The following is a 72,089-nucleotide window of genomic DNA, read 5'->3' on the forward strand; positions in this document are numbered from 1 at the left end:
CATATATGAAAGAAGTCTAAATGGGGTCAGCAAATAACAGGGAAGACAAAGCCCCAACTAGACATCTTTCACCACCAACTGAAACATCAAGTTCCAGGAAGGGGTTGAGCTATTGGCCAAGGGAGCCTCAGGGATGCTTGTAAATATCTCTGACTATTGCCAAAGCTATTGGTTGCTTTCTGCAAATGGTAAATTTCTATTGCAGAAGACAAAACTGTCTTAGTTGGGGTTTCTGTTGTATGACGACACCATGACAAAAGAAACTCTTATAAGGGAAAACATTTAATTGGGGTTTGCTTACAGTTCAGAGGTTCAGTCCATCATCATCATGGCAGTAAACATGGCAGCATGTAAGCAAACATGGTGTTGGAGAGGTAGCTGAGTTCTACATCCAGATTGGTAGGCAGCGGGAAGAGAGAGTGACACTGGCCCTGGCTTGGGCTTCTGTTTTGTTTTGTTTTTCGAGACAGGGTTTCTCTGTGTAGCCCTGGCTGTCCTGGAACTCACTTTGTAGACCAGGCTGGCTTCAAACTTAGAAATCGTCCTGCCTCTGCCTCTCAAGTGCTGAGATTAAAGGCATGTGCCACCACTGCCTGGCTCTGGCTTGGGCTTCTGAAACCCTAAAGTCTACCTCTGGAGACACACTTCCTCCAACAAGGCCACACCTACTCCAAGAAGGCCACACATCTTAGAAATGTTACTTCCTGGACTGGAGAGATGGCTCAGTAGTTAAAAGCACTGACTAGTCTTCCAGAGGTCCTGTGTTCAATTCCCAGCAACCACATGGTGGCTCACAATCATCTGTAATGGGATCTGATGCACCCTTCTGGTGTGTCTGAAGACAGCTACAATGTACTCATATACAGAAAATAAACATGTCTTTAAAAAATGTTACTTTCTACGAGCCTATAGGGCCATTTTCATTCAAACAACCACACTTACATAACTAATCGAACACAGAGAAGCTGAGCTGGTGTCTAACTAGAGGCTTCACCCATACTGACTAGTGTTCACAGTACTAGAAGGTACCCGAGGAAAAAGGTGACCACCAACCTAGATATGAACCCTGTGATCTACAACAGTGACTTGTTTGCAAGAAATGCTGGTGCACTAGTGGCACAATGTTATAGGAGTAAACACCCACTTTCTGATTGGATTTAAGGTCCAGTCCATGAGATGGAACCCATGTCTGACACTGCTTGGGTGGCCAAGAGTCTGAAACTGGATAGGCCATTGGCCTATGGAAAACCAGAATGCTGTTGTTCTGCTAAGGGAACATAGCAGTAATATGGCTCCTATGATGTTCTGCTGTACCCACAGATCAGTGCCTTGCTCAACCCTCATCAGAGAAGATTCCTCTTGTAGCAGATGGAAACTAACAAAGAGACCCACAACTGGACAATATGCAGGGAAGAAGAGATTTTGGAACACTTAGTCCTAAATAGGATGTCTTCATCAAACCCCTGACCTTAGGGCACAGGGATCTATGTTGAAGAAGAGTTAGAAACACTATTAAGAACCAGAGGGAATGAAGAACTCCAAAGAAATAGTACTTTCCAGACACAACAGGATTGATGCATATACAGAGATGTTGCCAGACGGCAAAGGGTCTGTACAGGTTCAAGCCAGATGAGGTCCTGGTTCTGAGGTGGGAAAGTAGACATGGCTCTCACTCCTAAACAAAGAAGGTCTCTACAACTGATATCAACTTGCAAAGTTAAAATTAGTTTTCTCCAACAGAATCTTACTGGGTATGTTTACCACACTTAAGGGCAGGCCCCATGCCCAGCAGGAGATGGTCAACACAGAAGTAACTCAGTGGCAATTTTGTAGACATTTTGTCTTCTATTGCTTTGTTTGGGTATTTTTTTTTTCTTATTGGTCTTTTGCTTGAATATTATGATTTTTGATTTAGTGTATTTTTTTCTGTAATTTCCCCCCGTTTGTTTTCTAAAGAAAGAAAGAAAGGGCATGAAGTTGGGTAGGTGTGGAGGATCTTGGAGAGTTGAGAGAGAAAAAAGCATGAAAAATAATAAAGGAAAAATAAATCATGGGCTATTTATGAAGGAAAAAAATTTTGATACTGTAAAGTAGCTCCAGGGAAAAACCAAACTTACTGTGGCAGTTGAATATGCTTGGCCCTGGGAATGGTACTGTTAGGAAGTGTGGCCTTGTTAGAGGAAGTGTGTCACTGTGGGGTGGGCTTTGAGACCCTCTCCTAGCTGCCTGGAGGACAGTCTCTCCTGGCTGCAGTCGAACCAAGATGCAGAACTCTCAGCTCCTTCTTCAGCACCATGTACGCCTGGATGTTGTCATGCTTCCTGCCATGTTAATGGACTGAACCTCTGAAACTGTAAGCTAGCCACAATGAAATGTTTTCCTTTATAAAAGTTGCTTTGGTCATGGTGTCTCTTCACAACAACAAAGCCCAAACTAAGATACTTGACATTTCTATATGATAAGCAAAGCACCCAGGGTAAAAGTGAAGATGCTCCTTACTGGGGAAAAGGCTCTATTACAATGGAGGGCTCTATTACAATTGGCTGGCAGGGTTTCTGTCTACATGGAACTTCAGAATGTGACCTTATTTGGAAATACAGTCTTTGTAGATTCAACTAAAGGAACTATCAAGATGAAACTACGTTGGCATTGGGTGCTAAATTCAGAGAGTTATTGTAAGAGACAGAAAATGACACACATGGGATGCAGTTATTGAGCACACCACAGGAAAATGCAGAGACAGCAGATGTGGGAGGAGGCAGGAAGTTTTTTTCTCAGGAAGTTTTTTTCTCTAGTGCCTTTGGAGGAGACACATCCTTGTGGATACCCCAAGTTTATGTCTCTTGGATTCTAGAATGGCGAGAGGATACATTTGTCATTTTAAGTTACAAAGTTTGTGGAAACTTATTACATGAGCCCCAGGAAACAAATGCAGGTGGCCACTCCTACTCTCATCTTCCAGAGGCATTAATGGACATTGGAACTACTCAAGGTTACAGTATGTGGACAGATTAACTTGCTAAGATGAGCTTCGTTCGACTGCAAGGTCATTTCTGTTCCTGAGTAAGCGACAATACTATATCTTTTGCCTTGGCTCTTGTCCATTTGTCCCCCACTAAAACAGGGACAGAAAGACATGTCATAACGTCTCACTTTAAGTTTACAAATGAGTTAAAAAATCCAGTTTTCATTTACTCAACTGCAACCCCCCAGGATGGATATGAATTCATCCTTTTAATGTCACATTATGTGTTTAGTGTTTGCTCTATAGGAGGGTCTCAGAAAGTACCACACTTAGACACTTGAAATTTCCTGGTCAACTGCCAGACTCAAGCCACCAGACTTATCTCTGTAATGAAAGGGAGTGACTTGCCATACTGTGCTACACTTGGATATGACTTTTATCTTTAATTACCTACTACAGAGATACATGTAGATATTAGCACTCTGTAGTGACTCAGCAATTAAAATTATTGAAGTTTTGGGGTGGTATTAAAGTTTGCCACACAAAACAGCAGCTTATAAAAACCCATGTGACAGAAACCCTTCATGTGGAATACACTCTGTGTTCAGTGAGTGGACTGAACTATCTTTACTGCTCTTCCCGTGGTTTCCGCAAGTATAGCTGAGAGTATACACCCACAGGGCAGCTGACCATCTACATTGTCTGGAAGGTCAATGAACATGATTATTATGGTGGGGGCTGTATGGAGACCACAGAACTTTTCCTTCTAATAAAGCAGTGGTCAAGAGCAACAATGTCACAGAGTTACTGGCATAATCTGTTGTTTTAACACTAGGTTGGGATGAAAGAATTAAGAGTTTGAGGCAAATTTAGGTTAGACTGACCTCGTGTTAGGTTAGACAGATCCCCCAAATAATCTGCCACCTCTAAGGAAGGTGCCCTGTTTGGTATAGGATATTTTGGGTTAAAAGCACTTGGAAAATAGCCAATGCAAGAGGCGGTGTTTGACTCTTCTTCTAGAAGCAGGGCCTACCTATGTAAAAGATGCTCCCCTTACCAAGAAGAAACACTGTTATGATGAGAGGTGGGGAACTGGGGTTGAGAATTTTATACAGATCTTGTTAAAACCATGTGTCTCCCTTTAGTTCTCTCACCCTAGAGATGTTCTATAATCATTTGTTTTTTCTGCTTGGTAGACAAGCACTCAGGGTTTACATTTTTTGGGGCCTTTATCTGGAAGACCCTCCCATATACACACAAGGCTCTGTGCTCTCCTCCTGCTGTCTGCTTTATGTTAATCTATGCCTCAGGCCCAGCAGGAGACCCCAAGAGAATCAAATCATTTCCTACAACTGTAGTGTGAGGGAAACAGCTAGGATTTCTTCCAGTTAGGCTGGCTTGCAAGTCTTATAAAAAACAAACAAATAGTATGAATGTCCAACATTAATTTTACCCTGGAAGTAAAGCAAACCATTATTTGGGATAATGATACTGGCAGTTCAGAGGACTGCTGTACAGGTATTGCCGTGGATACACACGTCTCCTTCTGCTGGCTATGCAGGGCAGCTCTGAACTGGCGTGAAACTCAAGTTCTTTTTACTAGTTACAAGTATTGGACTTGAACTTTTTACATGTTCAGTTTTCTAAATAAAGACATCCTTCAAATTATAGCAAACCAAAGGTAGCCATTTATTGTAGACATTTCACACACAAGCTTCCAAGAAGACACCTAGGTGAACATTAGTACAAAATGAAGACAGACGTCCATTTACACTCGGAGTGCACTCAGGTGGAGGTGGAGGCTTTGGATCACACAAACTACTCAGCTGCTCCTTCCACTGGGGGTTTCCTAATCCACGAATCTTGTGTGTCACTGAGCACCAGAACTCACAAAATACTTTATCCACTCTACCTACCCAGCCTTGACTCTCAGAGTGATGGGGAGAAGGAAGGGCTTTTCTGGTACTGCATACAAGTGGCTTGTCTTTTCTCTCTTCTGAGCAAGCTGGGCTGACACTGCTGTCATTTTTCTAAGGTATGAGATGGACTCAGTGGGGCCCAGAGGTGGCATTCAGTCTACAGCCAGGGTGTGAGTCTGGCCTTAGTGTTCCTTCATGGCTTCATGAACATGAATACCCCTGGAATTTTGGCAAGTAAGTTAACTACTCATAAAGAAGTTATGATTTACCAGATTATATCCAGGAAGTGGTTCTTCTGGCTTCTGGTCTAATACACATTCCTCAGTGGCAAGATGCCCTGACCTGTTTAATGTGTGAGTTTTCTTCTTTACAAAAACATGTTTCTTTCCAGATGAATGAATTAGGTTGAATATGTAACATAATCATCAGTAAAAATTAGTGAGGTATTTGTGGAAATCAATGAAAGCCTAGGCAGGAAATGCAAAGTTTCTAAATGTCTTTGACAGAATGCCTGAAAATAATCTGTTTATACATATACCATTGTTCAAAAACAGGATTGAGACAATCTCCAAAAAAATATGAGGGAGTAAAATAAATACATGTGGCTAGTTGGCTGAAGTGGACTGTCCTGTTGAGCTTTCCAGCAGCCAGAACAACGGAGAAGCAGCAAGTTATAAAAATCACAGTGTAAGATTTTTTTTTTAAACAACCCTCTTTCCCTCCTTGAAGTCCTTGGTATTGAGATCTATTGATTATTTCAGAGATGTGGTAGAGATGTATTACTGAATGTATTATTCTAACTTTCACACATCCGCTGACAAGAGAAACATGTAAACAAGCACCTTGGTTTAAGATGGTAGGAAGATCTGTTCCTTAAGAACTGAGATAAGGCCCACTGATTAATACACATCCCAACGGATTGTTTATGATTAGGGCTATAGGTACAGGAACTCAAACCTCACTCCCACTGTTTCTTAGATACAGCGACAATTACTTTGTTGTGGTGGAGACAGAACAGACCCTGGATCTTTTCTGTTGCTGGGAAAGTGTGTCAAAAAGTGGTATCCAAACTGGTTTTCTATGCAGTTTACAGAAGGTCTTCAGGATGTGATTGCAACTCCTCTAGATGGGGTGACTGACCTTCTACATCACCATGGAGTTCTTCTGTAACACTTACTTGGTAGAGTATAGCCATGACATTCCATTATCTTTGTATTCCTCTCTGTGGTTAAAACATGGTCTTATTGCCTCAATTTCACTTGGGAGGGAGAAGAAAGCAATCACAGGAGGGGGGAGGGAGGGACCTGCGTGGGAAAAGGAATAGAGAGAGGAAGAGGGGAACATGGTCAGGTATTGGGTGGGAGAACAGGACTGAAGCCCTGAAGACCAGCAGAAAGAATGGAAACAGACAACCTCAGGAGGTAGGAGGTGGGGGACTCTCCATAATGTACCAGAGACCTGGGAGGTGACAAACTCTCAGGACTCAAAGGGAGGAACCTTAGATAAAATGCCCTACATTGGGAAGAGGGAACTTGTAGAGCCCACCTCCAGCAGAAAGACAGGGCATCAAGTGAGGGATGGGGTTGCCATCCCAGTTAAAAACCCTGACCCATAATTGTTCTTGTCTAAAAGAACTGCAGGGACAAAAATGGGCCTATTATGACCGCACTCTGAAAGACCCAACAAGGAGCTGGAAGAGTCAGATGCAGATATTTACACCTAACCAATGGACAGAAGCTGCTGACCCCTGTGGATGAATTAGGGAAAAGCTGGAAGAAGCTGAGAAGGACAACCTTGTGGAGGACCAGGTCTCAAGTAACCTGGACCCCCTAGATCTCTCAGACAATGAGCCACCAACCAGGCAGCATACACCAACTGATATGAGGCCCCCAACACATATACAGCAGAGGACTGCCAGGTCTGGGTTCAGTCAGAGAAGATGCACCTAACCCTCAAGAGACCGGAGGCCCCAGGGAGTGGGGAGGTCTGGTGGAGTTTGAGGTGGAGGGGTGGGGACATCCTTGTGGAGACTGGGGTGGGGGGTGGGGGAGTTATGAGATGTGGAATAGTCAGAGGGTGGACTGGGAGCGGGATAAAATCTGGAGTGTAAAAAAATTAAATTAAAAAAACCCCATGGTCTTATACATAACAGTACATAAGTGTTGGTGAACAAGCCATCTACTTTCTGAATCATGCTTCCATGTATCAATCCTGTGTACAAGTTACTAAGTGGTAATTTAGACTAATGTGCATCTTTTCTAGAACTGGAATCCCAGAACGTCTACATGATTATAAGCACAAGTCCACTGGCACCATACAATCTTACTGGTCTAGGCACAATACCAACATGAAGCTGTATGTACCATTAGGGGTCTCTATTTCAGACAACACACAGGAAATTAGCTACTGTTATAGTTGTCAGCAGTTATAACATTTCCAACAAACACACACCACAAACAGTTATCAGCATTTACCTGAGTCACTTTGCCTTCCAACAGGCTATATCCTACGTTGGCACCATAAAGCACTTTTCTTTATACAATGTCTATCCTCTTTGATACTTTGCTGAATAGGTCTCAAAAGATTCAAATATACTCACATGAAAATATCATCTCTAGATATTTTCAAATGAGATCATATGACAGGAGAACCTAGAAACACCTGACTATGGTTCTCTCCCTCCCCAAAGCAAAGCTACATGGGGTTACCTATGTATTAAAGGTATGAACACCACAGGCTTCAACTTCAAGTAACTGGTTTGGAAAGATCAAATTTCATCTGTAATTCTATACGAGTTAATTATTTCCCCACCAGAAACTTTTTGACAGAATATACCTGGTTAATGCCAAGGAATTATTGAAGTTTTTTTTTTTTTTTTTTTTCCAGAACAGGACAATGGGGAAAATAAGGTGGTAGAGTGGAATTTATAATTAATTTCACTTTCACTGAGTGAACTATAGAGTGGTGTAATTATTTAGGACTTTATAGTCAGGTTTATAATCCCACAAACAGGAACTAGAAACTTGGGAACTAGAGACTAGTAGTGTAACAGCCAACCCTGGAAGTGTAGTCTGGACTGAGGTAGCTCTATGATCTAAAACAGGCCTAAAGAGTCAATGAAATACTTCAGGTCTTTTCTTCCTTACAGCCTTAAGCTTTTAGAAACACTATGATGTTACACTGAAATGTAGAGCTAGGCAATTTGAAATATGACAACATACTGGAAGGTCTTGCTTTAGGTTAAGAGTCAGAGAAGTGATGGGGTAGAAGTAGAGTTGGAATCTGACTGTCTCTTAATGAGACAGCACTAATGTGTGTCCTCTCCCATCTGAGTGGGTAAGGAAGCCCAGAAGAGTCAGACAAGAGCACCAAGAACAATTAAGAGGTAAGTATAGACTTGTGATAAACAGTACAAGGATCATTTGTCACTGGAGAAGCAGCAGCCACTGGAATTAAGTCTTCAGGAACAAAAAGGGAGATGAAGGATGAGCAAGTGCTTATCTTGGTGGAGGACAAGGTATTAGCAAAATGATTTCTGTAATAACACAGGAAATTAGACCCTAGCTATTTGGATTAACTTCTTGATACAGACTTCTGAAGGTAGCTATAAAACCTTCACTCTCCTTCTGTACCCTCAAAACCAAGATGGATCTGATACAGTTCTTATCAAACTCCTTAAAATTCTATCCAGATATGAAAATCCATTGTCAAGTTGCCAAGATCTCATATGGGTGATAGATAACACCATAAAAACTTTTCACCATTCATATATTTGAAAATATATGGATTCATCCATGTGCAAGTTTTGAAAGTTGGTGGACAATAGCATTAGCCTCAACATTCTAGAGAGAATTCTATTCTGAATTAAAAAAAACCCTATCATCTCATTAATTGAAGCTGCCATGACTCAGGAGAGAGGCAGACTGAGCATGTTAGACTATGAGGTGAGAACAGATGAGATGTTTATTTCTATTCTCAGGCCTGTCTTGGGAACTGTAATTTATAGCTAAGAAAAGATTGCTTCCAAGAGCAGGACTAGGATCAGATGGCTAACGGAGCAAGTGGATGGCTAATGGGGCAACTGGAAAGGCAAGCTCCCTGTCAAAAGGTCTTCCTGAGCTCGGCACTCTTGCCCTTCAGTAGGTTCTCTGGGGAGTACACAGAGTGTGAGTATGGCGGCAGCTTTTCTCTCACGTGGACTTCCTGGTGTTTGGTGAGGAAAGAGCTCTTAGTGAAATGTTTGCCACACTGGGCACATGTGTAGGGCTTCTCTCCAGTGTGGATTCGCCGGTGTTCTCGGAAGCTTGTGCAGTTATTGAAGCTCTTCTCACAGTCTCCACATTTGTAAGGATTCTCTCCACTATGGACTCTGCGGTGGGCACTGAAGTGAGAACTGTTGGTGAAGCTTTTCCCACACTCTTCACACTGATAGGGCTTCTCTCCAGTGTGGGATCTCTGATGGATGATAAGACTTGAGCTCTGACTGAAGCATTTCCCACACTCCCTGCATCTGTACGGCTTCTCTCCAGTATGGATTCTCTGGTGGGCTCCAAAATTTGAGGAGTCATTAAAGCTTTTCCCACAGTCAAGACATTTGAAAGGCTTCTCCCCAGTGTGAATTCTTTGGTGTCTTATTAGGCTCTTGCTCCTACCAAAGCACTTCCCACAGACACCACACTTGTAAGGATTCTCCTTCTGGTGGGTCATCCTGTACATAAGACGGGCACTCCTTCCAAAGTTTTCTCCATATTTGAGAAGTCTGTATGGTCTCCTTCCCACAAAAGGCCTCTGATGCACCACAGCCTTCCCTGCATCTTTAGGTTGAGACATCAGTTTTCCCTGTCTAACTCCTTGAAGGTTTTCCCAGTGTCTTCCTGAGAAGTACTCCCTTTTACAGTATTTACTGGGGTTGGTATTCTGGGAAACAAATCTTTTAGGTTTTTCTATTAATACCCTATGGGGCTCTGTGTCCTTAAATATTAACTGTGTTGGATCTTCCTTAATAATACTTCCAATTTCAAAATCTGGAAAAAGAAAAGACAATAGAATTTCACAAAATTCCAGTATTAACAAAAACAATTAACCATCCCTACAATGCTTACGATCCTCTAATGTTCACAGCCACACACTGTGACTTGACTGATCCACCATGCTTTACCCTCTTTCAGTTCTATAAGAAGGCCAATGACACTTGCCACAGTGTGAGTCCTCAAAATGGTTTTGAACTGAATTGTATATCAAGATACTAGTCTCCATTTGTATCCTAATTAACTTAGCAATAACTAGGTTTATTTCCTGGAAGTAGCTCATTTTGTTTTTCTTCTTTCACATCTATACTAAATATTGTACTATACCTCATTTGAATAAACTCTAATAGACAACTCTAAATTGATCATGGTACTTCTCAACAGTTCAATAGCTAGTCAGGTTCTAGTTTACAGTACTGTTTTTCTCATATCATCTTGTAGCTTGTTTTTTGGTCACCTCACAGAGCACAATAATACAAATACTCTGTTTTATCATTTTCAAAGCTGGGATTTTTTTACTCTTTCATTACACTCCATTCACTGTAAGGTGCATTTTGGATTCAGTTTCTCTGTGGAGGTTTATGGATGACATAGGCCCTATGGAGACAGAAACTTTGGAATGACATAGTTTTGTTCTGGCAACATCCTGGTCACTTGTTAATTTTGTTTTTTTTAAATCAATTTTTAATTATGGGAAATTCACACACAGAGAATAAGCAGTGTAATATGTTTAAAGAACTCCTATGAACTGCTTACTTACCTTTAACAACGATCTGTTTATGACTAATGCAGTGTCATCTCTATTCACACACACTCCTTGCTCTCCACACAGACTACTTTGATGCAAATTCTAAAATTTGCATTATTGCCATCCACAAACATTTCAAAAGCTGAGTACTTAGACTCAATGTAGCTTTGATCCCAAATCCTTGTTCTTAAAGCAACCATCTTGTTCCTACTTGTAAGTGTCAACATGACTTCCCTTCCATATGTTCCAGTGAAACTGCTTGTGAGTGGGCTAGCTACAATATGAGTTGGGAAGAAAAGGGCTGCCCACAGTCAGTTCGTTAACTTATATAAAAATCTGCTGTGATGTTAGCTCTTCTTTTGAGGTTTTCTCATAATAATAATTATTATTAATAAATAATAATTATATTATTTCATCTTCCTTTACAATTCAGCTGCTACCACCTCCCAGTCCATTCACTGCTGATTGTGTCCCCATCCCATACCTCCTCCCCCATCTCCAAGAGGATGGATGTCCCTACCCACTTCACTCCCAGCCCACCAGACCTCATCACTCCCTGGGGCCTCAAGTCTCTCCACAGTTAGATGCATCTTTTCTGAGGCCAGATCTCTGTCTAGTCTTCTGCTGTGTATGTGTCAGGGGCCTCATATCAGCTGGTGTAAGCTGCCTGGTTGATGGCTCAGTGTCCTAGAGATCTCGAGGGTCCAGGCTAGTTGAGACTGCTTGTCTCTTATGGGGTCGCCCTCCTCCTCAGCTTCTTCTAGCTTTTCCCGAATTCAACCATAGGGGTCCTCAGCTTCTGTCCATTGGTTGGATGTAAATATCTGCGCCTGAATTTTTCAGGTGCTTGTTGGGCCTCTTGGAGGGCAGCCATGGCAAAGAAGAAGTCAAGTTATCACTATTTGTAGATGATATGATAGTGTACATAAGCAACCCCAAAAATTCTACCAGAGAACTTCTACAGCTGATAAAGAACTTCAGCAAAGTGGCTGGATATAAAATTAACTCAAGTAAATAAGTAGCCTTCCATTATACAAGTGATAAACAGGCTGAGAAAGAAATTAGGGAAACAACACCCTCTATAATAGTCACAAATATTATAAAATATCTTGGGGTAACTCTAACCAAACAAGTGAAAGGTCTGTATGACAAGAACTTTAAGTCTCTCAAGAAAGAAATCAAAGAAGACCTCAGAAAATGGAGATGTCCCATGCTCAGGATTGGTAGAATTAACATAGTAAAAATGGCCATCCTACCAAAGGCAACATACAGATTCAATGCAATCCCTATCAAAATTCCAACTCAATTCTTCAAAGATATGGAAAGAGCAATTCTCAAATTCATCTGAAAAAAAACAAATAACCCAGAATAGAGAATACAATTCTTAACAATAAAAGAACTTCTGGGGCAAATCACCATCTCTGACCTCAAGCTGTACTACAGAGCAATAGTGATAAAAACTGCATGGTATTGGTACTGAGACAGACAGGTTGATAAAGGAATAGAATTGAAGACCCAGAAATAAAACCACATACTTACGGACACTTGATCTTTGACAAAAAGCCAAAAATATACAGTGGAAAAAAAGAAAGCCTCTTCAATAAATGGTGCTGGTCTAATTGGCAGTCTGTATGTAGAAAAATGAAAATATATCCATACTTGTCACCTTGCACAAAGCTCAAGTCTAAGTGGATCAAGGACCTCAACATAAAACCAGATACACTGAATCTGATAGAAGAGAGAGTGGGAAAGAGCCTTGAACTCATTGGTATGGGGGAGGAGATTTCCTAAACAGAACTCCAATGGCTCAGGCTCTAAGATTAAAAATTGATAAATGGAACCTCATGAAACTAAAAACATATTGTACAGTAAAGGACAAAGTCAATAGGACAAATCAGCAATCTACAGATTGGGAAAAAATTTTCACTAATCCCACATTCAATAGAGGGCTAATATCCAAAATATATAACTTAAGAAGCTAACCTCCAAAAAAACAAACAAACCAATCAAAAAATGAGGTAAACTAAACAGAGAATTCACAGCAGAGGAATCCTGAATGGCTGAGAAGCACTTAAAGTAATGTTCAATGTCCTCGGTGAACAGGGAAATGCAAACCAAAACAACCCTGAGATTCCACCTTACACTAGTCAGAATGGCTAAGATCAAAAACTCAGGTGATAGCACATGTTGGTGAGGATGTGGAGAAAGATATTTTCTTATTAGATCCAACATTGTTCTGGGATTTAGAGGAAGTCATAGCCTATTAAGTTGATTCCAACAGTAACTGACAATTTAATTACATTCTGGAAGTCACCTAAAAATATTCACAGGGACTCTTAATAGTTATTAAAAAGGAAGCTTGGACCAGAAAGATGGCTCAATAGTTAAAGAATGGGTTGCTTTTCCAGAGACTTGGGTTTATGGCTTTCAACTACCTGTAACTCCAGTTCCAGGGAACTAAAACCCTCTACTATCCTCTGTGGGCATCAGACATGTACATGTTACACAGACGTACATGAAGGTAAAATGCCCACAGATGTATAGAGACAAATTTGTTCAAGGTGTGGAGTTTGGCAGGGATCATGAGCCACGGCTTAGGTATGAGAGAGCTTAAGGGGCATGCAGAACACAGCAAGGAGTTTTGTTTCAAAGTAAACCTAGAGAAAGAAAATAGTAGCAAACAGGACTTGAAGGATAGGATGAGCACAGAGTAAGTGTGGCTTAACAAAACACAGGTGAGAAGCTGGGCAGGATGGAACGTGCCTGCAATCCCAGAGCTCAAGTGGCATAGGCAGGAGAATTGAGTTCCAGGCCAGCCTGAGCTACAGTTGGGGCCTCTTTTTCTCTTTCTTTCTCTAAAAAAAAAAAAAAAGTATGGGTGAGAAAATTTGGTTTTGAGACTTTTACAGTCTAGGCAAGGGACAGAGAAGGATAGAGGAACGAGAACAGGGGCTATGGCAGTGGAAGTTGGCAGGCAGAGGCGACAGTCTACTCAGCAAGCCATGTCTCCTACCTGGGTGTAAATGCTGAGCGCCGAGGCATTAAGATGCTCTTTACAGGACACCGTGGGTTTTAGGTATGCCTATGCTTAAGTCAGTAGTTTAGCTGCCAACAAGCACACCCAGTGGGCAGTGGCAAGCACGCTGCTGAAGCTCAGGAGCAGAATCAAGTCTCTCGTCTGGTCCCTGCCTTCCAGAAGGGACCAGAGAAGAAACCTCACACATCACACCCACAGCAGCGAGATGTTTCTGATTGGAGCTTACTGACGGCCCTCCTCCTTCAAGTATTATTATTATTTTTTTTAATGTAGAATCTCACATTCTTCTCTATAGTTTTTCCAGAAACAAAACACTGTCTGACCCACCAAGACAGAAACCAAGGCTTAAGTCACAAAGTCTGAACCAACAGAATGTGAGCAGCTGAGGCCCTCCTTGAAAGGGAAGTCGCATGAGAACAAGACCCATTTTACTTGGTTCTATTTCCCTTTTCCTAACAGCAAACAGCACTCAAATATCTTCTGAGTGGATAAACGTATGTGAGCTCTGCACCAGGTGGTACTGATTTTTAGGAAGCCACACCTTCTCCTCACTTTGACCAGAAGCCCCATGACCTTACCCGTTGGGCTTTGCGGAAGTCCTGAAGGTCCTTCAAATTCTGGCTCTTCTAGAATTTCCTCCTCACTCATTCTCTCGCTGCCAGAATCTTCTAACACTGCCTCCTGTAAGGTCTCCTCAGTTTCCCAGGTTGTAGGTTCTTGGGGTTCAGCCTCAATATGCCCCCTTTCTTGCCTTGAGAGTGATGGAATTTCTTCTGAGGTGGTGGTGGAAAGGGAAGATGTACGGTAGTTAACTAGGGCATCCATCTCCTTGTAAAATGCACAGGACTCCAGCACGTGGCCATTCTTCACTTTTCGGTAACTCTTCTGAAGGCTTTTGAACTTGGTCCTGCATTGTTCTGGTGTCCGGAGAAAGCCACACTCTCGAAGTTGTTCAGCCACGACTCCATACAATTTGCTCTTCCGATGACAGGCTTGAAGTGCTTCATAAAATCGGGTCTCTTGAAGGATATCAAGAAAAGTCTTGGTTTCTTCATAGCCCCAATGCACTCCTGCCGTTCAAGGATAAAGTTTAAAAATATAAGAAAAGCAGCCAGGAACTTCTCTATCCCACACATTCTACAGTGTAATAGAATACAAGTCTTACTCAGAGAAGAGTACTGTGGAACACTGTCTTCTGGACATGACAGGCTACTACACTCACAAACTCACAGCAGGGATGGCTATTTGTAGAAGTCTTACACAGCCAGTCAAAATTCTAGCATAGGTAGGTGTGTGTGTTCTCCATGCCCTACCAGCACTTGACAGCTTTTGGAAGAGACAGAATTGTTCTCTTCCAAAATTGTTCTCTTTCAAATTGTTTTGAGGAAGTTCCTACTGGTAGGTTACCCATGCTTCAGAGGATAGTGTGTATATATATATATATATATATATATATATATATATATATGCACAGGACTAATTATATTTAGTGGGTTAGTTAAACAAACAAACAGATAAAAAACACATGAAGTTGGGATGGGGATTTGTTGGGGGAGTTGGAGGGAATTGGCAGGCGTATATGATCATATTTCATTGTATACATCTACAAATGTCTCGAAGATAAAGAAAATTATGAGTAAAAGTTCTATTCATGATAGCAACAGGAAATAAGGAATATCCAGAAACAAGCTTTGTAAAAAGCAGGAAAGTATATGTTAAAATAATTCTTTATTTAAACACATTAAAATAACTAGAAAAAGTAAGATGCTGTGTTTCTGAATACAAAGATTCAACTTGCACAGACATCAATTTTTAAATAATTAGCCAAAATTCCAAAAGGGTTTACTTGGAAGAGTCCGTGTAGTCTCCCATACTGCCTCTGCTATGGAATCTAACTAAAGAACTTAGCTAATTACAAGTGTCTTTTCCAAGTAGTTCAGAAAAATGGATTACAACCCCAAAAGAACAGACTGAAAGTTTTTATTACTTCTTTTTACCAGTTTTCCTTGAGACTGAGAGCTGTGTCCAAATAGCTGTGGGTCTGATAATCTTTTAATTGAGAGAGAGAATGATCTGTATGGCACAGACAGCAGAATAAAACTGTTCTCAGTAGTTTGTTAAACATGTTTTTTGTGTGTTTTGGAAAAAGTAGTAGCTAGCCTCAATATTTACTGGATGTGTCCAGCCCCATTACTGGATTCCTATACTTGAGACCATCCCCAAGAGCTTGACCCTTGTGTTTTCATACTGGTGAATACCTGTATATGCAAGATAATCCTCCCATTTGTCAGCAGATCTGCTGATTTTCAGCACATAGCCTCATGAACATTTGTAGCTTTCCTAGCCTAATTATTTTTCTATTCTAATGATTTATCGTCATTATTACAATGGACTAGAAAGGACAATAGTAGTAACGGTGACACATTTTAGCCTTTTTAGAGTACCTTCACCTGTATCCCACTGAATGACAGTAATAATCCTGTGACGTTTTTGATTTTTGTTTGTATTTATTTATTTATTTATTTATTTATTTATTTATTTATTTTTGACACAGGGTTTCTCTGTGTAGCCCTGGTTGTCCTGGAGCTCATTCTGTACATCAGGCTGGCCTTGAACTCACATTGCTTCACCAGCCTCTGCCTCCTGAGTGTCAGAATTAAAGGCATGTGCCACCACTGCCCAGCTAACTCTGTGAGTTCTTCTTAATCATATATTTCACACGAGAAAATTAAGCTCAATGTGGTTACCTGATGCATCTATGGTCACAGTTATTATCTGGCTGTATAATTCTATGTGTCTTGGTTCCCAAATATTCAACAGATTTGCATAGAGTATCTTTTCAATTTTTTTTTTGATAAGACCTTACTGTGTAGCTCAAGCTTGACTCAATCTCACAGTCCTCTTGCCAGGTCCCGAGGGCTGGGTTTACAGGTTTGCAGCACCAGGCCCAGTCTCCTGGTATTTTAACGCCTGTCTTTTATCTAGGGTGCTTCTCCTATAATGAGGAATACGCAGGGTTTTTAAATGTGATAATCTTGGTTCAGTAAATTTGTAATTAGTGATATATTTGGATTTATTTCTACCATCTTACTCTTGTGTGGTGGTTTGAATGAGAATGGTCCCCACAGGCTCATACACTGAATGCCTGGTTCCCAGCTGGTGGAAGTAAGACAGAAGTTAGTACCAGGAATAGGTACTGATATAATAGGCCTGACTGTGATAGTTTTTTTTAGAGGAATGTGAAACTCTTTGGATAGGGAAGTGGTTGAATACTCTCAGTGGGGCTTAATGGGCCATTGAGTAGGAACATGGAGAACAGTAGTGTTGAGAGCTATGCATACTGTGGAGGCTTAGCTCAAGAGGTTTCCCAGAGGAACAATTACTAGCTAGAGACCACTGAGTAGAAAGCATTCTGGTGATATTTTAGTAAGGAATGTGTCGCTTTTTGACCTCGTTCTAAGAATCTGCCTGAGGCTAATTTCGAGTTTTGGACTATTTGCTGGCAGAGGAGATTTCAGGGCAGATTAATGCTGAATGTATCATGTGGTTATTAGTGACTGCTCTTATGTGGGACTATGATGAAAAAGGACAAGCAGGCACAAAGAAATATAAGTTGTAGTATCTGAGGAGAAAAAGAGCACCAGGAAATTGAATGCTGGAGACAAGTCTTGTGTTCAAAGAGATGAGGTCTGACGTGAAATGAAATATAGAGTAGTGTCCTCAGGACAACATCCCATTCAGTTAAGTTTCTGACTTATAAAAAGGAAATGCCAAGGAGTCTTCAGCCCTAAAACAAATGAAAGCAACAAATCAGAGCTTATGTAAATGTAAGTCAAGAAGAGGGCCAGACTCCACTCACTCCAAGCTTGCACTTGGCAACTTTAGCCACAGGATTCTGGCTTTAGAGTCATAAAGAATATAGGAATAAAGAGTTGTGGAATCTTCCTCACCAGGTAAGCAAAGCCACTGGGGACAGGCATGTGGCAGGGTAGTTCTTGTACGGAGGTCTAGGAAGGCCAGTGTGAAGCTGAAGTGAAGCCCAGATTGTGGTGGAGACTCTAGAATGTTGGAGATACCCAAGCCTTGGGATGTTTGCCAGGGAGAGCTGCATGTTGGGAGTGAAATCAGCTTGAGGGAAATGTGTGAGAGTTAGCAGCACTGGAACAGAAAAGCCATCAAAGGCTTCTGAAATCAGGCACACAACTATGGGATTTGTAGTTTGTCCTGTTGGGTTTCGGTCTTGCTTTGGTCCAGTATTTCCTCACCGTGTCCCACTCCTCCTTTTAAGATGTGTTATTCCATGTTGGAAGTATGTAATTTGCTTTTTTTATTTTTATAGATAGTTACAATTAAGAGACTGCCTTGTCTCTCAGAAGAGACTTTGAACTTTAAGGCTCTTGAGACTGAAAGATTATGGGGACTTTTGAAGTTGGACTAAATGAACTTTATTATTTTACAATAAGTGTGTGGGGGCCAGGGAGTAGGATGTGTTGGTTTGAATGAGAATGGCCTCCAAAGGCTCTTATATTTGAATGCTTGGTCCTTGATTGGTGGAACTGTTTGGGAAGGGTTAGGAGGTGTGGCTTTGTTGGAGAAGGCTTGTCACTGGGGAAGTCTTTGAGGTTTTGAACCCACAATTTTCCTATTTAGCTAGTGCTCACCCTCTCCCCTCCTCCCTCTAATGCTGATTAGAATGTAAGCTCTCAGCTACTGCTCCAGCGTCATGCCTGTTTGCCTGATGCCGTGTTGGCCATGGATTCTAACCCTTTGGAACTGTGAGGCCCAATAAACTCTTTCTGTAAGTTGTCTTGAGCATGGTATCTCTCTAGAGTAACAGAAAAGTAACTAAGACACCTTGTTTCTACATTTATGTAGTTAGAGAGGGGGTTCTGCTATTAGTCTAGGCTACCTTCAAACTCTTGCTATTTCTGCTTCCCAACTTTTGCTTTACAGTTGTGTGTCACCTGGCCTGGCTCTTACTATTGCTTTCAAGTGACTCATCTGTTCCATGTTCTGTTTACTCTCCTTTCTTGTATTTTAAATTGGGCAGAAAAAAGTTTGTTTCATTTTCTCTATTTCTTTATATTGTTTGTTATTGGCTATACTGTGTGGACTAATAATGCAGCCTTCATTTATTATAATACAATTGATTATAGTAATCCTCAAATAATACTAGACATTTAGAACTCTTTAGCTCCATTTACTTCCCTTCTATTGGAAGGACTATGATGAATATGATTTATTATATATGTGTATACGAAAGCCTGCAGCTATGTATGTGTAGTATATGTGTCTGATACCCAGAGGCCAGAAGGTGTTGGAGTTACTGGAACTGGAGTGACAGATGGTTATGAACTGCCTTGTAGATGCTGGGAACTGAACCTGGGTCCTCTGTAAGAGCAGCCAGGGCTTTTTAAAAAATTAATTAATTAGTTAATTAATTAATTTTTCAGCCAGGGCTTTTAACCACTGAGTCATCTCTCTACCCTGACTCCCAAATGTTTAAAAGCCATGCTTCACTCTAACCTGACAAAGAGCCGGCGGGCTTCTGAGAGCTGCAATCAGGCTACATTGGGGACTGCAGCAAACACCCAAGTGCCCTTTCAGTTGTGGGGCATCACTGTGAAAGCAGTCTGGAGTGTGAGAGCCCTCTCCAGGATGAGTCTAATGTAATGCTTTTCCCACAAGAGTACACTTCTATCTTCATACCAAGCCCAGGGGTGAGGGGAGGACAATACAATTCTTACCACTTAGGTTTTGAAACAAGACAGGGGCAGCACGGATTTCAGACTTGCGTATAAACTCAATGCCCACTTCATCACCATCGGAGTCTTCAGCACCTTCCTCCTCGTCTACCAAACTGACCTGCTCTTTAGCACTAATAGCAGTTCTCCTTAGTGGGAGAGAGATCACGGCCTTTGGTCTCTCAGTAGGTGAAGTGTGAGCTGTAGGGTTTAACAAGGCATCCATGTCCTCAAAGAAGGCACAGGGTTCTAGCATGTGGCCATTTCTCACTTTCCGGTAACTCTTCTGAAGACTTTTGAACTTGGTCCGGCACTGCTCTGGTGTTCGGAGGAAGCCACATTCTCGCAACCATTCAGCCACAGCACCATATACCTGGCTATTTCGGGGACAAGCCTGGAGTGTTTCATAAAAGCGAGATTCCTTGAGAATCGCAAGGAAAGTCTTGGTTTCTTCATAGCTCCAGTGTACACCTGCAATCTTTTCATCTTCTAAACCCCACTGCTGCTGCTCTCGCCACACTTTCCCTGCATTCTTTGCTGGGATCTGAACAGCGCGCACTGACTTCTCTTTGTAGTTGCTTTGCAGGACACTATTCCTTTTATTTGAGGAATGTAGACCTACAGTCCATGGTTCCTTTTTTTGTTCCAACTGGGCTATTTTGTTAGGTGCAGACACAGTGTCTCCTACAATAAGAGAAATATATTTCACAGTAGGTGCAGAAGTCATTACTACACACCCCCGCCTCCTGTTAAAACATGTTCTCCTGAATTATTTGTTTACACCAAAGCTTTCCTCAGGCAGGACCATGCACACTGTAGTTACTTAAACGACTTCTTTGGAACAGAAATCTAGAAATGACATCATCTTGTTTCATATATGTACTGCTTCCATCTAGCTAGTTCTTTCAGAAATGCCCTCAAAGGTAGGAAATGTTTCATTACTTTTGACTCTTTTTTTTTTTTTTTTTGGATGATACTGTATCATACTGTAGCCCAAGCTAGCTTGGAACTCACTATGATGGCTTCAAACTTCTAACAACCCATCTGCCTCAGTTTCTAAGTGCTAGGATGCAAGTCCTGAGCTACAACAGCTAACTCAGTATTTGTTTCCTTTACATATATACATATATATACATATATATGTGTGTGTATGTATATGTATATATATATATATATGCCCTAAATCCTGTCTCAATGTATATATATGTACACACACACACACACACACACACCCTCTGGGAGTATGAAAAATTTTATTTAGCTGTATTAATCACACAGAATGGTATTGCAATAAAATAGAGAAAATAAAATAGAATAGATATAATATTCTGAAACAAATCCATTCATATATGGTCAACTAATCTCTTACGAGGAAAGAGGAAAGTTATGTTCAATGAATGGCCTAGGAAAAGAGAATCACTACATGCAAAAGAGTGAAACTGGACTATTACCTTATACCATTCACAGAAATTAACTTGAAATATATTAAACACCTACATATGGGGTGGGGGAGGATGCTCAGTTGGCAAAGTGCTTGCTATATAAGCACAAAGATTTGAGTTTGATCCCCAACATCCATGAAAGACAGGCATGGTGACAAGCACTTGTAATTGCAGCAAAAGGATCTCCAGGTTCAGTGAGAGAGCACGTCTCAGAAATGTGGTGGAAGAAAACTGAGGAAGACACTAGACACTGACTGCTGGCCACCCTATGTAATATGTAATATATATGTATATATAACCTAAATGTGGGTCCTGAAAGCATAAAATCCCTAGGAAAGCACAGGGAAAGGGGAATTGACACTAGTCTTGGAAATGTTTTTTTTTTCCCTTTGACATAACAACCAAAGTAGAGGCAATAAAAGCTTAAGCACAGCAAGGGAAATAATCAACAAAGCAAAGTAACAACCTACAGTCCAGGCAGAAATACTTACAACCATATATGCTGTGAGAGGCTAAAATTGAAAATGTACAAGGGATCATACAATTATTATTTAAAAAATCTGATAAAAATGGGCAAAGTATTTGATGTGCGAATGGCCAACAGGCTCATGAACAGGTACTCAATTCCATTAATTAACAGGGAAAAGCAAATCAAGACCACGAGTTAGCTCACATCTGTTCCATGGTTAGCATCAGAGAGAGAGGTGCTGGTGAGGAGGTACAGAGTGTGAACCCATGCACTGCTGATGGGAGCTCATCTAGCCATTGTGCAAACAGGAGGGAGGTGACTTGAAAACATTGAAAACCACAACTCCAAGCCGGGCAGTGGTGGCGCACGCCTTTAATCCCAGCACTTGGGAGGCAGAGGCAGGCGGATTTCTGAGTTTGAGGCCAGCCTGGTCTACAGAGTGAGTTCCAGGACATCCAGGACTACACAGAGAAACCCTGTCTCGAAAAACCAACCAACCAAACAAACAAAAAACTCCCACAACTCCCATGAGTCCCAGCTCTCCCACTTCTAGATATATTTGTAAAGAAAACCAAATCACTGTGGAGGCACCAGCTCTCTGATGTTTACTGGAACATCATTTATAGCATCTAAGGTGAAGAAAACCCCCCAAATATTTATCATGGATGCATAAAGAATATTTGAAAGTGGCTTGGGCTGGTAAGATGGCTCAGTGGCTAAGAGCACTAAGCTGCTCTTCCAGAGGTCATGAGTTCAATTCCCAGCAACCACATGGTGGCTCGCAACCATCTATAGGAGGATCTGATGCCCTCTTCAGGCAGACAGATATATATGCAACAGAGTACTCATACATTAAATAAATAAATAAATAAATAAATAAATAAATAAATAAATAAGTAAATAAGCAAAGAAAGAAAGAAAGAAAGAAAGAAAGAAAGAAAGAAAGAAAGAAAGTAAGTAAGTGGCTCAGTGGTAAACAGTATTGTCTGCTTTTCCAGAGGACCTGGGTTTGATTCCTAGAACCTACGTGGTGGCTCACAACTGCCTATAGTTGCAGTTCTAGGGATCTGATGCCCTCTTCTGGGCTCCCTGAGCATCAGGCACACATGTCGTGCACACACACACATTTAGGCAAAATACTCATGAACATAAAATTTAAAAAATAAAAATAAAGAATATGTGAAACCATGGAAAAATTTATCTATAAAATGGAACATAAAAATTATACAAAGAAGGAAATCCTAATGTTTTAGATATTTAGAACCTGGAGGGCATTATATCAAGTGAAAAACGCCAGACGATGAAAGACAAACATCATACCATCTCAGCTTTATGTGGAATCTTTAAAAAGACCCCTCAGTGTACAGAGGAACAAAACATTGGTTTCCAGAGGGTCTGAGGTGGGCAATATGGATGGATATAAAGAATGTATTTCAGCATTAAGCAGGATACATTCTGGGAATCTAATGATGCCTGTATCTTAGAATAGGGTACTTCAGCCCTATCTTGCCTGAGAATAGATTTTAAGTATCCTTCCTGTTAATGATGTGAGTGATGGATGTATTAATTGTGGTCATTACTATGAAATATATATAAAATAATGAAACCTCACATTTTAATTACATAAAATTTTACTTATCAAATATACAATAAGTCTGGAAAAATCTGGCAGAAGAAACAAATGTTCAAACAAAAACTTTGATGAAGACAAATCAAATAAACAATGTAAAACTGTTTTGCTTGAAGAGGTTAAGAGTATGTATACAATGTATGTATAGTGCATTCAGAGGCTGGAAGAGGATGTTGGGATCTCCTGGAATTGGAGTTACGTGTGGTTGTGTGTTAAAGTTAAAATTTAAAATGGTGGACCCAATCTGGCTTGTTACAGGCCCACCTTTTTCCTGACTAGGCAAGGTCTAAGACCACAAGTGGCTGCAAGAGCACACCGCTGTTTGGCTCAGGCTACTGGCTCAGGCAGGCTAGAAGCACTGGCCCTGCCACCCACGAGATGCCAACGTGGAAAATGGCTCTGCCAATCTACCACACTGTCTCCACAAAGCTGGGCTGAACCCAGACCATCCTGCCATCCACATGGTACCCAGTAGAAATGAGACTCTAATGCTTAAAGGTTATCCAAAGGCTTTATATGTTTGGTAATGCTCAATAAACAAGATGCCCACACAACTAGAGGTGTGTCCCAATATCTAACCTTATGATATAAGTTGTTACCCAGGACTGCTCTCAAGTCATGCATGGTCCTCCATGGCTCCTACATCTCTGCCTCTTCTTTGCTCCCCCTTCTCCTTCCTTTCTTTGTTCCTCCCAACTCCTCCCACATTACTGAGTTTATTATAAAATATCCAGCTACAGTTGTGAGCTACCAATGAGCCATTCTCCAATCCCAAACTTATTTTTTAATTGTGTGTGTGTGTGTGTGTGGCCCTGGCTGTCCTGGAACTCCCTCTGCAATCAGGCTGGCCTCTCAAACTGCACTAGTCTCAGACTAGCTCAAACTGAAAAGTTAAATGTATGAATGGCTAGCATTATAGTATTTGTAATACTTGCTTTATATCCATTGGTTATAAATTGGTATCAGTGCATACATACATATAACTTGTATGTATGTGTGTGAGTCAGAGGATAACCACAGGTGTTTTTCAGCTACAGTCCAACTTTGTGTATGTGTGTAGAGTTAAACTTGTGTGCCTATGTGTGTAGGGGTTCAGTTGTATGCCTGTGTGTGTAGGGGTTCAGTTGTGTGCCTGTGTGTATAAGGGTTCCTTTATGTGCCTGTGTGTATAGGGGTTCACTTGTGTACCTGTGTGTGTAGGGGTTCACTTGTGTGCCTGTGTGTGTAGGGGTTCACTTGTGTGCCTGTGTGTATAAGGGTTCCTTTATGTTGCCAGACGCCAACTTCAGGTAGCATTCCTCAGGCACTGTTTCCTTTTTCTTTTCTTTTCTTTTTTTTTTTTTTAAGATTTATTTATTTATTTTATGTATATGAGTACACTATCGCTTTTTTAGACATGTCAGAATAGGGCACTGGATCCCATTATAGATGGTTGTGAGCCACCATGTGGTTGCTGGGAATTGAACTCAGGACCTCTGGAAGAGCAGTCAGTGCTCTTAACCTGTGAGCCACCTCTCCAGCCCTCTGTTTCCTTTTTCTTTTTTGAGATAGTTCTCACTGTGCAGTCCGGTTGGCCTGGAACTTAGCCAGAGATCTGGCTGCTTCTGCTTCCTGGGTACAGGCTTTAGAGACTAGGCCACTGCACTTGGCCTTTTAGTTTGTATTTTTACAGAAGTTCTCTCACCAACTTGTAACTCATCCGGGAGGCTAGGCTTACTTGCCAGTGAGCCGTAGGGATCCACTTGTCTCTGCTCTGCTCTCAGGACCAGGATTATAAGAACATACTACTACATTAAGTTTTCTTGCTCTGTCTTGTCTCTGAAACGGGTTCTGAGGATTGAATTCAGGTTCTCTTGTAAGCACTTTACCAACTGAGCAATCCCTCCAGTATATCCACATTTTTTGTATGTTGGGGGAACAAGTATCTCATTGTTAGGTAGGCTGGTCAGAGAGCTTCTGGGATCTGCCTGTCTCTGCCTTCCCATCCTGGGTTTACAAGCACATGCGACCACCCCTGGCTTTTAAAAACGTGGGCTTTAAATGCCAAGCTCATGTCTTTATGACATGCAAGTGCTTTATTGACTGAGCTGCTTCCCCAGCCCTGGCCTATAATATTTCACATTAGTCTGACTTCTGAATAAAAGCTCCCACACGAATAGATAACACTTATCTCTCCTGTTAAAGTTGACAGAGAGAGTTCTCTGATAGCCTGCTTATACAGTGACACAATATGCTACCAAGTTTACTGAATTTAAATTACTTTTTATTTATTAAGATTTCTACCCATCCAACAAACATTTAACAGCTATTCTTCCACCTATTAGGCAACTCTATGTTAGTAACGTGTTAAGGTCATTATTATTAAATAAAAACAAGCTGTAGAAAGACCTGGTGACTTCACAGACCTTCAGCTGATGGATGTGAGTTTTCATTTCCTGTAATAAAATATGGCACTCATATCTAACTCCTGTTCAGTGCTCCAATTACTATTATAATATTCTTACTGGAAAGAGCACACGAATAAGGAAAGGAAACAGATATGTAACTACACTGGATGATCCATGGAGATCTGTTAAGCCAATGGATCTCAACCTTCCTAATGCTGCAACCGTTTAATATTGTTTAATCTCATGTTGTGGTGACCCCAAACCAAAGTTATTTTTGTTGCTACTCCATAACTGTGCTTGTGAATTGTAATGTGAATATTTTTGGAGATTAACAGATTTGCTAAAGGGGTTTGAGCCCACAGGCTGAGAACTGCTGCATTAAGCAATAACATTTACAACTATTAATTACCACTAGGAATTAATATATATATAAAATCTGCTGGTCTATTATTTTAAAGGAAATAACACTTACCCAAGGAAACCACGCTCCCTGCACTTTCCTTCCTGATTTCATGGTAGAGATCTCTGTGCACGGGAACTTGCTGTACACTCTTTTTGTAGGAAAAGCTTCTCACTGTGTGGACATCTCTCACTGGTTCCTGTAACAACACTAACACCAGTGACTACCAAGTCAACTGCAAGGGTCTCTGAAGGATGATCAGCCATGAATGAAGCAGAGAAGAGCCCTAAAGAAGAACTGAGTTAAGGAAATGTGTGTATCATATATCAAGTCAAGAGGAAGATAACACTAAAGAATTAGGATGAGACAGCATAAGAGCTGATCCAGCAAGGGGTTCCATTACTGAGAGGGCTGAGTCCAACCTTTTCTGGAAAACAAATGAAGGGAAAAGTCTCTTGGAAGAAGTATAAACAATGTAGGCTAGTACAGGAAATACCTGACTGAATTCCCTAGAAGGAAGGCCAGGGAGGACAATTACAAGTCACTTGAGTAAATTACCTGGGTTGTCACTTCCTCATCTACAGCATTCCACTCATCACTAGGGACAGGAACCCAGACAGAAGAGCGAGCTAGAAAAAGAGAAGAAATAATTATTGTGTATAGTATTCTGAAGTGTGTGTGTGTGTGTGTGTGTGTGTGTGTGTGTGTAAGAGAGAGGGGGGGGGAGAGAGGGGGGAGAGAGAAGGAGGGGGGGGGGAGGGTGGGAAGGAATCTGTGTAGCCCTGGCTGTCCTGGACTCACTCTGTAGACCAAGCTGACCTAAAACTCAAGGAGCTACCTGTCTCTACCTCCTGAGTGCTGGGATTAAAGGTGTGTGGCACCACACCCTGAAGCTGTTTTGCTTTTTAAGTAATGAAAAGATATTAAAACTTACATATAGAAATGGTTTTCAGTGAGTTCAGAGCAAATCTACCTTATTCTAATGTTGGGCTCACAATTCAAATGGTTCAGGAACAAGCACGCAGGTAAAGTGTATAAGGAAAGGGTTGGGGCCCAGGTACTGAAGGGCACAGCCTATGATGATGCTTCAGTGTGAGATTGTAGACTTGAAGACTCATCATTTCTTATTTTTCCAAGAGAAGCAAGATGTGCTGTCTAGTTTTTATGTAACTTGACATAAGCTAGTCATCAGGGAAGAGGGAGCCTCTATTGAGAAAATGCACCCCCAGACTACAAGCCTGTAGACAAGCCTGTGGGGTATTTTCTTGATTGATGATTAATCTGAGAGGGCCCAGCCAGTTGTTGACAGTGTCACCCCTGGGTAGGTGGGCATAGATGGTATAAAAAAGTAGGCTGAGCAAGTCATGAAGGACTATTTGGTAAGCAGAATCCCTCCATTGCCCCTGTATTAGCTCCTGTCTCAAGGTTCCTGTCCTGACTTCCTTTGATGTGGACGCAGAAGTGAAATCACCTCTTTCCTTCTCGAGTTGCTTTTGGTCATGGTGTTCATCACAGCAATAGAAACCCTAAGACACTGGAAACCTGGGACTTCAGTAAAGTCTCAAATTGTAAACCTTAAGTACAAAGAGCAAACTCAAACCCAAACCCAAAATCTCCAAATACCAAACAAAAATTCTTTGTAGGTAAAATCTAACAAGCCCCATTTGGTGTACAGGTTATCAGTTTGTCATCCTCGCAGAAGTTGACTGTTTCAGAACCAAGAACTTACTTAGGTCCTGCCAACACGTCAAACAGTACAGCCTTGGGCACAGCAAACATTTCAAAACATCTCCTACCCCCTCAGGGTAGGAGAAAAGTGAGCTTTTTATACAGCAGTCTTGACGGTCTATCTCCTCCTCAGAGCTCACTGGGGAAACTGACAGTGTAACCTCCTTGTGAGCAGATCTCAGAAGCTTGAGCTACCTGTTGTCTATAGAGCTAAAGACAAAAACAAACACCTCAAACCACCTCATTTTAAAAAATTACATTTTATCTGCGTATTCTGAGTGTTTGCGAGTGCATACATCATACATGCGTGCGTGTGTGCACGCCATGATGCGTATGGATACTAGAGGACAGATTTCAGGAGTTGGTTCTCTCTCTCCACAGTGTGGGTTCTCAGGACAGAACTCATGTCATTAGGCATGGCAGGAAGCATTTTTACCTGCTGAGCCATCTTACCAGCTCCCGAATAAACTTCTTGGAAACAGCACAGTCTCTGAAAAGTATACGGCTGAAATCACACTCCTTCAGAGCTAATCATCTTTCTGAGAAATCTAACCCTCAGATTTCTGCTCTCCATTCCTCAGTCTTCAACAAGCTAAAAAACTCTGTATCATCATGGATGCCAATGATGATAAGACATAATAAATATCCATCTGCTGTCACACAGAGTTTATCAGCTAAAGTCATTAGAGCTATCGAACCCGTAAGATAAAGGGAGCTAGGATGCTAAGGAATGCACTGGCTAATTCAGAATCCACTAATATTTGTAATACATTCTTTTATTTAGAGTTGGATTCAGCAATGACAGTATAGCCATTGTGAGTATTTCCTATTTTTGAGTCAGAGTTGAAGTTTAACAATAATTTTGACGGGCTGGAGAGATGGCTCAGTGGTTAAGAGCACTGACTGCTCTTCCAGAGGCCCTGAATTCAATTCCCAGCAACCACATGGTGGCTCATAGCCATCTGCAATGGTGTCTGATGCCCTCTTCTGGTGTGTGTCTGAAGAGAGCAATGGTGTACTCATATACATAAAATAAATAAATAAATCTTAAAAAAATTAAAGGAATGGGATGCCCTTAAAAAAAGAATAATTTTGACATTATCAGAGAAAATAAATAAAAATGAGAGAGCTGGGTTATGAACTCAGGTCTGCTTGTCTTTACCAGCCCAAGATCTCAACCTCTTAGGCATTAATACTTGTTTTCATAGGGCAGACAAAATGTGAATGAAGCCTTAGGTAGGCTCCTCCCACAGCTCACTTCTGGCCTGGGATGAAGCCACACTTCAGGAGATGGAAAAGTAACTGGACTCGGAAAGATGGGACACCTCTTTGTCTCATATTTGACTTTCTGAAGTCATATGGAGGGCAGCTAAATTCATATGCTGGTTGTCTTAGTATTTTACTGCTGTGAAGAGACACCATGACCAGGAAAAGTCTTATGAAAGAAAACATTATATTTGGGCTGGCTTACAGTTTCAGAGGATTAGTCCATTATCATCATGGAAGCAAAAATGGCAGCATGCAGGCAGACATGGTGCTGGAGGAGCTGAGAGCTAGCTCTCCATCCTCATCTGTAGGCAGCAGCAGAAGACTGAGCAGAGCTTAAGCATAGGAAACCTCAAAGCCTGACAGTGACACACTTCCTCCAACAAGGCCACACCTCCCAACAGTGCCACTCCCTATGAACCAAGCATTTGAACACAGGAGTCTATGGGATCATACCTATTCAGAACAGCACACTGGTGTCCCTTGTTAGGAAAGTCTTACCATTTATCCCTCTCATACTTTATTCTGGGATGCCTTATCTTGTGAGTCAACTTTTGGAATAAAAATGCCTTGTTTCCATTTCTTAACAGTTTTTCAAGAGGATGTTCAAGAGCACATGTACGTATGGCATGACTAAAGACACAAACTCAACGTTGAATGGACATTTTAAAGTAACAGTAAGATTCAAGGCTTCCCTGGATAATCTAAGTTTCCCTAATTTCCACCTTTATGATCCCATTTTATTTTGGTAGCAAATATTTCTGACTCTTGAAACGGAAGAAAAAATTATTTCAAACATTCAATTTACTTGTCAAATGTATATTAAAGGGACTTCTACTGAGCAAGCCCTAGTGTTAGGGATACAGTGTAAAGTACATGGCCGCTGACTTGGTGTCCTTTGAGTCCTTACCATTCATAGGTAATGGCCTATGCTCCCTTTTTTGGTTCAGCTGTTCCTGGTATCCTGAGTGGAGGCTTCCAGCTTCCTCCCGAGAAACAACCCTGTGCTGGGTCTCCAGTTGCTCTGGCTCAAAGTCAGCTACTTCCCACACAGTTCTATGTGGGTCTTGCTTCTCTGAATGTAGAGGGCTACTGACCTGCAAAACAAAGTCAGCACCAACATAGGAAGGTGGAGGAAAGAACTGTAGACCTGGGTGAAATCCTCCAACAGGGACATCAAAGGATAGAAGTACTGAGGGGGAATGGAATCTCCACGGACTGAAGTGGGCTCACAATGGTTTGGGAATATGGGAAAAGAAGAGTGCTCTTTATTTGTGTATTTTTGAGGGGTCATTCCTACAAAGTGCTCTTATCCATCAGGTGCACAGAGAACTAATCAGAACACCAGTGAAATGAAGACTTAAAAAATCAACTCCTGAGCACACCCTGTGCAAGGTGAAACTGTAAACCTCTCAAACACTGCAGACTTTATGCGGTTATCAAAAGAGCGTTGAAAGTAACTATAGACCAGTAAGCAAGGACATCTGACAGTTAAACTGGATGAGTGCCAAGGACCACCGCGCCAAGAGTATTTCATAAGGCGGTTGCTGGAATGGTAAAGGACTAGGGAGGATTCTGGAGTGTCCCATGACTTCTCCCTCTCTCACCAAAGACAAATCCTGGGAGGCATTAACTATTTAATACTGTCTCTACAGTTCACACAAACCACACTTTTAGTTTAATCTGCAAGATAACAGTTCAACCAAAATTCTCTCCTCCATTTAGTATGAAATTCAAATCTGCTTTTAGGGGGATTCACTTTATGGGTCTTTTAAAAGTCCCGTTTATTTCTATAACGAGCTCTTCTTTCAGAAATGTAGCTCTGCCCACCTGCCTTTCCCACCACATCACTTTAAAATCCTCGCTCACCTGCTTTCGAAGTCTTCTGGTCTCTTTCTCCAAATGTACTACTAGGGCCACCGCCTCCTCTCCGCTTTCTGGACACTGTTTCTGTGCCCAGGCCTGAATCTTCTCAGGCAGAATGGTGAGAAACTGTTCGATTACCAGCTGCTCGAGGATCTGTTCCTTAGAACGCATTTCTGGCTTCAACCACCGGCAGCAGAGTTCCCAGAGTTTACTGAAAGCTTCATGGGGTCCCGTCACATCCTCATAACAGAACTGCCTGAAGCATTTACGAAAAGATTCACATTCAGTGCTGTCTGATCTTTCCAGAATGGGCTCCGATGCCCACTCGGAGTCCTTTTCCACTTTCATAATGAGGCACTCCTCAACTTCCACGTCGACCTGAGGGTTCATGACTGTAGCCATGATCCAACCGGGCCAACAGGTCTAGCTCCAAGTCAGGGCCCAGAGAAGCTTTCAAGTGTCCTCCACTTAATGTCCTTGAAAATATGGGACCGCAGGGAGATAAAAGACGGCCTCTCAGGTGGAACAAGGAACTCCAGGCTGATTAACCAAATTTGTACAAGGCTCTTGAAAAGGTGAATGTGCACCCACCCCAAAAGTCTGCATACCCGGCCTTTTATCCAATCAAGATGCGCACCCTCCCATAAGGTTCTTTAGGGTACAAGGTCAGAAAGAGAACCGGGCGCTGGGTTGGAAAGGAACCCAGGGGACTGATGACCCGAGGCGCGGACCAGGAGGGGGTGTGTCCTCGAGGCCCGGGGCGGCGCGGCCAGCCAAGGGGTCCGGGTCCGGGTCCCGGTCCAGGCCGCTGCAGGTGCCCAACAGGGGCGCGAGTGCAGGAGTGTCCGGGCTCCCAGCAGCGCCTGTAGCACTCGGGGTTCCTCCGCACGAGGATGCCAAGAACCTCGGCCAGAGGGGAAGAAGCTACGGGATGAAGCAAGGCCTCGCGGGGGGCGGCGAACGGCTGGCGCGCAGCCCTGTCAGCTCCGCCAGCAGAGAGCGCGGGGGGCGCTGGGAGCCGGGGCCACGCATGCGCCGCTCGCTACCGGGGGGTCCGTGCGAGGTTTCCTCGCGGGCAAGTGGTGGTGGGGGGGAAGCATGCGTGGAGGAGTCTCGCGAGAGCGCGCAGCATCGCGACTTGCCGCCGAGGGACTTTAGGAATGAGGGTGCGAGGGATGTTCGCAGCGGAGGGACACACTGAGGTCCGGACCTTGCTCTTCCAGAGACCGTGAAGCAGGGCAGGAAATGGCAGTGAGCGTAGTGCCTCAGGCCGGGCAGACGCCGCTGGCGGCTGGAATAATTTCTTTAGTGGAAAGGGTGCGATTGTGTGTGTGTTGTGTGTGTGTGTTGAGGTTGGGGGAGGAGGGTGGGAGGGACTCCTTTGTGACAACTGGCGGAGGGATTACAGTCAGGATCTGGTTGTGCATGGATTGCTAGGGTCTGGGATCCTTGGCTGGAGCCAGCACTCCTGAGGAAGGATGTGTGGCTGGCTCTGTTCAAATGGTCAGGAGAAGTCTTATTTTCATTTTGGGAAATCTCTTAATTGCCCAAGGCTCTGGGAAGGTCTGAGTGGCTAAGCATGATTAAAAGGGCTATCGGGAGACCTAATAGGACCGGGCTCAGATTCCCCTAGTGCTGCAAAACTTTATAGCTAGATGTCCCAGAACCTGCTGGCTCATAAATGCCTATCCTTGTAAGTGCCTACTTTGTGACAATGTTTTAGGCTCTTGGCATTCATTAGTGCGTAACACAACTCTTATTCTCAGAGGTAGGTAGCTTATTAGAAAACAGGCCAATGACTTATTTCTCAAAGGTTTTGCCATGATTTGGCTAACTCTAGCATCGCAGAGGCATAGAGAGTACCATAAGGATAAAAGGCATAAACTGAAGGAAGGTTAGGGATAATCTAGTATCTGCCACAGGATAGATGGAACCAGCACACAGCTTGTTTTAATTGCATTTAAAAGGAGTATCACTGAGTACTGTTTCCGTACTAGACATGGTGATAGGTGGTAAGCAAAACAGGAACCACTGCCATTAGTAAGCTACAAATAATGTTCTGTGTAACTGGGGTGAATCCTCCGAAGAAAAGAAACACATTGAGATGTGGGCTAGATAAGAGGTCTGGGTAAATTTCTTGGAAGAAGCAGTACTAAGGATGAGATCCAAAAGACAGACCAAGTAGGGATTGAGCAAAGCCTGGTCCTCACAAGAATCCCATAGAGAGGATGGGATTGTCTCTCTTTTAGAGTTTAGGGCACTGAGACCTCAGTAGGGTGGTGCAAGTGCTAAAGGTGGTGGGGCAGTCATGGGAACCCAGGTTCAGAATCAGATGAAAATAGGGTCTTTTATGTCCGTGGCCCTCTTGTTGGTATTGAGCCAGGTGCATATCTCAGCAGCTCAAGGTTACAAACTTGAAGGCTTGCTGGACTTAGGGAGATTTTAATTTGAACCGTGTGAAGTAGAGTGTAAGACAAGAGGAAGCTGGGTGTGATGGCACATGCTTGTCCTCCCAGAACTTCAGAGGTGGTAGAGGCAGCAGGATCAAGAGTTCAGCGCTGTTCCTCACTACAAAGCAAGTTTTGAGGCCAACTTGGGCACATGAGGCCCTGTCTTAAAAGGTTGCTAGTTAAGTATTATGTTTACTTGAGCACATGTGTCTGTGTCTTGAGAGCAGAAGAGCACATTTGTCAGTAGAGAAGTGGATCCACACACAGGTCAATAAATGCAAGCTGGAGACATTGGAGAGGTTATTTTCTTAAGTCTCATTACAGATGGTGGGGATTGAATGGGAGGTTCTATTTTTCCTCGCATGTGCAGCCATTAGATCTAGTCTCTTGCTAGACTGGAAAAATGGATCAAGACTTACCCGATCAGCTTATTAAAGGAGCCTGGCTAGCAGTGGGAGAATCACAGTTTTGAATAACTGGGAAACACATCCATTCTCCACACTAGGATGTTAGCTTAGTGAAATATGAAATAGGATGCAAAATATCGTTTTTGAGATAGTCTGGCTATGTAGCCCAGCTGGCCTTGACTTGTGAGCTTTCTGCTTCTACCTCTGGAGTGCTGGGGCTACAAGTATGCATTAACCATGCCTTTCGCTTAGAAGTGTTCCTCCCTTCTGCCTCTGGCTTCATACAGGAGCTTGTCAAGGGAGGTATGTGGAAAATTTCCATTTGTTCCTGGTCTAGAAATTACTCTCCTAAGATCTTGCCTCAGAAGAAAACGATCATCCTTAAGACATCTGTACTTCTCTGTCACCTAAGCAGGGTAAGACAAAATCTCAAGTCTGCGGTGAGAAGTTGCAACGTGTCTTTTTAAAAGTTCTACCTGGAGCTGAAGACATTTGGACTCATTTTTATTATCTCTTAGGTGTGAGGACTGTTAGATCTTGTGGTCTTTCAGAAGTACATAATTGTATCTTAGTGGGAAATTTCAAACATATTCAAAAGAATTAGCCTTCCAGCTTTAACTGTTAGCAATTCATGGCTAATCTGTTTACTCTCTACCTCTACCCAGCCTCTTGATCTAGAAATATTTTGAAGCAAATCCTGAGTGCTTTATGTATTCTGTGCAAGCATCAGAATGCATTTCAGAAAGTCAGGGGTCCCAATTTGGGACAACTTCAGTAACATAATATGCCCACTCCAGGTGTAGCAACAATTTATTTTGAAGGGAGACTTGTAAAGGGCAATAAATGCTTCCATATTTGATAATGAAGTATTATGTTTACTTTAGCACAAGTGTTTTCATCCTGAGAGCAGAAGAGCACATTTGTCAACAGAGAAGTGGATCCACATGTAGGTCAATACATGTAAGTTGGAGACATTGGAGAGTGGTGGTATTATTATTATTATTATTATTATTATTATTATTATTATTATTATTATTATTATTATAAGATCTCAATCCCTGGGTAGATCAGCGACATCTTCCTCTTCGAATCCAAGAGAGCATTTAACCCATTGCTGCATTGGTAGACCTTCTCCCACAGCTGTTTACAAGCAGGCTTGCCATTGCTCTCCTCTGTCCATGGTGCTGACCCATCCTCCCTTTGGCTCCAGTCTGAAGAACTGTAACTTAGTTTGGTTAATATGATTTAATGTAGGGTTACTGTAAAAGTGATCATTAAAAATGCATTAAACAGCTGCATGAAGTGCTGCATATATCTGTGCCAAGTAAAATTAGCCACACATTCCAAGCTGGAACATGTCCCAGTAATACTGGTTAGCTTTAATTTTGTTGTTGTTGTTTTGCTCTCATAAGAGAAATAGCCAAACTCAAACAAATACCACATGTGTATTTGTGTGTCTGTTTCAGACATGTATTTTCCAGTATTGTTTTTTAACAAAGGTAATTAACTGTTCATTTCACAAATTAAAAATTGTCTTTTCATGGGCTAATAACAGTAATAACATAACTATAGTTCTCAGACTATTGAGCAATACAATAGTAAGGGATGTTTGGCCATTTCCCTTCCACACAGATAGAGACAGTACAAAGACAGACAGGGGCTTGAATTTAGGACCTTTTGCATGCCAGTCAACTTTTCTACCACTGAGTTGTAGTCTCAGCTCTCTGTTATTTCTTGAAATGCTCATGGAGTAGTTCTTATTATTTTTTTTTTTGATGTGGGCTGGAGCAATGACTTTGTGGTTAAGAGCACTAGCTTCTCTTCTAGAAGACCCAAGTTCAATTCTCAGCACCTACATAGTGCCTTATAACCATCTTTAATTCCAGTTCTTGGGGATCCATCACCTCTTCTGGTTCTTTGGGACACCAGATATGCATGTGGTACATAGACATACATGTAGACAAAGCACTCATGTATATAAAATAAATATAAATTTAACAAAATTTAATGGTGAGGCACTATTAGGGCAGATAGATAATATGACTTACAGCTTTTGTTCAAAGTATTAACAGAATTAATACTAAAATAGACAAAGTTAGAATTACCTTTATTAGAATGCATGAGGCTGAAGCCTGTATAAAGGCCAGTGATATCACAGAGTAACAGCCTGTACAGGTATGTCAGGTGTATTCCCTCTCCTCCACCCCCACTGTGTGTATATGTGCTTCCATACTTGAATGTCATTCTTTAGGAGATGTTCATTTTGGTTTAGGGGACCAGGCGTTCACCGATGAGGCTAGCCTGGCTTGGCACAGCCTCTAGGCATCTTTCTGTTTCTGCTTTCCTAGTGCTGCAATTACAAGCATGTACCACTATGATCAGTTTTTTTCCTATAGTTAAAAATTATTTTATTGTTTGAGAATTTCAGGGATGTGTATGATGTGTTTTGATCAATTCTGCTCTGCGTTCTTTCTCTTCCAGTTCCTCCTCACCCTTCCTCTTCTCTCCCAATTCCATCTGCTCTCTTTTAATTTTTAGATTTATTTAATCTTAATTTTGTTTCTATGAGTGATTTGTAGGAATGTATGTATGTGTACCATATGTGTGCCTGGTACCTGAGGAGGTCAGAAGAAGTCAGGTTCTCTGTAATTGGAATTATGGACAGTTGTGAGCAGCCATGTGGGTGCTGGGAACTAAATCCGAGTCCTCCAAAAGAGAGACAAGTGTTCTTTACTGTTGAAGCAACTATCCAGCCCCTGCTTTCTCTTAAAAAAAAAAAAAAAAGACCTCACTGAGTGTGGGGAAGAAATCTCGCGGGGGGGTGGGGGGAGGGAGTCCACCGGCCGCCAGCAGAGGGTCCCACATTCACACAGCCATAGTGAGCTGGCTGCGGTGGCTGCGGTTTGAGGTTCCAAAGGCTGGGAACCTGGCAGAGGCAGATCAGGCGACACGTGGAGTTTCCCAAAGCTTTTATTGTTCATGGCATGGTGAGTGGGTGTAGATGATGAGCGCTCTCCCGAAAGCCAGGCTCACCTGGCCTTCTCTAGGGAGGGGGAAGAGAAGGAATATAAGGAATATATAAGGAGGGAATAACTTAATTAGCTATACTCCTGGCCTTTAGATAACTCATTAATATTTAAATCTCTGGAGGTGGAGACCTCTACCTGTGTCCTACGTGATTGATGGGTGCAGGCTAAATGGAGTTACCTCATCCAAGGCCCAACAACTGAGTGCTGCCTCTATGTGCAAATATGTAGGGCCATCTACTGGAGAATGGACAGCTTCTCAAGAGCTGTATCCCTGAAGAGAACTTTCTCTTCCTCTTTCAAGAGCTGCCATGGTCCAACAGCTCGTTAGCTAGCCGTGGAACTTCATGGGCCCCTCCCCTGCTCACACGAGGACTTCTGCTGACTTGATCTTCTGTAGGTCTTGTGCATGCAAGACCAGCTGCTGTGACTTCATGTGCAATGACCCTACCATGTTCAGCAAATGGCATTTTCCTGCAGACATCCACTTCTCACTCTTAAGGTCATTCTGTCCCTTCTTCCATGACCTTGGAGGTGTGGTATAGGGATGTGATATAGATGTTTCATTTAGAGTTGGGCACTACACAGTCTCTTATTCTTTACATATGACCGGCTGTAGATCTTTGTATTAACTGCCATGTATCGCAAAAGCAAAAACAACACCAAAAACCCCAGACCAAACATTTTGATGAGAGTTGAGAGATGCACTAACCTGTGAATATGAAAGAAACTTAGGGGAAGCTTATTACTATGTCCATTTAGCAAAGTAATAACACTAGGGTCCCTGTCTCCCAGGACCTATCACCTAGCCTGTTAGCATTCTGTCTAAATTCCACCCCGACAGTTACCTGGCAACAGCCAGGTAGGCCTGGCCTACTATAAAAGGGGCTGCTTGCTGCCTCCTCTCTCTCTTGATCTCTTGCTCTCTCTTGCACCTCTCTTGCCTCTTTCTTTTCCCTGTCCCCTCACCTCTTCTCCCTTCCCTTCCCCCTCTCCACATGCTCATGGCTGGCCTCTACTCCTCTACTTCTCTACTCTCTACCTCTCTACCTCTCTCTGCCTCTACTACCCTAACTCCCCTCCCCATGCCCTGAATAAACTCTATTCTACACTATACCTGTATGTGGCTGGTCCCTCAGGGGGAAGAGATGCCTTGGCATGGGCCCACTGAGACACCCCCTTTCCCCATACCTCTCCACACCTCCACAGAACATATTCTTTCTCTTTCTCTTTTTATAAACACATCATAGCTAGTCACAGGGGTTTGGTCCAATTGGCAGTAGCAGGCACGAGTTCCATCTTATGGATTAGACTTAAGTTGAACCAGAGTTTGGTTACTTGTACAACATTCATGCCACTACTGCACTAGTGGGCATATCTTGTCAGGGCAGTTGTTACTGTAGCTTGGAGGGTAACTGTGTATACAAACTGCAGTACTTTGGAAGCTGCAAATATGAGCAAAGCTGTGGCTTCCAGACTGGTACCAGCTTGATTTCCCATGTCTTACGACTCTCGTATTATATCTTTAGCAATACAATCTTATGGTCAAGTTCTACAGGGCAACTGTAGCCTGCATATAATAGACTTTCCAACACTCTTCTGCTGTGTGACGCCTGTTCCCATAGAACTTTGTTTACACTTCTGGGAGGAATGCATCTTTCAGTTTCAGGAATGTCATTGGTAAGATGTTCCTCCCCACCCCTGCACCTCAGCAATACAGCTTAGCACTCAAAGACATCATGCAAATAACCCCCATTTGGCCTGGAGACCTTTTGTATCCTGAGCATATTTGTTGAGAATGACGAGAAATGTTCATTTATCATTTGTTTCCTCTCCCTTCTTTGAACCCTGAGCTGTCTTGGAATAAAAGCTTCAGAAAAACCCAGAGTTCCCTGGTTCTACTGAATCTGGAATTTGACTCAGTACCTTAGTAGTGGTTGTTGATGGGTTGTGGTAGACAACGAATACCAGTATGCTCAGCTTTTCATGTAGAGTCTGGGGCTGGGACTCTCTCTACTGTAAAATTCCATTTCAATTTATGATTTGAATTTGTGTATACATGTGATGAACTTTTTAATGTGATCTTGTATTCTGAAAGATGTACAAGAGCTGAGGACAAAGAGCTGAGGAGAACTTTTTAGACAGAACATTTTTTTTAGATAGATCTGAACAGAACTTTTTAGAACAGAACTGAGGATAATTTTGGGGGGTGGGGGGATTGTCAGGATACAAGAGAACTTTTAGACAGAACTGAAGTCAAGAAGAACTTAGAAGTAAAGACATAGCAGTGGGAGAAAGGACATTAAGAGTAAGAGCATTATTATGACATCAGACCAGGAGGAGAGAGCAAGATTAGAAGGAGAATGCAGAGTGGGATAACTTAGAAATTATAGGTAACATAAAAACTAAGAGAGCAATGTGTAGTGTGCAGAGGGAAAGAGGAAAAAAGAAGGAGCTGCAGAGAGCAGAAGGAGCAGGCAGCTTCTCCTTACCACGGGACAGAACAGATCCTTTCTTAATAACAAGGCAGGCTTAGTCTTATTAAAGGAGCAAAGCTTTCTTCTTAAAAACTTGGGTTTAATTCATTTAGCATTAAATGGGTAGAAGCTTTTTCTTTCTCTGTGCAATAAAGATTGGAGCTCATTTTTTTTTTTTTACCCAGAATGAGTGAGTTCTTTCTGCACTGGTGGTGCTTGCTCTTTTGCTCCAAATGCATATGTAAGTATGGGTGTGTGTGTAAGTATGTAATTGTGAGAATGTATGCATGTGTGTGTGTAGATATGTAATTGTGAGAATGTATGCAAGCTGAGCCCAACTGGTTTGAATGGAATGCATAAATGTGCATGCGTGAATCTGTATATGTATTATGTGAGTTTATGCATATTTGCTTATGTGGAAGTTTTTCCTTCTAGGAGCATCATTTTCTTCTCCTGGTTCAATTAGAAGTTTATTGCTCCAAACTTCCCCCTAACCTGATGAGCATCTGGACAAAAGGAAAAAGGCTCAGCAATTAATTCTTTACTTAATCTCCTGCTGTTTTAGGATGAATTGCTAAATGCCAGAGACTGCAAAGAGAGGAGCTGGAATTTTCCTTTACCCCCCACCCCCCTTAGGATCTTTCTGCTTTTCCCCCTTGTCTTAGAGAACTTTCATAGGAAACTTAGTAATAAATGCTATAATCACTTTTCAAAGTGTCCCTTTTTCTTCCTGCGACTTGTACTAGCAGGCTGAAAGTTAGAGTGGCTCAGTTCCTGCTGAGCTAGAACAAAAGCCACCTTAATCTTTCACTGTTAGGCTACAGGTGTCAGTCACCTAAGCCAGCAGCTTTTTACCCTCAGAAAGAGCAAGGAAGTTTTTAGGACTTTTTATAAGTTATCACCAGCATTTCAGTATAGTTAGAGAGCTAGAACATCCAAAGACCATCAGTCTTTAAAACCACCCCAGAGTCCCTACCCTGTGTTCTGCTTCAACCTGCTCCAGGCCGGGAGGCTCCCAGGAGTAAGCAAGGAAAGAGCTAGGACGGGGCATGGCAGTTACTGTGAAGCAAACGATGAATGTACATTCCTAAAATCATACAGACAGCTGCAGTTTGGCTTCCAAGAAACAGCAGTACCTGTGGTTGATGGCCTCTTGGAGATGCTGTTTCCCTGCCGCTCAGCGTCAGAATTAGTGAATTGTCAGGAAGAACTGAGCTGTTTATAGTCTGTGAACTTGCAGTTTATGGGATTTCATAGTTTTGTTTTCCTTGCCATTTTGCTAATGCAGTTTTGTGAGCAAACACTGCCTATAATTTAAATCTGCCACAGTCACACCACACACACACACACACACACACACACACACACACACACACACACACACACCTTAAAAGCACTCCACAGTCCTCTAATCCTCTGATTAATCATGTGTAAGCATCATGTTCTCAGGAAACCAGCAGGTGGCAATTAGCATCTTGGAGATTTGTTGAGAAACACAATTGGAGCTGCCACTTAGGGTGGGGATATGCCAAGAACCAGTAAAGTGACAAGGCCCTGTGGAGATGGACATGAATGGTGGCTGCTTGGTGTGGATTGCTTGTGGGTCTCCTTTTCCTCCAAACACTCAAGAAACAACCTATGGTGGACACATGAGATTGTTGCCTGTTGTTAGAGCAACCTTTACAAAATACTTGGACCTTCTCCTGGACACAGGAATCAGTGGGACCAGTGCACTAGTCCTTAAACTTCTGAATGATTTCCATACCAGCTGCTCCTTGGTGCTTGATGCTCAAAGTGTTCTCAGCTGTTGCTACAGCCACTATGCCTGCGCCTTGGCACCTCTGCACCACCACCGTACACACCAACCCCTGGAGCAGCAAGTCCAAACAAACTTCTTCTGTTAATTGCCTTTGTCATAATGTCTTACCACAGTAATAGAAAAGGAACTAATGTAGTCTCACCATGTAATTCCTCCTTCATGCTGTGATGTAGCACAAAGGCCTGGCCAGATGCTGAGCAGTTACCAGTGCTGTGCCCCACAGCTTCCAAGTCTCCAGAACCACAAGCTAAGTAAACTTCTGTACTTGGTAAGCTACCAGATATTTGTTAGAGCAACTAAAGGGCCACATGTAAATTTACATACGAATCTATTTCTTCTTTTTTCTGTGCATGATGTGACATGGACCTAAATTCTATGAGGTTCTGATCCCTGAGATTTGGGGGTGGGGGAGGCCCAATTATCAGATTAGATGATTTTAACTTGCCACTGAAACTCACCAGCTCATTTTCCAAGCTCCAGCTCCCAGTTTTTGGTTGCCCATCTCACAGGACATAGTGAAACAGTGTACGTGATGCTCCTCACAGAGTGTGAGCACAGACATCAAGGAAAAAGGACTGATGAACTTCCATGTGAGTCCCTCCAGAAATGAACCTTTGCCTTCGTTCACATCTTTACTTATGTATCTAATAATAGACCAGGATAATTTACATTGTCCTGTGATCTCCCCTCCACCACCATCCCCCCTCCCAGGTTGGCCTAACAACAGCTTTTTATGTCAGTCTGCCTTGTGGTCTGAGTAACTGTGTTTCAGGAACAGCATGGAGACCTCAGCACTAGCCACCTGATTACCATCTGGCATTTAGGAAGTTTTCAGTCTCCCAAACAAGTGTGCAATGATGCTTTTGGGTGTCCATTGCTATAAACATGAGTGAGTTTTTCTTTAGTTTCTTCCTAAGATTTCTATCTGTAGATCAGACATCATTGCATGTAAAGGAGTAAATTCTGATTGCATTGATCTTCAGGAAAAACAATCTGTGCTCATTTTCACTTTTGAACAATGATGAATAAACTGTTTTTTTAGTTTTTTCTTATTTTTCATGTTTTCTGGGGACAGGCTTTGTTTTAGGTATGTCATTTACAGTCTATAGGTGAGCAGCAGGGTTACAAACCAGAGGAGTTGGGAGATGGCTTAGTGGCAAAGTTCTGATTTCCAGCACCTACATGAAAGTTTGGCAATGAAGGCCATGTCTGCCATATCAGCTGTGCTGGGAGTGGAGAGAGACAGACACTGGGGGCTCCCTGGAGAAATAGTCTAGCTGAAACTAAGTGCAGTTCTGGCTAGAGACCTTGTTTCAGAAAACACTTTAGTCACAGGACATGGAGAAATCAAGTTGCTAATGATTAGGAAATATCTTTCTTACTGTCTAGCTTTCATAGTACTGGAAAGTGCTATGTAGACTGCTGGGGAGAAGAGTTACTAAGTCTTACCCAGCTGTGAATGCCTGAGCTACACTAATGACTGGAGCGGCAGGACAGACACAGAGGTGCAATAGTGGCATGGATGTTCTGGGGATAACCAGTGGCTTTCTGAGTTGGTTGAAGGCCTGCTATGATGATTGGTGCAGTTATATTCTGGCCAAGAACTTATGGTTGGGGAGCTCATAGGCTCCAGGGATGAACCTACTATTATTTTGCTAAATGAACATAGTATCAAACTGCCCTCTAAATTTATATCCCATAGATGAGTGCAGCTCTCAGACATCATGAATGAAGCCTCCTCGTGCAGTGAGTGGTAGTTAAAGTGAGACCCAGAGTGCTTAGCCACTTAGCCACACATAAGGCATGTGCATCACACCCAATCCCCAAAGGCCCAGGGACCACTCACTGAGCAAGAGGGGATGGAAAGATTATAAGAGGCAGAAGTCAGTAAGGATCAGAGAGAAACAGTAGCTGTCTTCTGTCTATGACAGGGCTTTTACATTCATAAACTCAAAGAAGCAATGATAATACCTGTACCCATCAAGCCAGTTGACGTTCCTGTATGGAGGGGGTAGGACTTATGAACTCTTACTCCTAACTGAGTAGCTATTGACAGCGGAAAGCTTTTAGAGGAGGGAGAATCAGTTTTCTTTAAGGCTGTGGCTCCAGTTAGATACATCACTCTTCAATGGATGGCCCTATAGTACTGAATATATATGGCAGCACAAATTGACCTTGTTGAGTTAATAAAAAACTAAACACAAAGAGAGAACACAAAATTGGGGGAGTTGGGGAGTGGGAGGTGGATTTGGGAGGATCAGGGAGGAGGAATGGAGCCAAATATGATCAAATACATTGTGCATGTATGAAATTCTTAAATAATTAAGAAAAATATTATATTTTGGAGAAAAAGAAATCAGTGCTACCAAACAAAATGGAGAGCACTAGAGGGAGACAGGTGATGCTGACCTCTGACCTCACGTATGCACATATGGAAACCTCACTCCAGAAGCAGCACTCCCTCACACATGTGCACACATGCATACCTCACACATGGATGCATACACAGAAACAGACAAAGAACGAATTTGTTGTTTGCATTTATTCCAAGACTCAACACTGCAATACGTAAATGGAGTTTCTGTTCAAGTCTTTTGTCTTTTTAAAAAGATGTGGAGGAAGTGATGTACAATTGACCTAGAAGTCTCCCGAGGACGGGCTCTCATGGGATCTAAAGGTATGACATGCACGCTGTTAAGGGAGAAGAGCAAGGGGTCATCCCAGCCAGGGATAAAGCCCATGCAAACCACGGCAACAGCCAGCACGGCAAGCTATTTCCAGGTGCAACAGTGGCACTCAGAACTTAGTGACAGCCAACACTTGTCTAATTGGACTGACGGCCCACTAAATAGAGGGGATTCCTGCCTGATACTGGAAATCTGGCCAAATACTTGTGTCTGATGAGGTCATGGAACCTAGAGGAGACCTTACTGCTGCCACTGTACTAAGCAATGTACTCTCTAACTGTACTCTAAACATTACTCTCCTACCCACGGGTAAGTGTAGCTCTCACATCTCATCAAAAAAGCTTTCGTTTTGTAGCAGACCATTCAAGTAGTAGACCATTTTGTTTTGTAATAGAGTCCATTCAAGAAATCAACAACAAGCCGAAATTCAGAGAACAACTGACGTGGGCACCCAACCTCATTTGATAGGTGCACAACAATGATACATCTGTTATTCAGCTGATATTGATAGCCCCTACACGATGCTCAGAGAACATCATGAAAGACCGGGCAGAAGAACTGTAAGAGCCAGAGGACTGAGACATCTGCCATAAGATAGTGTCTTCTGTATACTTGCTGGTTTGTTTTTATTTTACCTTGATCAGGCTATGGTCATCTGAGAGGATGGAACCTTAATTGAGAAAATGCCCCCATAAGATCAGCTGTGGGCAGGCCTGCACAGTGTTTGCATAATTAGTGGTTGATGTGGGAGGGTCCAGTCCATTGTGGGTTAGTGGTCCTGGGTTCTATAAGAAAGTAGGCTCAGCAAGGCATGATGACTGAGCCAGAAGCATCCTCCTCCATGGCCTCTGTATCAGCTCCTGTCTCCAGATTCCTGCCCTATTTGAGTTCCTGCCCTGACTTCCTTCAGTTACAGACTGTAATGTAGAAGTAAGTCAAATAAACCCTTTCCTCCCTAACTTGCTTTTGGTTATAGTGTTTCATTACAGCAGTAGTAACCCTAACTAGTGCAATATATGACAGGGAATCTGCACCCATAAAATGTCAAGCATGCAACAGCCTAAAAAAGACATGTACACTGACAACACCAGTTTCTACACCAATACCAGTGGGGAAAAGGTCCTACCCCTAGGTGAAGAGCCATGGGCAATTAATGATTTCTGAGTGCACTCGAGAACATCACTCTTCTCTAGAGATGAGTCTCCTGACAGGTTCTCCAGGTCTAATTCATCAGCACTAAATATGTGTGTACAAGCAACACTGAATATAGCATCACAGCTATAGTTATCCACACATGTGTATGTAGCAATAATAATAAGGAAGGAGAGGCCATGAATTTGAAAGGGAATGGGAGACAGGAAAAGAGTTGGATGAGGAAGGGGAGGGGTGAAAATGATATACACAGTATTCACGTGTAAAATTGTGAAAAAATTTAAAAAGTGAGGCTTGGTGCTTTTTGTATATTGGTTTATGACTCCTTTGAAGTTGTTTTCTGGGTAAGTGTTGGGATGGAGGCAGAGGTTATTTTATTTTATCTTCTTTTTTCAGTCTTGCTGTAGCACACACTGGCCTCAAAATCATGAACTTTCTACCTCAGCTTTCCTAGTACTGATTGTGGCATGTGCAATCATGCTTAGTAAGGTAGAGAGTCTTTTGGATTTTTCTATAGGCCGTTGAATAGTTTCATCATCATTTGTTAAAATGTCTTCTCTTTCTGCATTGTACTGACTTGACACCTTTGTTGAAAACAAATGAATTGAAAAGCGTATAGGATTGACTCCTATCCCATTCTGTTCTCTTGATCTATTTGCCCATCCTTGGAGTCTGTCATTCAGCTGGAGATTATCAATATCCTCTGTTGACTCTTTCTATATATCCTAATTCCCTTAAACAGGAGCAATCTTTTTCAGTAGTGGCAAGGGAGGAAGAAAGCAAACAAGACAGTGAACTGTCTGACAGCTGGGAGGATGATTCCCAAGGCGTCAGAAGAATCTGCTCTGCTCTCTCTGTGTGCTGCTGGCCCCTTGCCCTGATCAGTGGCCACAGTTAAATAATAAGGCAACAGACATTTAATCACCATTGCCACCCAAGTCATGTCCATGTCAGTGAAAGGTAAAATAGGACCATGGAGGTCAGGAGTTTCCCAAGCTTCTACTTCAGCCTAGTTTCTGAATTTATTCCCAAACTTGTTGCCTCTTCTCACTGTCCACTGATAGAGCCTCCCTCACTCCAGCCCTGCCAGGGTAGAGCTGGTGAGATCATACACTGCCAGGGCAGAGCTGGTGAGACCACACACTGCCAGGGTAGAGCTGGTGAGATCACACACTGCCAGGGTAGAGCTGGTGAGATCACACACTGCCAGGGCAGAGCTGGTGAGACCACACACTGCCAGGGCAGAGCTGGTGAGACCACACACTGCCAGGGCAGAGCTGGTGAGACCACACACTGCCAGGGCAGAGCTGGTGAGATCACACACTGCCAGGGCAGAGCTGGTGAGATCACACACTGCCAGGGCAGAGCTGGTGAGACCACACACTGCCAGGACAGAGCTGGTGAGATCACACACTGCCAGGGCAGAGCTGGTGAGACCACACACTGTCTTTTTTGTTCTGCACCCTCCCCTTTTCAAGAGCTTCTGCATTAGTCTTTCATGGCTACCATAAGAGATGGCTGGCTTACACAGCAGGAGGCATGATCAAGGTGTTGGTGTTTAGAAGCCCAGGGCCAGCTGGGGCCACTCTTATTGAATTGTAGGTGACCTAGTTAGAGTTTAGGACTTTAGTATTTCTCAAAGGCTCATAGGTTGAAATTTTAGTTGACAACCTGTAGTGGCATTGGGAGAGGGTAAAACCTCAGGGAAGTGTGGCTTAGTGGGCAGAAGTTAGGTCACTGGTTGTGTGCCCTAGAAGGAGATATTGACATCTTGGCTCCCTTTTCTCTCTGCTTTCTTACCACATGGAGATGAGAAGCACAGAGACTCCCCTCCATGATTTCTGTCTCAGTCACTACAGTTCTACAGCAACGATTCCAAATGACCGTGAGATTGCCAGCCGACAACCTTTTCTCCCTTTAAGTCGGATGTCTTAGGCATTTCATCACAGCGACAGAAAGCTCACTAACATGTCTTTTTTCTATAAATACCTCTGTCCAAATTTCATATTCTTAGGGACCAGTCGTACTAGGTGGGGGTCAACCCTAATGACCCTATTTTAATTCACCTCTTCAAAGACCTTATCTGCAAACATAGGCACATTCGGATGCTTAGAACCTCAGCATGAGGATTTTAAGGTACAGTTAAGCCTGCAGTATCCTCTAATGGAGTGGTCATAGCTGGACTCCCTGTGGTAACCGGCTGGATGTTTGCTATGGTTTTGGCTAAGTGCACCCTGGCATCCTAGAATATTTAGGCCTCTTTTAAATTATCTTTTTCCCATGTCTTTTTCTCCCAAAGTCCTCCCTAAATTCACAACTTAATTTTATTGCTGTTACCATGAACATACACAATATGTCTAAACCCTTTACCTTTCTCATCCTCAGTGTATTAGGCTGACTTCCCAGTCAGTTTGACTTCTGAGAGGGTTTTTTTTTTTTTTTTTTTTTTTTTTTTTTTTTTTTTTTTTTTTTTTTTGCTATTATAGCATCTGTTTTCCTGCTCTCCACACTTCCTTGTTTCGGCTGCCCCTTCCTCATCCTCTCACATATCGTTGCGTTGATTGCATTTCTTTGGCTCATTTTTTTCTACATTGGGTTTTGGAAGTTATAGATCCTATTCTATTCTTCAGTGGTTGCTCTAATATTTTAACACATTAAAAAATCATTACTAAATTAGAACACAAATATGAAAAAGCTAAGCCATCTAGAAAGGCAGGGCCTCCTCTTCCTGCTTTACTCTCCAGAACAACTGCCTTTTAACCATTTCTCTCTCGGATGGTTCTGGCAGTTATAGCCACAACTTACATAAACACTAGTTCTAAACCTTTTTCTAACACCAGTTCTAAGCCTAGTAATTTCGCATACATACCCCATCTTTACAGATGTTCAATTTTGAAGTTGCAGAGTGGTCTCACTTGAAATAATGTCTTAGTTAAGGTTTTACTGCTGTGAACAGACACCATTACCATGGCAACTCTTATAAGGATAACATTTAAGGGCTGGCTTACAGGTTCAGAGGTTCAGTCCATTATCATCAAGATGGGAGCGTGGCAGCTTTCAGGCAGGCATGGTGCAGGAGGAGCTGAGAGTTCTACATCTTCATCTGAAGGTCACTAGGAGAAGACTGGCTTCCATGTGACTAGGAGGAGGGTCTCATTGCCCACCCCCACAGTGGCATACTTCCTCTAACAAGGCCACACCTACTCCAGCAAGGCTACATTTCCAAATAGCGCCACTTCCTGCACCAAGCATATTTCAACCATCACAGTCCCTCCTAGACTTAGCTGGCTAGCCAAACATTTTTCTTTGTAGTTCTTTGTCACATTAACTAGGACTTTACGTACACATTTCTTGTTCTGTGATCTGAAGTCAAAATCTCTTGGTAGGATATTTTCAGATGTGGAAATTTGGAAATTAGTATTCCTAGACTTTTCTTCATGTTTCTGTTTCATCTTGGCTCCTGACTTATACATACTGCAAGGTTTATGACATTTACATTTAAAAAATAGGTTTAAAATAGAAATTGAACAATGACAGACACTATATATAATATTATGTTAATGCAAATGTCTCTCATTACATACTTAAGTAATATGATTATGTCTGTAGAAAATTAAATTTGAACTATGTTGATAGATGTTTTAGGGAATCAATTTGAAGAGGATTCCCCCCAACCCCCACTCCCAAGAATCCATCAGTTGGCCAAAACCATCCATGCTATGGCTGGTTATGAGTCTGTTTTTTTTTTTTTTTTTTTTTTTTTTTTTTTTTTTTGTAGAGTTTTTTTTTTTTTTCTGTTTGGTTCTCAAATTTCATATTACCTTTTTCCTTCTTAGCCCTGGAAGCATGTCTCTATGATTTAATTTGCTTAAGGTTAGCCTTATGTATGTCTTCTTTGCCTTTTAATTAACATGCATTGATTGTACACACTAGTGGAATGTGGAGTAACATTTTCACACGCACAGCATACTCTGGTAATCACCACCTCTTTCTGCTGTGAGAAGACATAGCCTAGGGTTTTATGGTCACCTACTGTGTTGTTGGACACCAGGATGCATCCTTTCCAGCAGTGTTTGGCCCACTCACCCCTTGGACTTTCTCCCCCTTCTGACATATGTACTCAGTATTCTGCACCCAGGTTGATATTTTTCCCCACATGTGATAGAAGACAGCCAGCATTTGGATTGCTGTGTCTGGCTCATTTCATGTGACATCACGCCCTCTAGTTCTACCCATTTAATGGAATCATAAGAATGGATCTTATGATTCCATTCTTCATTATGGGTGAATAGTGTACAATTTATAGTGTGTACTTTCCTCATCTAGTTATCTAGATGATTCCATGTCTCAAATATTATAAACAGCGCCACAATAAACATGGAAGTGCCACGATTTCTAAGTAATCCTTGTTGGATGAGGATAGTTTTGTATTTAAAGATGCTTGACCCAAACCCTTGACTTTTGCATTTGTAGCATTAGGGGTGCAAGCCAGTCATAGTGTATGCCAATCAAGTGTTCTCTTGCTTAATTTACAGCTGTGACCCTCCAGTGACTCTTAAAGGAAAAGCTATACTTAAAGTATTTTTCTGTATTTCCTATTTTCGTATGATCTCGGTATACCCGGTTATCTAATTTTAATAGCTGGATGTGACCTAAGTGCCCTCTGGGCACACTGCACAGGTGCCCCTGGCTCAAATTTCCTCAAATCTTCAGTGACCCCATCATCTCAGACCTTATGCTTTCCTATTTTTTTTGCCATTAAAAACGATAGAATGAGACATCTGTTTCTGAGTCCTTGTAAGTCTGAAAAGCAATTGAGCTTTATTTTGTAATAGTTTGGTCCTTGTAGACTTTGTTTATCTTGGGTGACTCCCCTCCTGCATTGTTTCTTTCATTGCTTTGCCCCTTTGTGACCCCTGTTCTCTCTTCTGGATCTCCTAATGGGCATATAGATATATAGATGTCCATATAGATAACCCTTATATTGACCTTTGTCCCTTTGAACTTTGTCTCATTTGTTCTGTCTGTCTTTGCTGTTTGCTTTGCTTCTCTGCATTGCTGGGACTTGAACACAGGGCTTTGTGAATGCTGGGCCCTGTGAGAGCATTTCCCAGAGAGACAACACCACCTCCAACAGGGCATCCCTGGAAGAACAAAGTACAAGGCCACCAGAGGCTAATCAATAAGTTCATTGGTCCCGATTATGGAGCAGGCATGAGGTTACTAATAGGAGTGTGGGTGACCCCAAAGCAGCCAGAGCACTAAAAAACCCACCCCAGAATGGATGACTTTTGTGTAGCTGCACAGAGTGCCCCTTCAGTTATCCTTCTTTCTCTATATCCTCCAGCACCCCTAAGACCACAAGGCCATGAAAATTAGGGCAAGGAGGAGCATTCTCAGGTGATAGTCCAATGCCTTCCTTCCTCCTCCTTCTACAAGGGAACATCAACTGTCAACAGGCCCAAATTTAACCAGTCACAGACTCTCCGAGGAAGATGATGGCTGTGGTACTTGGAGGATAGCGCTCTACAGCACCGGGCAAGCCCTCTGTCACAGAGCTAACTAGACTAGTACTCTACAGCCCTGGACAAATAGTTCACTAGACATACCATGGTTTTGTCCTCCCCTTCCCTCCCTTTTTGACTCATTTTGGAAATCTCTCACCTTAATCTTTCAGTTCATAAATTCAAACTCCAGCTATGTGTTGAGGTGCTATGACATCACAGTGACTGTGTCTACAAGGTTTCTAGTTATTTATTTTCCACAATACTGGCTTTATGTGTGTATCTTATGAAGATCTAAAACCACAACTTACATAATTATGATATTTTCTTCTGTTTCCGTACTAACAATAACTCTTAGAGGCTGATTTTCTTCTGTCATGAGTTTAGTGTTCTTCTTTCATGGTTGTCTTCATAGGATGATGAGAGTTGCTTGTCCGGGTGTCTTACAACTTTCCTACAGGTCTATATCAACATTGTTTCTCCATCTTCTGGTGTGCAGGGCTGTTAAGATGTCTCATGAGGGGCTAGAGCAATGGCTCAGTGGTTAAAGCAGTGGCTGCTCTTGCAAAGGATCCAGGTTTGGTTCTCAGCACTCACGTGAGGCAGCTTACAACTGTCGTATCTCCAGTTCCTGGAGATCTGACGCCCTCTGCTGGTCTATGTGGGCTCTGCATGCAAATGATGTACATACAGACAAGTAGGTGCATGCACACACATAAAAATGCATTGTGCTGTGTTTTTTTCCCCTGTGGATGACCGAATTTTCAATTTTATTTTATAAATTATTTTATTTTTTATTTTTTGGTCTGTGTGCAAGTGTTTACAAGTATATCATCACGACTGTCTTTGTTTTTCTATATTGCTTTTGGGAATCAAACTCAGGTCTTTGTGTTTACAAGGTAAACACTTTACCAACAGATTTAAAACCTCAGCCTTAGGTTTTCTTTTTGTATGTTTTTTTATAAGCATCACAAAATATTTGGGAAGTGACATTATTAAAATGTAAAGTACAGACTATACCAAAATCATAAAAAATTAGAAAATAGAGAAAAATACTTTAAGGATAACTTTTCATTTAAGAGTCACTGGAGGGTCATTGCTATCAACTAAGTAAGATAACACTTGACTGGCCTGCACTAGAAATAGCCTGCACCCCCAAAACTTCATATACAAATAATCCTGGGAGAGCCTTCACAAGATATCTTGTAGGCTTGTGTAAGAGCCATTGAGGACCCTAATGTGAGAGTGTTTCCAGAAAGGGTTGATGGAGAGAGGGATGCTCTGAATGTGGGTGGAGCATTCTGTGACAGAAGAGCCTTAATGGAGTGAAGGGAGAGCCGATGGAGAGCTGGCCCTTTTTTCCCGTTCTCTGACCTACCATGACGTAAACTTGTCCACCAGGTGGACAAGACATGGTGTCAGAATGTCAGGCTGTGAGCCAAGATAAACCTTCCCCTACTTAGGTCATTTCTATTGGGCACTTTGCTACAGCAATATGAAAAATCATTAAGCATTTCATGGTAATGAGCATGCCCTGTATTTCTTGGTGTCTGCCATCCTCTAACAAAAGGAGCCGGGCTTTCTGGGAGAGATGGATGACTTCAATGCCATGTGAGTGTGCCTTGTCCTTGGAAGAAAGGAAATTCCCAAATGATGGGGCTATGTCAGCACGTCCCAGGAGTCATATTAACACCCCCAGCCAAACCTGCAACCATATAGCACTAAAATAAATGATAACACTGCTTTATAATCTAGAGATGAAAGTAACCCACAAGTTCATATAGATTTAAGTAAATGTATGGATAAAATAAACAAATGGGAGAAAGGAAACATTTTGCTAATAGTAGAATCTCAATTAGTAAATCTAGAAGCCACCAAGGACTTAGAAAACCAACACTTGGCAGTCACCATAGCAACAATTGTTTCAGGCAAGAATCCTAAGTGAATGTTAAAGTCAGTAAGTAAATATATATAATAAACAGAGCATTTACATGATCTCAGAGCATCTCCCAGGAGATGAGCCACGGAGGCTTTACAGTGGGAAGCTGACTGGTATCTCGTTAGACCTCAACTGAGTCTTTGCCTTTTTGTGCTCTGAGCCATACAAGCACAGAGATTTATGTTTTGCTCACTCTGTGAGACAGTGATCGGAACAGCAATTCTTCGTCCCAACAAATGCCGACGAATGCCGGGCACAGAGTAGGTGCTCAGCATGTGCTTCTGGGCTAGCCTCATGTTCATAATCTCAACTTCATTACTAGTTATATTATTTATATACTTGGCTTTCTTATGTTTATCAACCTGATCTTTCATGGCTGAGACAATGAAACAACGGTTTCCTGCCTTTCCATCCTGCCTAACATCTCCTGTTACTTTGTTCATCAGCAGTTTGAGGACACACTGTTTGGAATGTGCACGTTTGAGATGGGCAGAGCTTTGTAGAGGTCACACCCTTGTCATGATTACAGTCTCTTTGCTTATTATATGTCCCCCCTCTTCTTCCTCTTTCCACCCCACCCCAGAGCTGGGAATTGAGCCTAGAACCCCATGCATGCCAGATAAGCACTACCTCGAGCTTCTTTTCTTATGGTTAACTTCATCTCTCAATAACAATGAGGCTTGTGTTGTATTTTCAGTATACACACAATATGTACATATACACACATACACACATGTACGTACACACTATATATACATATATATGTGTATATATATATATACACACACACACACCAAGAACACACACACACACACACACACACACACACACACTTCTTTTGTGCATTGCTTAGTTTTTCTAAATTCAGCCAACAGGTTTCCTTAGGACTTGCTGTGCCCTCTTTGGCACAGTGACTCGCAGGATCCATGACTATTTGGGGATGGTTTCTATTAGTTACAATGGCAAGAGTTTGTCTTTTCTTCCCTCCTTTTCAAATGACCACTTTACCTTGTGAAATGCTGCTCTGGTTTTCAAGTAATAGTAGTCACTCTTCCCACCATGTTTCTGCAACCGCTTATTGTATTTATCATCTGCGTGTTGACAGACACCTAGGTTCCTATCTTGTTTACTGCGAGTGGCATTACTGCAATAAACACAGACCTGAGGCATCTCTTTGTTCTGCTTTATAATTTCCGTCGGTAGAGATGTAGTAGGGGAACTTTAGGATATATGATTAGTTTTATTTTCATTTTTGAGGTGTCTCCACAGAGTTTTTGTAACATTTATATTAACTTGCTTTACCCCATTTTCCATCTCTTGATCATCTACAGAAGGATTTGTATTTCTTCACATACCCTAAAAAGGAAAACCCTCCTCCCTAAGCATCTGCGAACAGTGTGGCCCTCATGGAGGATCATGATGGGAAGAATCATGGTTCTCATATGGATGGTTCACATATGGAGCCCACAGAGAGCTGTGGTTAGTGGCTTGTCCTCAGGTTGTCGCATCTCTAAGAGGTGGGGCTTAATGGCAGGAAGTGGGATCACTGTGAGCATGCCCTCAAAGGGGAATGCTTGGTCTTCCCTTTCTTTTCTCCGATTCTCGGCCCCCATGAGGTCAACAGGCCTCCTGTGCTATGAGTTCCTTCCAGATGTTCTATCACCACAAGCCCAAAACCTAAAAACCAAGTGACTGTGAACCCAAACCTCTAAAACCAGAAGCCAGAATAAACCTTTACATTGATTTCCTCAAGTTTTGTCACAGTCATGGGAAGTGGGCTGACACAGAAAGCAATGGACCTTTACACTATCCAACATGGCTACATTTTCAAAAGTCCTTCAAGGTGTCTTCTTCGATTCTCATGTATGTGCTGGGCTCCAACCCCTCATTTCCCCTGTTCCCCTAATGATGTCTTCTCTCCCTGTCTCTGATTTCTGGCTTTTAATTGTGAGTGTGAACATTTAATATTGCTTTCAGATTCACCAGAAACCAGTTTATAAGGAAAAAGATAGTTTACTGCTGGGCTTAGTGACATTGGTTTGTAGTCTATATTTGGGAAGTGGAGGCAGGAAACATGCTACAAGTTTCAAGGCCAGCTTGAGCTGTATCAAGTAAAAAGTTCTTCAGTCCCACCTTCTTCAGAGAGGGGGATGAGGCTGAAAATAAAGAGGGGTCCGCTTGTTTCTTTGGTGGCTTGTTACACTGTAAAGTTACAAGAGGGGCTACAGTCCCTGGTTCATGGATCTTGGTAAAATGAATAGATCTTTCACTTGTCCTAAAGGAGGTGAAGGGGTTTATCTTAAGTCACGTTCACACTGGATAAAAAGCACTATCAAGACCTCCAGTTTGCTTGTTGAATTATTTGTACTTTCCACAACTAGTAATAAGCACTGAGTTTGTTTCATCTTCCAGCTCCCCAGACTGACCTGGGGGTTCTGTCTTCCACTGTTGCTCCACTTAGGGCCAGTGGGGCAGGTGGGCATCCCTAAGTGGGCAGGGGGGCATCCTAATAGGTGGATGTTTACCAGTGAGAGTTGACACTCACCTGTGAAAACCCACAGTTTCTTCTCTCAGTCCAGAGGGGCTCTACTGTCTCCAAAGGCAGGGGGGCACAGTGTGTCAGCAGTATGGGTCACCGTCTAGTGGTTATGTAGATTTTATGGCCTGTGCCCAAGGCAGATGCTCAAGTTCATTAAGGCCTGCCCTGTCCCATGGCTAGCCTGTGCTGGCTCAGAGGCTTTCTCTCACACGAGTCCCTTTAGGAGGTGTTTCTGCCCACAGAGCAGAGGGTCCGTGTTCTTTCCTCATGCATTTTCTGCTCTAACAACCCTACCCTGGTCGGTGGGCATAGACTGTTTCTGCCATCTGAAAACTGCGGAGGATGGAAGGGGAGCAGGAGTCACTCAGCAGGGAAGCATGAATCAGAATGAAAAGTATTACCCGATACATACAGTGTGACATCTGCCCACCACTAAGATCCCCTGTGCACTTCTCCATCCCACTGCTGAAGGCTATGAAACCTTCGCACCCCAAACCAAAGGCTCCCTCATGGGCGGTGTGGAGACTCAGGGTGGGCAGGACAAACTGTGAGGCTCCTTTGACGGACACATGCTAAGTTTTAATTGTGGATTTGTCATTTTTAATTTGTGGAGCAAGCCATCCATTCTCCTTGTGGTTTATTTGCACTTGAGCAGAGGTTACAAGGTTCTGACTCCTACTGTGTTTTCTCTGTGCATTGGTCAGGGAGGCACAGTGCATGTTCTGTAGCATCCCGCAGCTTCAGTGTTTCCTTTTGCAAAATAGGCCTGTGATGCCCACACAGTCCTGCCTGAAGGTGCTTGTGGAGAAGCCAACAAGCAAATGGGTGACTATTGTTTTTTTTTTTTTTTTTTTGAAACTCAGTCTCTCTGTAGCTGAGACTGGCCTGGAATTTGCTATCTGCCTGCTTCAGCCTTCCAAGTGCTGAGATTACAAGGATGTACTACCACACTGTGCCTGATAACTTTGACTTTAAAACAGCATGCTGTGTTTTGCCTTTTCTGGAATGTCATATAGCTGGAACACACACTCACACACATATATATATATTTCCTTCTCAGATACATGGCAAAACTATGGAGGTGTGTGTGTGTGTGTGTGTGTATGTATGTAATTCTGTGTATGTCTGTGTCTGTGTGTCTGTGTGGGCCTCTGTGTCTGAGTGTGTGTGTTTGTATCTGTGAGTGTCAGTGTGTGTCTGTCTCTGTCTGTCTTTATCTCTGTCTCTGTCTCTCTCTGTGTTTGTGTATGTGTGTATGTGTGTACAAGTGCTCAGGTATGAGCATGCTTGTGCAGGTCAGAGATTGGTGGTGTTATACTGATTTGAGTGAGACATGTCCCCCAGGCTCAGGCATTTGAATGCTTGATCCTGAGTTTTAGGGATGTTTAGGAGGTGTGGCCTTGGTGAAGGAAGTGTGTCACTAGGAGCAGGATTTAGCAAATTAATGTCTTGTCACTTCCAGTTTGCCCTTTGCTTCAAACTTGTGGTTCAGGATGTGAGCTGTCAGCTGCCCACCTCTGCAGCGGTGTCTGCAGCCTGCTGTCCCCACTTCTATTCCAGTGTCAATAAACACAAGGAGAACAGATGACCCACACAGAGACACACATTTAGATATACATCCTTCTGTAAGTTGCTTTTGGATGGTGTTTTATCACAGCAACAGAGGAATAATCAGCACAGACATCGTCCAAATCTCTCCACAGTTCTTTTGTTGTTGGTTTTTAATTTTTTTTTTTGGATTTTTTTTGAAAACAAGGCCCAGGCTGGTCTCAAACTCCTTCTGCAGCTGAGTCTGGCCTTGAACTCCTGTTCCCCTTGCCTTCATCTCCCAAGTGCGGGGATTATGGGAATGTACCACCAGGCCTAGCTTATTTTTTTGAGAGAGGCATTTCATTGAACTTGGAACTCACTTGTGAAGAAGTCTAGCTGGCCAGCAAGCCCCAGGAATCTTGTTTGCTGTGTGACTCTAAATCCAGCCATGCTGACAGTAAAGGTTATTATAGGGGTGGGTGTTGTGAGAAATCTCTGTAACTTCTCATTTTTACTAGGAGCCCGTAACAATATAAAGTCTTAGGGTCTGGGGGGTATGGCTCAGCAGTAGAATGCTGACTTAGTATGTAGAAGGCCCTGGTTCAGGCCCTAGCACCACAAAAAGTCTCTGAAAATTTCAAAAGGTAACATACAGGTGGCAGTGAGTGTGACAGTTTGGAAAATGCTGTCTCCCAGTGTTTTGTGTTTGCAGTGGATGTTATAACCTTGACTGGGACAGTGAGTCTGTGGGTGCTAATCCAAAACATAACAGCAGAGGGCAGCCTGTGCCCAAAAATGGCAGCTCTTTCCAATCAACTCCACCAAGGCTGCTGTTGGGATATCCGCTGATAGCAGAATCAGCGAAAGCAGCTCTGGACTGCTGCCTGCTTGGGGTCTGTGCATTTCAAATTACCTTCTTGAAAGAATGTACACAACAGAGCCAGCAAATTAGAACTCTACACGAACCTATAAAAGAGTCCATGTGGGGTCTTGGTTCTCACAAGGTCTAGTTTCCCTTTTGTCTCTCTGACTGCTCTGTATTCTCTGTGGGCTGCAGCCCACTCCCGGGAGCTTTGCTTTGAGGTCTTCTCACACTGGAAGGCTGCTCCCTCAGACCTCACGAGGCTCATTCCCTTACCTGTGTGAGGTCTTAAGTCACAGACCTTAACTCTGAACTTACCTTTTTTCCCTTCTTTTTAAAAATTAACTCATTTTTAACCCTCTACGTCTTGATTTCAAGGGAAGCCAGGGCAGGAACTATATATTACTATTGTTTTTCTCAAGTCTTTACCATTCTTGGTCAGACACGAGATTAGATGTTATAACTGAAAAGGGAAGGTACTTAGCCCAGAAGGTAAACTCAAGCCAGAACACGTCTCCATTCTGTATCATCCGCCTAGGACAAGTCTCCTGGTGAGTTGTGAGGACTTTAATAATTATTTGTTGAATGGAACTACACCACAACTCTGCTTATGAAAGACATTGACACTGTAAGGAGAACACACTGGCATCTTTAATGAGCTCTTGATTGCAGGTTTTGGCAGTTTCGGCCGGGTGTCATTTCCGATGTAGACCAGGGTCTGCTGGTCTCAGCTGAATTGTCCCTGCACAGTTAGCTGCCAGGCTGGCTGAGATGACTTAGTTTTCTTCCACTGGGCTCTTGTCCTGTGGTAGGCAGGCTTGTAACGGTTTACATAAGCTCTGTCTTACCTCATTTAAAATATATTCACCAATCAGACAATGAGAGGCTGTCTGTTATTCAAAAGGTATCCTTAAGGCTGCATAATTGATAATAGGCAGAAGCAGGCCTCAGTGCACTGTGTTACTTTCTCCCGCTGTGGGTGAGACATCAATGCCTGCCCTTGACTTGGGGCTAGCCTTGTAACTTGCTTCGGCTGATGGTGTATTAGCAGGTGAAATGCAAGCAGGGACTTGAAATAGGCTTGCAGGCTGAAGCTGGTTTTCTCAGAGACCTCTGCCCTCACCAGGAGAATGTGGCCACACAAGTGTGCCTGTGGAGAGACACTTGCTGCAGAGCAGAAGCAACTTAGCTATCTGACAGAGGCCAGTCCAGATGTGTGGAAGCTAACCGATAGGCACTTGGGCAAGTTGTTCAGTCAGCAGCAGAGCTGCTTGCCAGACCCTTGGCTGACCCCCGACCCTTGACTGACCCCAGGTATGTACACTGATTGCTCCCGTCTCACTTACCTTCACAGAGGTTCTGTAATCTCCCTGGAGGATTTAAAGAGCCTCACAAGTCTAGTTACAGACCTAGCTCTGGAGGAATACTGTAACAGTGGCTAGACGCACACGGGCTAGGGTGTTCTGCTGAGCCATCCTTCACAGAACTGGTGATCCCTGGTAACATCCCCTCCAATGATGGTGCACACCCTCCTTCAGGAAAATCTCTGCTCTTGTCAATGAGCTAGCCTCAGTCAGACCCTGACATCTGATAAAGAGGGGTCATGAATGGCTGGAAACGAAGCTGGCTGCTGCCGCTGCCCGGAGCATGCCTGTGGTGATGGATGAGAGGCCTGGTGGCCTGAGAAGGATGGTGATGTTTCCGTTTTCCAAGGCAGAGCATTTCCTCCCAGGGCACAGGGTGAAAGGAAACAGGGTCAGAGCAATTCCCTTTACATTTTCTCCCCCTTTATGTTTTCTTTATAAGAAATAACTATTCTTGAGACATGATAGACCCAGGAAACTGCATCAAGGTTATATTCTCTGACAGATTTTCTCTTTAATTTTAATTTTTTGATGGAACACTGAACTCTCAGAGCAGCTCAGAGATGAAAAACATTGACCCATTCCCCATAAAAAATGCTCATAAATATGAAATTTTACTTAAAATGTCAGGGGATTTATTATGTCTGTGAAACTCAGGAATCTAGATTAGTTCTAGGGAGAGTGAGAGAGATAAAGAGGGAGGGAGAGGGAGGGGGTTGGAGAAAACAGGGGCTTTGAAGGTTGAAGGTGTTGGTGTGGTTGTGGTTTGAGTCTGTCCTCCTAGGGGACACACAGTGTGCGGAAGGCTCAGTCCCTCATGCGGTACTGAGGAGTATGGAAGCCCTGAGAGGTGGAGCCTAGTGAGAGGTGGCTGGGCCTTGGGGATGCCACTGTTGGAAGGGATTGTAGCTCATCTTGTGGAGTGGGTTAGTTACACAACAGCCAGATGTTACCAAAGAGCAAACCTGGCCCAGCTTCCCATTTGATCATACGATCTTCTGTTCCTGTAAACACTCCCAAGGTTGTGACGTTGCCTGCCTCGAGGCTCTCATCAGAGCACAGGGCCATCTAGTTTTAGACTTTCAGCTTCCAAAACTGAAAGTGAAAGAGTCCTCTTTGCTTAATAAGCATCCAACTTCAGGTACTCTGTGGTAGTACCAGAAAATCGACTAACCGTGTAGGGGGAGAAAGAAAATGGGCAAGGAGCAAATCAGAAAGAAATGGAAAGTGTAGAAGCAGGCTTGCAGAGGCAGTTCAGCCACCACTCTTCTGGCTGTAGATACATGCCCTCTTCTCTGGCCCTAGAATCTACACTACAGCTCATTTCTTCATCTGCTGTATCATTCTTGCTATCGGGTGCTGCAGACTTGCTTTCTCCCATCATGTCTGCTGCTGGAGACTTCATGAGGGTGGACACTAATGATTTGTTCATCATAACTTCAGAACACCATTATACAATAAGAACCGACTACATATGAAGTGCCCACTCTTTGGTAACAGTCACTTAAATGCCTCCCTTTTCCTGTTACTGACAGGAAGTATCCTTGTGCATGTTCATGTTTCCTTGTTATTGAGAGAAGCTTCTGTGTGTTCCTTCTTTAAAAGTAGTATTCCTGGGTGATGTTTTTTTGACATTTCTGTCACCGGCTCTTTGAGAACATCATATGATTTACAATCTATCCTTTACATCCTTCCAGTGCTTAGTGTTTCCTGACTTATATTTTATAACAAGTTTGATGCAAAATGATGTGTTTTAATCAATGTCTATTGTTGTAAAGAAACATCATGACCAGGGCAACTCTTATAAAGGAAACATTTAATTGGGTCTGGCTTACAGTTTCAGAGGGTTAGTCCATTATCAGCATGTCAGGAAGCATGGAGGCAGACATGGTGCCGGGGAAGGAGTTGAAAGTTCTACATCCAGCAGGAAGAGAGAGACACTGGGCCTGGCTTGAGCATTAGAAACCCCAAGCCCCACCCCCAGTGACACACTTCCTCCAACAAGGCCACACCTCCTAATCCTTGTCAAGTAGTGCTACTCCCTATGACAAGGATTTAAAAACATGAGCCTATGGGAGCCATTCCTATTCAATCCAACACATGATATATGCATACTGTAAAGATGTGTATTTCATTTTTATCTTGTCCTTTTCAGGGCTATTTGCATGTCTTTGCTACGAATTTACTATTCATGATCTTTGCCTACTTCCTCTTTGGTGTATTTACAGTAGGGTCTCTCTCTCTCTCTCTCTCTCTCTCTCTCTCTCTGTACATGTGTGCACATATTTACATGCTATGATGAAGAACATGTGGAGGTCAGAGGACAGCTTTACAGAGCTGGCTCCCTCCATATGCCTTTGCATGGAGGTCAGGCTCTGAGACTGGATTCAAGGTCACAAGGCTTGTTTGGCACCTTTATCCTCCACGACACCTACAGACCTTTGACTTTGAATTCTTTTAATTTATTCATAGACAGCCTCCTTTATAGTTTAAAAATGTTGACGGGTGTGGTGGAAGGAAGAACATTAACTGGCTCTGATAGCAACTGGTGAGAATTTGGCCAAGTTACTTAACCACACCAAGCCTCAGCTTCCTCACTTGGGTACTGTTGAGAACCATCTCTGCTCCTCAAAGTCCCTGAGAAGCTAGGATGTACTGATGTCTATGTGTGGCCAGTGGAAACATAGATGAATTAAGAACACACGTGAGGTCTCTATGTGGAGCTGCCTCAGTGCTTCTCTGAAACCACCCATGCTTAGGCTTCACAGTGGAATGCGAATCTCACTGTGAGGAAGAGTAAGGAAGTCTTGTCATCTGCAAGGGAGCCCTAGTGCTGGCTGTCACAGGCTCTAGAAGTTCTGAGCCTGCTTCAGAGTTGCCCTTGCCTCTTCCCTTGCTTCCTCCAGATGCCCCATGGATGGAGCATCAACAATCTCCTCCCTAGAACCCTGGTTCTAGAATGCCAGACTGGCACTCACATCTTCTCTTATCTAGAATGCCAGATTGGCACTCACGTCTTCTCTTACTGCCTATTGCTGAGGCCAAATTATTCATAACGAACAATAATAACAACAAAATAAACAACAGCAGCTGAGTTTTCTTACATACTAGCTGAATAAGTAGAAGCTGACCTGGGCCAGCAGGACACTCTTCAGTGACAGGGTCCTAAGGGGAGGACCAGGGGATTAGTAGATAAAGAATGAATATATATGAAATCTTGAGTCAAGAGGTCTTGCACAAGTCTTGCCAAGCAAGTTTTATTAAGAAGTACAACATCACAGCATTTTTTTGGGGCGGGGGGGGGGGGGGAAGATGAAACAGAGTCAGCAGAAAGCTATCACAAAATGGGAAAAAGTCAGAAAGAAAGTAACCAAGAAATGCTGCACACAGGAAACACAGGGTATCTCTAGAGCCACAGACTGCACACTCTGCCTCTTAGGGTGGGAAGAGTTGGGTTCTCAAGATCTGAAGCAGCAGTTCCCCCAAGGCCCTGGCCCTAGGCCATTACTGGGGCCATTACATCCCAAGCATCTTTCGGGTTTTAGACAAGAGGTTAAGTTCCTTCTCCATACATCAGGGCCTGAGGGAAAGTCCAGGACCAGCCTAGCTCTCAACAGCAGCAGATGTTAGAACATGGTATAATATGTAGTGTGTACTATTTAAGTGATAGCTATGAAAATGATGGTGGTACTGATGATGATGATGATGGTGATCATGATGGTGATGGTGGTAGTGACAGTGATGATGGTGGTGACGATGGTGATGACAGTAAGTCTTTCGTCTCTGAGAGAAGATCAGTGGACATTAGTTTACTTAATTGTCACAAACATGAAGACTTTTGCCTAACTGCCAGAAATATAAGAAGTTCTGGGGCAGTATCTCCTTTAAGTCCTTTCTTTAGCAGACACAGGCTGGGGGTGTTGCACTAGGATGGGAGAGATAGTTTTGTTTAGATGCTGCTGCTGCTTCATCTAGTGTCTGTCCATCAGTTAGTGCCTTACAAACTGCTTTCAGACCAAGTCATCCAGCCATTCATGAATTTCTTACAGTTCCCTGCATAGATACTTTAAAAAAAACAATAATGCCCTTCCATTGTTTAAGAATCATGTCTTGTTCCTGCTGATTTCTGAGTGTTCTATAAAAGGTTTGATGCTGGTTTTCCACCTCCAGAGTCTGACTTAGTCGATTTGGTGGGAGAACATGGGCAGCAATCCTTTAAAGAAATTTCTTAGAGATAATATGGTGGTGTATTCCTTTAATGCCAGAACCCAGGCCAATCTCTGTGATTTCGAAGTTTGAAGCCAGCTTGGTATACATAGTGAGTTCCAGGCCAACCAGAGGAAGAGTGAGACCTACCTTCTTAGGTAAATTATTGAGTAGCCAGATGATAACTCTGCCGGGAGCCAACCCCTGGCTTGGGTGTGAGAGGGGGAGAGAGAGATGCAGCTGCTTCTTCTTTCTTCTCCTCCTCCCACCGTCCAGTTCTTCTCGAGGCAGCCCCTATGCTACTGTAGCTGACCTGCAGTCAGCGATCCTGTGGCCAGAAACTGTCACTTGCATCCCAGCCTTAAGACCAGCAAGGAGTTAAGTAAATAGCCTTGTACTATCCTAAAAACTTCTTCTGAGGGTAAGAGACTGCAGGCCTGTAGACTAACAGCAGAGGATTAGGCAACATGGCCTTTGTTCTATCTCAGCAGGAACTGCTGGGCTCTAACTTGCGGCTGGGAAGAAAAGACACTTAGAAAAGTTGCTATAGAGTTTATTAAGTGTAAAAAGTATCCTATGAAAGCTATCTGAGGGGAAACATGGAAAGGTCCTGAGTGGGGAAGAAGAAGAGATTCTAACAAAGTAAAATTCTAAGGGAGAAATATTCTAGGCAGGGGGAAAAGAAAAGGAAAAGACAAAGGGCTCCTAACTAACTGACTCACTCACACACTCACTCTAACTAACTAACTTGCTATTCTAACTCATTGACTATTCTAACTCACCATTCTAACTGATTGTCATCGCTTTGTCCTCAGAACTTATACATCTTTCAGAGTACATGGTCACATGTTACAAGGTTCATCACAAGTTCATACCAAATTTCAAGTCATAAATTGAAATAGAAGTTTACAACACAGAATGTTTACATGAATATCCATTAGGAGTAATTATCTAACTAGACATTCATCACCTGTCTAGATCCACAGATTCGCAGAAAGTTTGAAACTATAACTTAAGAAATTAGTGAAGTTTTGTATAGATAAACCCAGGCAATATTTTCTCTTCTGTTCTGGTACCTATAATAAATCGTGAATTCCCTTGGTTAATTGTTTTATGACCTCTTGGAATGTGCTCTAAGCAGGAGAAGGTCTAAGGGCAATTAACTGATAACACTGGGAGACTGGCACAGTTCTCTTTGCAGTTTTGACCATGCCTGAGGGACTTAATAGCAGTCCTGATATAAAAGAGCTTAGTAATCATTGATATAATTTTAGGAATTCTTATAGGATCATCATTAAGATTTAAGAAGTCATCTATTTGCCTATATAGTGTCACTACAAGACAGTACATCTTTGTGGATCTGCAGAGATCTGCTACAAAGGGGTGTGCTATAGCTCAGTGATAGTTGCATATGAATAATGATGATGATTATGATGATGATGATGAGAAAAGCATATTAATAGCAGGAATCTTTCCTAAAATCAGGTCCACCACAGCCTTGCTAATGGGGCACACTCGTCACAGATTATATAATAATCCGAGGCAAGCATTTCAGGATGATCATCTGCTCATTATTAGCTTGTCCCATTATGGCTCCTGACAATAACTCCAACTCCTCCACCCTCCTCCTCCCTCTCCTCCACCCTTCCCTTCCTCTCTCCCCTCTACTCTCTCCCTCTTTCCTCCCCTCCCCCATCCCCTTCACTGTCCCTCTTCCCTTCCCTCCACTCTACCCCTCTTTTCTCTCCTTGGCCCACCCCTCCATTCTCCCCTTCTCTCTCCCCTCCTCCTTCCCCTTCACTCTGTTCTTCCCCCCTCTCCCCTCCTCCCCTTCCTCTTTGTTTTTTCCCCTCTGTGGTGGAATTAGCAATGTGGACTGAAGAATGCCTGGGAGCACATCTCTAGGAATGAGCAAGACTGAGTTTCCAGACACAATTGCCTCAGTCCCTTTATGTATTATAATCTGACGGCATTACCAGCAGGTGCTGAGGTAGGATGTGGTGCATACACAGAGGAAGCAGGTCACTGTAAGCATGCCTGTGAAGGGATCCTAGACTGTTTTCTTTCTCTTGGTTTTCCAGCTACCATGATGTGAACGGCTCACGTCCGTCACTTGCTGCCATTGCTATGAGATGATGATGTTCTTCCTAAGCACATGAGGCCAACCAACCACAGACTGACCCCTCTGAAACCATGAGCCAAAATAAACCTTTCTTCATGTCAGTCAATTCTGGTTACAATGATGGGAAAACTGGATAATACAGCCTTTGTCTCAGACCTCTTTTCTGAACTTCAAAGAATTCACCTAGCATTTTTGCTTGCTTATCTTTGGGAATTTCTATCTCAACACGTCCAATACTGAGACACTGATTTCCTAACTCTTCTCTGCCGACCTTTGTCTCTTAAAGTTTTCATGTCACTCATCAGATTTTCCTTCTTTGAACATCTTAGGTTAATGACCTTGGAGCTGTCTCTGATCCTTCCCATCCATCCCCCTTTTCTGTCTTTTTTCTTAAAATTTATTTTATTTGTATGACTATTTGCATGCATGTACATATGTGCACCATGTGCATGCAGTACCCACAGGTGCCAGAAGAGGGCATAATATCCAGTGGAACTGAAGTTATAGGTAATTGTCAGCTGTCATGTGGATGCTGGGAATTGAACCCAGGTCCTTTGCAAGAGAAGCAAGTGCTCATAACTGCTGAGCCATTGCTCCAGCCCCATTTGTCTTTTTAGTCTATCACTACATCTTGTTGACCTTGCTTCCAGATTCATCTCTGCCTTTTCTTTTTCTTGTCTCACCTTTAGCTACAGTTGTCTTCACCATCCTTTCTTCTGGGTTATTTACTGCAGGTATCTCTGATAAACTTTCCTTGCCTTAATATTTTCTCTTATTTAAAGCATTTTTGTGAGTGATATTTTAAAAAAAGAGGTATATAATTTCTTTTTCCTTTGGTTGTTTCCTAAGTGCAAAGTACTTTATTATGTCTCCTGTGTCCAAGGGATTTTTTTTTAAACTAATTCTTTCTCTTTCTCTATAAACCCACTCTGTTCATTCCCTTATCTTACTTTTGTAGCTCCAAATGTCCCAACCTTTTTTTTTTTTTTCAAAGCATTTTTTTATCAAAGTCCTTGCTGTCCTTCCTACTTTGATCACTCTTATTCTGATTTTGATAAGCCTCTTGTTCGTCTCAGCATGTTGAATGTCATCTCAGAGTCTCTGTCTAAAGTTGTTTCTTCACTGTCTTCACTAGAAAATGGTATTCTAATTTTTGTAGAATAATTCTCGTTTTTTTCAACCAATGAGATTATGAATTTGATGAGCATAAAGATCAAGAATGTCAGATGTAAGGAACATAGGCAGCATCAAACCAGAAACAACAGTAACAGCAGCAGCAGCAGCAACAACAACAACAACAATAACAACGACAACCTAAGAGATACAGTTGAACTTGAATTTCAGAGAAACAATGTGTTGCCTGAGCCCTCCATCCTGCTTAGCTGTCTCCTTGGTGACAGTGGGTGAGAAGGCACAGAATCAATGGTTCAGACTCCTCAAGTGGGTGGGAATGTGGAAACAAGCTTGTTTATTAATTCTTGGGGAGTACCCTTTATACCCTCCATTCATGTCCCATTGGTCCCAAGCAAGCATATCCTCCAAGTGGCAGTTCTTGATTGGCTGTCATTGTCTGCATCACCAATCTCTAGGCTCTCAGGCAGGCTTCAGGTTGGCCCCCCTGTGGAAGGCTTCACTGACTGTTTACCACTGTTTACTGAAGTTTATATGGAAGTGGCCACCATCTTGTCAGTGAGGCCTGCCATCCCTCCTACAATAATGAATAAGAATTTGCTCTACGTATGTTTCAAGAATAGCAACAGAATATACTTTTGTGAATTATTTTATTTGTGAAGTTCAAATTTAACTTATCATTCTTTATTTTATCGTGTAACCTCATCTCTAGTAACTATTAAAGTCCCTCACTTACAGGAGTCTAATGAGCATTGGTCCAGTGTGTGGTAGGTGAACTACTCAGAGGAAGCAGTGATCTGGGGAAGGACCCTTTGCCCCGCTGTCTCCTGCATCTTTTTAGTTCTATTCAGACATCCACCTCCACCTTCCCTGACACATGGCAACCACTGACATACTTGCTATTTCTAAAAGTTTATGGCTTTGAGAATGTTTCTTAAGTGGAATTATAAAACATGCATCCTTTTGAGAGTAGCTTTTTCTCTTGTCAGTGTAATACCCTTGAGAGCTGTTTAAATTGTATCAATAGTTTATTGATTTTTATCGTTGAGTGGTATTCTGAGTGGTGTTCCAGGGCATTGCTTGTTTAAGTTTTACCTACTGAGGGACATTCTGATTGTGGTTTGTGGCTAACATCATAAAGCTGTTATGAATAATTGTGTAGAGGTTTTCATGTGGGGATGAATTTTAACTATTTAGAAATAAATTCCCAGGAGTACAATTTCAGGGTCATTGACAGGTACATATTTTCTTTTAAAATTTTTATTTATTTATTTTTCTTATCTACTGTATATGTGCATGGTTTCACGTGTGTGGGTACATGTATATGTACATATGTGTGTGCCTATGTGCTTGTGGAGACTAAAAACCAAACTTTGGTGTTATCTTTCAGGAGTGATCCACCTTATTTTTTGAGATACAGTGTTTCTCTGGAGCCTGAGCTTCCTGATTCAGTTAAGCTGGCTGGCCTGCGAACCCCAGGACTCCTGTTCTCTGCCTTTCCAGGGCAGACATCTCCCCTGGATTTTTATGATGGCTTCTGGGTTTTGAATTAATGTCCGCATACTTGTGCCACAAGCGGCTTGCGAATTGGACTCTCTCCAGCCCCCCTATAATCTATTTTTCACAGAGTGGCTATGCCGTTTTACATTACAAAACATGTAAGAAACTGTTTTTTTCCCATGTCCTTGCCAGCATTTGGTATTGTCACAGTTTCTTATTTTGCTGCTTTAATTAATGTGTGCTGGGACCTCATGGTAATCTTAGCTTTGTGTTTCCAGAAGGCTGCAGACGTCAAACAGTTTTTATGTGCTTTTTGTCACTTTGTGCCCTCCTTGGCAGACTATCTGCGCCTTTTGTTCATTTTTGCATTAGATTATTTATATTTTTTTCTAAAATTGCTTTAAGATTTTTCTACTCTAAATGTAAGCTCGTTGCTAAATATAGTTAATTTTTTTTAAAGTTTATCCTCTCCTCAGTGTTTCTCATAGAATAGGAAGTTTCCATTTTGAAGTCCAACTTGTCAATTTATTCTTTTTACAAATCCTGGTTTTGATGGCATATTTAAGAGTTCCTGACCATATCTCATGTCTCAAGATTTCATTCTTTGTCATCTTCTAAAGTATTCATAGGTTTGCCTGTGATCTTTTAGCATTTGTGGAGGTGATGTGTTCTCCATCAAATTACTTTTACATCTGTGTTAAAAATCAACTGGTTGGGCTGGTAGTGTAGCTCAGAAGTACGGTGCTTTCTTAGCGTGTGCCAGCCTGTAGGCTCAGTTCCATATACTGCAATTAAAAAAAGAAGAAAAACACATTAGTTGACTGCACCTGTGTGACACTGGCTTTGGAGTTGCTCTTTCCCTGCACTGGCCTCTTGGTTAATCTCTCTTCTGTCATTCCTACATAGGATCACTGTAGCTATAGAGAGCTATAGATAATCAGTCATCATAGGTGCAGTGACTTTTTAGTTTCTCTGATTCAAAATCATTTTAGTTATTTTCATTCCTTGAGATCTTTACTGTAATGAGGGTTTGTGCCCCACTTTTCTGTTTATTTTGATTTTTGGCTTAGTAGTTTTCAACATAATACACGTACATATTTAATCAGGTTTATAACTCATTGCTTCATTTTCTTGAGCAATTATAAATCTCTGTAGGTTTTAAATTAAATTTCCATGTGATTGCTGTTCACTGGGAAGTGATTAGTTTTTGTATATATGGACATACAGACCTACAATTGATATTTTTGTGTCTCTTGAATCCATTAATTAGTTCATTTGCTTTTGGTAGAGCCCTTGGGGTTTCTGGTAGACTATGATGTAATATGGACTGCTTTGTTTCTTCAGTTTTGGTTAATGCTCCTCCCCTCCCCTCCCCTCCCCTCCCCTCCCCTCCCCTCCCCTCCCCTCCCCTCCCCTCCCCTCCCCTCCCCTCCCCTCCCCTCCCCTCCCCTCCCCTCCCCTCCCCTCCCCTCCCCTCCCCTCCCCTCCCTTTTCTCTTCCTTTTTTCTTTTCTGTTTTATCTTATTGCAATGGCCAGAGCTCCCAGCGTACCTCCATGAGCATTATGTTATATGGGTGGGTATTTTCCTCATTTCCAATCACTGCATCTTTTTAAGTTCAGAATTGCACGATGTAAAAGAGACACCAAACTCATGTCAAAATAAATTTTGCTCATGGTCAGACTATTCTGTAATGTACTGTCCATTGAGATCTTACAAAAGTGGCTTTTGTCTTTATTTTTCTCATACTTTCTCACCCCAGAGGCTGAGCACAGAGGCTAGAAACACAGGCGTCAGAACCAGGCTGCCTGGGCTCAGAAACCCAGCACAAATCTCAGTATGTGCCCTGGATCAAGTTTCTTCCTTTGTACTCCAGTTTCCTAGTCAGCTAGCTGGGAAAATCAGACCAGCTACTGCATTAGTTTGTTACAAAGATGAATATATTAGTACAGTATCTGCCACTACAGACGTGCTTTTGCTGTGATATTTAAGTTAAATCAGATGTACTTAGCACAATATAGATGCTTAGTAAAACTTTGATTCTTAGTCCCATGGCAATGAAAAGAAATCAAGTAGCATTAAGGAGACTATGTGCAAAGCATCAGACTCCTCTGTCTCCCTTTTCTGTTCTTTGGAGCCAGTGGTTTTTAACTTGCTGAGTTAGGTATGGTGGTCTGAATGAGAATGCCACCATAGGCTCACATGCTTGAATACCTTGTCCCCAGCTGATGAAACTGGGAAATATTATGAGGTATGTGACAGGAACCAGGCATTGAGGTTTCAAAAGTCCATGCCATTTTCCAGCCCCCCTCCCTCTCCCTGCCCCTCTACTACTTGTGGATAAGGATGTAATGCTCTCAGCTATTGCTCCAGTACCATGCCTGTCTGCTGGCTGCTATACTCACTGGTCATGGACTCACCTTCTGAAACCGTAAGTCCTTAATCTCTTCTATAAGTTGCTTTGGTCACAGTGCTTGTCACAGCAATTGAAATGTAACGAAGACAAGTAGTGTTTGTTTGTTTGTTTTAAAGTATGTAATTATCTTCCCTGTATTTATTTATTTATTTCTCCATGTGTTATAAAGAGAAGCAGTTGGAAGAATTTTGTAACCTGGATGGATACTGAAATCGAACACGCAGCACTTCTTAATCCTTAATATTCATAGTGAATTAAGTTATTATTGCCTAATACTACTAAATATTTAAAGGCATTGTAAAGTCTATTATATGTACAAATGGTGAAAAGATACTGATACTTGTTTTTTTTATAGCAATAACAATTACTACTAGTAAGGTTATTTTCAGTAATACAGAGTCAAATATTTTTGATTTGTTTTCTTAATGCTTGATTTTTCTAATAAAAACCAGTTTAAAAGAGAAAAGAATGTACAAGCTATTTTTTTGAAGATCTTAACTCCCAATAACTTCTTTTTTCTCCCGAAAAAGTACATTGCCAGCGTTCCTTTCCACAGGGCTGCATGTGCTTGTATCGCTCTGGTTTTACATTAATAACAGAGGTTATCTCCGTGTTATGAAATTACTTTCTTCCCTTGCCAGACCTTGGACATAGATAGTACATGGTGATGTAATGTGCTCCCGATGCACCGGCTTCAGGTATTATCTATTTACATCCTACAATGACCCTGGAGGGCTCTGCTCCTCATTACTACTTACCCTCAGTTTTCCAATATGGCGAATGACTCCTTATGCCACCAGCGACTGCTGACACAGAAACAAACCGAAGGTCTGCTGTCACTATGTTCTGTTCCCTGAAACACTATGCAGGACTTAACAAAGGCCTTGTTTTATTTTTTTGTGTTTGTGCTGCTTGACTTTCTCATAGACACAAAGTGTTCACAAGCTCCGTCATGCCCTTCACTCTAGTCTGACCCTTCCACACTAGAGAACATCGGCCTTATACTGTTTTCTGTCATACAGCTGCCAAGAGAGTAACACAGCGATGGCTCCTTTTCTAGTTCTTATCCAGCCCAGCCCACTCCTACAGCAGCCTTCCCTCTCCTGTGCTTTCCTTCCATTGTTTTCCCCCTTGCACCTTTGGTCACTCTGTAATTTGGTCACTTTGCTTCCTTTTTCTAGGCCTGCTCTTTCTCAGCCATTCATCCGCCCTTCTTCATAGTCCCTTCAAAGCAGTATTGCTATCACTGTCAATTTTTGGCTTGTTATGAATTAGCATTTTCAAGTGTTCTCATTTACATAGGGCACCCCAAAGATAGCTTGATCCACATCCAACAGGGCACTTGTTGTAATGCATATATGATTGAGGCAAAACCCTTGCAGGGAATAGCCAGCCAAGAGCAGCTGATTATAATGAAAGGCTTAAGTAAGGTATGAATGCTTCAGGCTTGACAAGAAACATAGATTGAAAGAATAGATGGTTGAGGCCAGGAAAAAAAAAAACTGTCTATGATCAGAGAAACCTTTCCTAGAGCCATGCTACTCAAAGTATGGGCATTAGAAAAGCCAGCTCTGTGTTTTAAGTGGCAGTAGCCCACTCTGTTGACAGTTCATAAGTCAAGAAACAAGCTTAATAAAGAATGCATTGAAAAGCATCATTTTGACACAAGGCTATAAAGCAGCCACCAAAAGAATGGGACCTAGGGAGGTTTGTAAACATATTATTGGTTGATATCAGATGTTGAACTTGGAAGTCTACATATTTCAGATTTATGAAGCAATGTCTAGGCACCAAGGCCTTGGTTCTACTCTAGAGTCCCATGTATTATCCAAATGACTCCACATGAATCAATTGCCTGCCCCTTGGCTTTTATTGTGCACTCTTTCTTCATTAATTCCTGTTGTACATGAGCTTGAATTACCTCGTCAGATTGACTAGCACCCTTTCCACACCTCGGTTTGCTTCTACTAGATACTAAAATAGTCGAGTAGGGATCTGGGATCCCATGTTGCTTCATGTAGCGGGTGTGGCTTTCGATTTATCTTCTCTTGAGATCTAGTAATGACTTTCTGGATTTACTTGGGACTTTTCCACGCTTGTCTTGGGCCCTTTCTGGGATCCATACAGCTTCAGTGGGAATTCTTTGTGAAACTGGCTGGTTGCTTGGCTATTGGCTGATCTGGACCAACCCTGGTACACACTTTCCCCAACTCATCCTCTTCTTAATACCTCGTGAGGTGCTTCAGCGGGTCCTCTCATTCAATCTCCTCATGGGTAGTCAAACGCTTTCTTTTCTCTTAGCAGTGGAATTTAAGAATAGAAGAATCTTGC

The 72,089-nt window shown here is 42.4% G+C and overlaps 1 protein-coding gene and 1 long non-coding RNA gene across 4 annotated transcripts; one reads left to right on the forward strand and one right to left on the reverse strand.

The window, feature by feature from the left end:
- Positions 1-4,640: 4,640 nt before the first annotated feature.
- Zkscan2 (zinc finger with KRAB and SCAN domains 2) lies at positions 4,641-31,626 on the reverse strand. The gene is made up of 7 exons (XM_034493729.2): positions 30,632-31,626; positions 29,673-29,859; positions 26,327-26,397; positions 25,841-25,967; positions 19,444-20,124; positions 14,275-14,766; positions 4,641-9,908 (listed from the first exon to the last, which is right to left on the reverse strand). The coding sequence occupies exons 1-7, from the start codon at positions 31,028-31,030 to the stop codon at positions 8,986-8,988; spliced, it is 2,880 nt and encodes a 959-aa protein (XP_034349620.1). The 5' UTR covers positions 31,031-31,626; the 3' UTR covers positions 4,641-8,985.
- Positions 31,627-31,695: 69 nt separating this feature from the next.
- On the forward strand, positions 31,696-39,740 carry LOC143443908 (uncharacterized). 3 transcript variants are annotated; one of them, XR_013113307.1, is made up of 4 exons: positions 31,696-31,830; positions 33,773-33,901; positions 34,370-34,445; positions 39,554-39,740. It is a non-coding gene; the product is annotated as an uncharacterized LOC143443908 (long non-coding RNA). The 3 variants fall into 3 exon arrangements; XR_013113308.1 differs by having other exon boundaries at positions 31,728-31,945; positions 39,424-39,740; XR_013113306.1 differs by having other exon boundaries at positions 31,728-31,945.
- Positions 39,741-72,089: the final 32,349 nt, after the last annotated feature.

This window comes from Arvicanthis niloticus, chromosome 1 (assembly GCF_011762505.2).
Source record: "Arvicanthis niloticus isolate mArvNil1 chromosome 1, mArvNil1.pat.X, whole genome shotgun sequence".
Lineage (NCBI taxonomy): Eukaryota > Metazoa > Chordata > Mammalia > Rodentia > Muridae > Arvicanthis > Arvicanthis niloticus.

What these genes read in the sequence shown, in the direction of transcription:
- Zkscan2 (XM_034493729.2), bottom strand. Translation starts at nt 31,030, where the DNA reads ATGGCTACAGTCATGAACCCTCAGGTCGACGTGGAAGTTGAGGAGTGC. An exon ending in CTTGTTTCAAAACCTAAGTG is followed by an intron (nt 14,767 to 19,443) that starts GTAAGAATTGTA and finishes CTTGAACGGCAG; the next exon opens with GAGTGCATTGGGGCTATGAA. An exon ending in ACTTCCGCAAAGCCCAACGG is followed by an intron (nt 9,909 to 14,274) that starts GTAAGGTCATGG and finishes TTCTTTTTCCAG; the next exon opens with ATTTTGAAATTGGAAGTATT.